We start from the raw sequence: 56,256 nt of genomic DNA on the forward strand, positions 1-56,256 counted from the left end.
ATGTACCTCCTTAAATGTTTGCTGAATTAAGGTAAGAGGCTATAATAGACTGCAGGTTTTCATAGAGCATGCAATAATTCCGTATTTAAAACAATGCAAAATGTGCGAAGATAACATATCGCCTGATAAATAAGAGTGCCTGTCGAAGAGAAATAACGGCGTTCCGTCTTTAGCAGGTGGAGCAAGTACCCTGTGTAAGTTACGCGCTCTGCGAGAAGCAGCAGACTACACATCCCAGAGTGTATCGGGGCGCAGGCGGGGCAGGACTCAGGTTTCAAGGCGTTCTCTTATTGCATGATGGGATCTGTAGTGAGACCTTCCTTGCAGTGGCTGAGTTTACATTCCTCTTGCTACCCTCCAAAACGCGTCTTTTCCTCAACCTCTAAACCCTCATCTTAAAAATGTTTAGTTCTGGCCCTCGCGGGGTGATTCAGTTGGACAGAGCACCCTTCCGCTATGCCAAGGCTGATCTGTCAGGGCACAGAGCAGAAACCAAATAATGCATAAATAAGTGAAACAGCAAATTGATGTTTCTCTCTCCCTCTCTCAAATCAATCAATAAAAATAATAATATAATACGCTTAATCGTTAATATAGCCCATGATGTAGTGGTTTCAGTTTCTTTGCATTCCTGGCATGCGACTCCAACTAGTCTCTATGGCCCGTGTGGTGACCATCGAGTGCCCAGTTTTGATACTCATTAGGGCTTCTTACCACATGGTCCAACGCTTAAATTGAGTTACATTTTTGAGATAATGGTCTTTCAAGTTTGCCTACGTGTTCACTGAGCCGACTAAACAAGTTGTTCTGCAAACGGGTGACCTCACGCCCAGTTTGGCCTCACGTACACAGTTGGTCCCCGCCCCCCGGTCGTCTCCTGCAGGGGAGCCCGTCGTCGCAGGCAGCGCCAGGGCACTGCGCATGTTCGGTGCTCGGGCGGAGGTTTCCGCAGGAGAGGGGTTATCTCTGCAGTGGCGTGTGGGTCTCTTAGCGCCTAGTTCTCGCAGCGTCTTCGGCCTCCGCTGGCAACGGGTGTTCCTCCTCCGCTCTGGGTCTCGCCAGCCGCAGCTCCGGCGCGCCCCGATCTGGCCCCCTATCCCGTGAAGATGGCTGCCGTACGCCGGGCCCGCAGTTACTGCCGCTGCCTGGTGCGCTTCTCCGACCGAGAACTCTGCTAAACCCCGCTGCAGCAGACGGGCAGGAGTAGACACCCGGACACCGAGCACACCTCCTCAGGGGACGGTGCAGAGGGGGTGCAGAGACCCCCTCAACCGGCGGACAGCCCGCCAGCATGGTAACCTGAGGAGGGGGGTAGGGGGATTCATGAGGAGGGGAGGGGCTGGCAGGCCTCGGGGAAGGAACCCCAAACAGGGAGGTGGTGAAGGGGCTGGGAAGAGTGGGGAGAGCTGCACCCGCTGCTACCCTGTATGGGACCTCTGGCCTAAGGGGGAGTTGCGGGGATGCCAGTCCTGACCACTCCCCGGCTTGTCGATGTGAAGAGTGGTTGGTTTGCAGGACGGCCGAGAAAAATGCCTCTTTTCGGCCCGCAGAAGACATTGAACCAATTGGCTCCTCCCAAGGGATTTTATCGAAGCAGTGAACCTAGATTGAGGTGAGCCATGGCGGCATCTGAAATCGGGAGGGAGCCTTGGCAAGTGGAGACACTTGTTGATTGCTCCCCCTGTTGAAGGCTGAGCACACGGAGAGGCCTGGGTTTAGGAAGCACCTGTCCCGTGACGCGCCAGTGCCCTGGAGAGCATGTTGGCAGGCAGCCCTGGCACCTTGGGGTCACAAGGATTGTCTCGCTTCCCAGCGGCGAGGGCCGAGAAGCATCAGTGCAGTCCACATGTAGAGACTGAGCTAAGGTCCAGAAATTGATAACGCAGATTCGTTAGTACTATTGCTTAGGACTTAGGCTGGAATATGTAGTCTCTGCCCTGTGCTGCCTTCTTTGGCTTTGAATAAATTGTCCATCTGAGAAGTTAATCTCTTGGGTTGCATGAATCAAGTGTGAAATGATACCAAACTAATGAGCTTACAGTACACATGCATGTATTGAATAAATGAAGGACTGAATGAATTTATTTTATTAATCTGGAGGATTAAACAGTAATTTATTCTGCCTCTACACATTCAGAAGTAGTTCTCTGACCGGGATTAAGCACTTAATTTTTTATATTTCATTAATCCCATGTGTAAAACAGGAGTAAAATGATGAAGACATGAGCTGTTCAAGGGAAAGGTGAGGTTTAGGTCAAACTTGATTAGGAAAATGAAGTGAAACTCTGGGTGAAGCTGAGGACCTGCTTATTTCAACAGGTATTTGAACTGAAAAATGTAGTAAACTGAAAAAGTTTCTTGTTTTTGTCATAGTATCAAAATCAAAGTAATAATGGATTAGAACTCTTTTATAACACAGGAGCTCAGGGAAGAATAAAGATGCTATCTGTATTATAGTTTCCAGCTTCCTCATTCTTGAGGTATGCACCATATATCCATGTGGAGTTTACTTATTAATTCAACCATTTTCTTGAGCACCTATTACCGGCCTGGCATAGTGCCAGTGCTAGATCCTGGTACAATATTAAATCTCCAGTATAGCCAAATCTGTAAGGTGATTGTGGTAAAGTTTTAGTCCTAGAATGTCACTTGTGAAAAGGGACCTCAGAGGTCACCACATCCAATACAGTTTCTTTACAGATGAGTTAGTTGAGGCTTGCACAGACCTGCTATGAATGAAACAATGTGTTTGGCCTGAGTATGCAAAGGTGAGTGAAATGTTATCTTTGTTCCCAATGCTCTAACTCTAGCAAAGAGACAAAAATAATTTCAATGCAAGTCTAAGTGCCATGATACAAGCACAAGTGTAATGGGAAAACAAAAGAGGGAATTAAGAGGATCAGAAAATGCTTCTTACTGGGATGATTCCTGAGCTGAATATTGAAAGAAGAGTAGCCAGGTGAGAAAGAAGGAGCCATCATTCCAGCAGTTATTCCAGCAGCCCACGCTAGAGAAGGGAACTGGAGAGGGCAGGGGAAGCTCTTGAAGTCAGTTTAGCATGACCATTAGGTAGGAGGTAGAGAAAGCTGTTACTAAGAGGATACCCTAAGGAACTCAGATTCCCTTTAATTGGCTATACTTAAGAGTTTACAATAATAAAGCAGATCCTTATTTGAGAAGAGAGAAATACACTTCTCAGTGGGATCTATATATTCAAAGTCCTTTACTGTGTATTTTCCTATTAGTGATGTTCTTAGTTCAGAAAGCTCCCAGCTTACAGACTCAAAAAGTGAAATGTATTTGACTATACATCAGTGCTTAAATTTTCCAGTATTCTAGGAAATCATCTGAGTTTTGGCCTTTCTCTCTGTTTCTCTCTCTCTCTCTCTCTTTTTTTTTTTTTTGCTGAATTAGCTCTTACAGTGTGCCAAACACTTCACTGTGTACTAACTGGTTCAAGTCTTAAAGGCATCTCTGCTTGAAGTCTGGTTGCCAGAGATAAGATAGGAAGCAAGGTTTATTTATGTTGCACTATATACTTTAAGTATATATCTGGTTGCTGTATTCAAAGATATATGTTAACACAAACATTTTCTCCTGGAAACAAATTACAACTAAAATTGGCAGTTGTGAAACTTGCCATCTTTAGAATGAATAAAGTAAATAGGTTTTATTATTTATATTTCTAACTAACCTTCAAGGTCATTTCCCTGATTGCCACATTTCCTTATCAGACTGAACACATTAAGTGTGGAGCAAGTCCCATTTGCCAATAAGTCTGTTACCTAACAGACTGAACCTACACAACATTTCATCTTCATTGGAAGATAGAGTTCAGTTTAATTTAGCAAACATTGAGAACAAAAGGATAAAATCAAAGGAAACTGATGTGAGACCTCTGTTAAGCTCCAAGCCATGTACATGTACAGTAACTCCGGGTACATGCTTTATTCCATTTCAAATTAACTTACTACACAAACATCTGGATTTATAAAACAAAATAGAAGGGCGTCTTTTTTAAAAATCTTTAAAAAATTTATTTATCTTTAGAGAGGAAGGGAAGGAGAGGAGAGAAATGTCAATGTATGATTGCCTGTCATGAGTACCCTGCTGGGAACTGGCCTGCAACCCAGGCATATGCCCTGGCTGGGAATCGAACCGCGATACTCTGGTTCGCAGGCCCACGCTCAGTCCACTGAGCTACACCAGCCAGGGCCAGAAGGGCATCTTAAACATTCACTGTTGTGTGCCTTTTTAAATATACGAGCATTCCTAGTATATTTAAAATATTAGCAAACAGACAAAAGTCATATTCACGTGTTAATAACATGCCAGTGTGTAAAAGAAAGGATATCCTTTTGTGGATAATACATGGTTTTTCTAGAAACAAAAACTACATGCTGAACTCTAAACCACACTAAATGTTATTTTCTAAAGCAAAGTTGTTCCTTTTAACCACCTACCAAAACATTTTAAACTGGAGCCCAGTGAAGTTATTTATTCTACAGTATTAAAAAATTAAAGTAGCAGGTTTTTCTGATTGGAATCATTAAGCTTACCATGAAGAAGGTGTCTGGAGAGAAGAAATTATGTATTTCATTGGACAAGTAGCTGAATAGAAGATGTAGATTTCAAAGAGAAGCCAGTGTTTGCATCATCCTGATTATTTTGTTTTTCCCCCCTTCAGGCAGAAGCTGAGGAAGATTGTCATTCTGATTCTGTCAGAGCGGATGATGATGAAAATGAGAGCCCTGCCGAAACAGACCTGCAGGCATGTTTCTTCATCGTGTGTGCAACTTTCATTCCATTGCTTCCCAGGGATAAGCACACATTGGCCATAATTGTGAAAAATTACAGGTTTCTTTGCATTTAACCGCATTTCATAGCAGTTGATGGCATACTTAAGTTATAAGTATGTTGTGGATTTCTTTTTCTGTAATTGCTGCTGTGTAGTTTCGTGTGTGGGTTTCAAGTGTTCAAACCTAGGCTTAAGCATGACTCAAAAACCATCACCTCAAAGAAAAGGATTGACAGATTTGGCCACCTAAAAGTTTAAAACCTTTATATAGCAGAAGATGTAATATATCTGTCAAAAGAGAAATAATCGGCTGTAAAAACTGTTTACCACCACGTATGGGCAAAGAATTGACAGCCTCGGTGTATATATATAGGATGTCTTTGTAAATTAGCAAGAAGAATACAAGGTAGATATGAATGGACAGCTAATGGAAAAAATGTAAATGACAACTACACATTTGAAAATATAATTAGCCTCATCAGTAATTTTAAAAATACAAATTAAATCTATAGTTAGTTTTTTCCTAAATGATCAGATTGGCGAATAATGCCCATTGCCATCCAGCTCTGAGAATTATCATGTAGCACACATGGAAGTGTGAATTGCTACAACATTTTGGAAGGCAAAGTAGCAGTATGGGTCAAAATAAGAAACATACATTCCCTTGAACCAGCAATTCTATGTCCAAGAAAATATTCCTGAAGAAATAATGAGGCCCTGGCCAGTATGGCTCAGTGGATTGAGTGCTGGCCTGCGGAGAGAAAGGTCGCTGGTTCGATTCCCAGTCGGCACGTGCCTGGGCTGTGGAGCCAGGTTCCAAGCTGGGGATATGCAAGAGGCAACCGATTGATGTTTCTTTCCCCGCTTCCTAAAAATAAGTCATAAAATCTTTTTTTTAAAAGAAAGAATAGGGAAACTGAGTAAACATGTGTACAAAAATGTTTATTGTAGTATTGTTTATATGGAAAAATGGAATACAACCTAAATATCTATGACTTGTGTTAAGTAATGATGCATTCTTACATGAAATGCACCGCAGCCATTTAAAAAGATGGCATAAATATTTGTGCACTGAAACAGAAAAATATTCTCTGTAATTGGGTAAGTGCATCTTACTGAATTTATGAGCTTTCTAGTGTTTATTTGGAATGTGTTATCAAGCAGACATAAAGAGTGCTGCTGAACATTCTTTAGGTCAGAAGTATATGTGTTAGATGTAGGAAGGTGGGAACCAAAACCAAAGCCGTGTGCAGAATGTAGAGAAAACATTTTTTTGAGATGTGTTTTATATACACCTTAACCGAAAAAACCAGGACTGATGTCTGTAATCCTATTGGCAGTGGCCTTCTTTAAGAGGAAAGCGGACTTGGAGGTGCAGAGTACCACGCAGGAGGTTTTCTAAGCAGTGCTGTTGGGATCGACACCACAGTCAATGTATAGACCTGCATTGTCACCTCAAAGGGAAGGGAGGGAGGGAGGGAAGCCAGAGCTGGGGGAGTGGAGCTGCTATACAGTCTTGATGAACCACCTTTGTTATTCCAGAGGAAGCTCTGGGGATGGAATAACCTTTGAGAGCATTGCTTTTTCAGTCACTGATCACCATTGCTGATTTGCCACTGGGTAGGAATAATCTGGGAAGAGGCTATGATCTGGCTGAGGTGATACCCCCTGAGGGCTGACAGCTGAAGGCTGTTCTTCCGTTGCTCTCCTAGTGGTTGACGTAATCAGGATTTTATTCCTGAAGGAGGAACTGGGGCAACGCTCTGGAGTCCACCACACAGGGGACTTCACTTTTTCTATACTTAAAAAAATTTAATAATTAGAAAAAAATTCTTATTCAAAAAGACAAGGGCTGTTAAAAAATGCTTTGGGCCTGCATATAGGATTTTTAGCAGCAATTTCAACATCTACTAGATGGTGTATTCCAAGTAAACAAGTGTGGAAAGCATCTAAGTTCAGTCCCTAAGTGATGGCTTATATTTTTTATTCTAATTAAAATTTGGTTTTCCCATACTATTAGATTTTTCTTGTATAGACAGTCTTATTTTAGGCAAAGTTTCATACTTTCTTTGAAGTTTCAAGCAGAAAATTATTTTAGAATAGGCATTTAATTGTATTAGTAATTTAAAAGACAGTGATTTCTGAATATGTCTTAGAATATGTGTACATGGATGGATATTGACATTGGACCTAATGACAGATTATTCCCAAATTGAGCCCTGAAATATTTTTCCCCCCTAGGCACAGCTCCAGAGGTTCCGAGCTCAGTGGATGTTTGAACTTGGCCCAGGTGTCGGCTCTGGCAATTTAGAAACTCGATCTTGCAGAGCAGGAGCCAGGGGCTCTGTTCTGAAAGTAGTGGATACCAAAGGAAAGCAAGAAATGGCAAAAGAAGAAAAGTTAAGTATTATGGACACTGTACTTGAAAAAACTGACAAGTAGGCCGGTTTATCCATCCTACTACTCTTTCTAGGTGCTTCGGGAGATACCACTGTTCCTTATGGGCATCCTTCTTGCAGGTACACTGTCTTCATGGACTATCTTTGGTAACTTACCCCTGAGCTTTGTTTGGTCTCTAAAAGATTAATGCCTCTACATTTATTATAGAAGAGAAAAAAATACTCAAATGTTAACATCTTTCCAAAGATTTTAATACAGTATTTTGTTTTATTTTGAACAAATTTATAATGATGCATTCATCTGGAAACTTCTAAGTCTTCACACTGAAAAAATTCTGAAAGCTGTCTGATTGTTTACTTCTGTCCTATTACTTATTTCCTGTTATTCGCATGAAGTGGGCACAACACACCCTCTTATTACTCCCATTCCGTAAAGGCTGTCATCCTTACACCATCAGATCCAAGTGTTTGTTTACACGCAGTTTGCCATTAAGTAAGTGACACTACCATGGTAACCCAAAACTTCCACGTTTATTTTAAAAGGTGAAAGATTTATATGATCTGAAGAGAAACCAGAGTATCCATGTTTATTTTAATTTTTAAATAATTGCAGATTCACAGGTAAAGGGAAGTCTCCGGCATCCTTCTCCCATTCCCCTCCATGGTGACGTTTTACATAGCTAGAGTACTAGGAAATAGACAGTGCTATAATCCACAGGGCTTATTCAGACTTCCCAGATTTATAAGCACGTTTCTGTGTGTATAGATAAAAATAGTTCTGCACAGTTTAATTAATGTGTAACTGCTGCTCAAGATACAAAATTGTTTTGTTAGCACATGGCTCCCAATCGCCTATATCTTTACAGTTATATTCTGTCCTCCTTCCCGGCCATTCCTAACCACTAATCTGTTCTCCATTTCTATAATGTTAAGATTAAGAAATGTTATATAAATGGAATCATACACTTTTGCGATTGGCATAATTTCTTTGAGATCCATTCAAGTTCTTGTGTGTATCAATAGTTTGTTCCTTTTTGTTGCTCAGTAGTATTGCACGTATGGACATACCCATTTTATTTAGCTAGTCACCAGTTGAAGGACATTTGGGTTGTTTCCGGTTTTTGGCTGTTAGGTGCAGAGCTGCTGTGACTGTCCATGTGTGGGATTTTGAGTGAACATAAGTTTTCATTTCTCTGTTCTAAAAGTGTAACTGCTAGCTAAGCGCATCTTTGGCTAAAAGAAACTGCCAAACTGTTGTGCAGACCACACGGTTTTATCTTCCCTTCAGCTGTGTACGAGTGACCCAGTGTCTCCTCATCCTCGTCAGCATTTGGTGTTGTCATGACTTTTTAACTTCAGCCATTCTGATAGGTTTGTAGTAGAACCTCATCGTAATTTGAATTTATAGTTCCTAATGTCTAATGATGCTGAATATCTTTCCATATGCTGTTTGTATCTTATATATCTATGAAATATTTGTTTATCTTCTCTAATTATATTGCTTATATTTTCACTGTTGAGTTTTGAGAGGTTTTTTTGCAGGAGGGGGTTTAAGATTTTATTTATTTATCTTTAGAGGGGAAGGGAAGGAAAGAGGAAGAGAAATATCAATGTATGGTTGCCTCTGGCGTGTTCCCTGCTGGGAACTGGCCTGCAACCCAGGCATGTGCCCTGACTGGGAACTGAACCGTAATCATCTGGTTCGCAGGCCCGCGCTCAATTCACTGAGCTACACCAGCCAGGGCCTTATTGTTTTTTTTAATATTCTGAATACAAGTCCTTTGTCGAACATGTGGCTTATAAATCATTTATCTCAGTTTATAGTTTGTCTTTGCATCTTCTTTACAGGGCATTTTGTAGAACAAGTTTTTGATATCGATGAGGTCCAATTTATCAACTTATTTTTTTTAACCTCAGCTGACAATATATTTATTCATTTGAGAGAGAGAAATGAAGAGGGGGGGAGAGAGAAACACATATTGATATGAGAGAAAAACATTGATTGGTTCCCTCTTGCACCCCAACCAGGGATTGAACTTGCAGCTAGGTATGTGCCCTGACAGCGGATCTGACCCAAAACTCTCTTTCGGTGTACGGGACGGTGCTCCAACCAGCTGAACCACTCGGCCAGGGCCCAGTTTATCAACTTTTATGGATTATACTTTTGGCATCAAGTGTAAGAGTTTGCATATTGCTAGGTCTCCCAAGGTTTTTTTTTAATCATTTTTTTACTGAAAGTTTAAAAAGTGTTACATGTAAGTCCATGTTCCACTTTGAAATTAATCTTTATGTGAGGTGTGAGGTTTAGGTCGAGGTTTGTTATTTTGCCTATGGATGTCCAATTGTATTAACACTACTTGTTGAAAAAGCTATCCTTCTGTTATTCATACTCCATTTTAGTGCTGATTTTCAAAAAATTTTTTCACTGTTTATTTTTACAGGCTCGAGAACTCTTCCTAAAAGCAGTAGAAGAAGAACAAAATGGAGCTCTTTACGAAGGTAAACACTCAGGGTCCTGGATCTTCCTGCCGTGACATTTCCAAGCAACAGCCCTTTGTAGCTGAGAGAGTTGTCTTTATTAGAATACGCTTGGTATGGAACGTCAGACTTGCTACATTTGAAAATGGTTTTTAAAATATCAAAAATAAAAATTGTATTTCTATATAACCTGTCTCTTTCCAAAAAATATACTGCTGGTAAACATCATATTAATAGGATGAGTAAAACGACTGTTTTTTTACATTTGGGTTTTAATATTTGTTCTTCATTATTAAAGTCTTAAAAAATGCTGTCACATATAAAAATAGGTTGTGCTTCTTTTATAGGTGAAATGACTTCTGGAGAGGAGAATGTTAAGGATGCATTGAGGAATATGTTTTCTAGGTTCTGAGTTACAGTTGTCTGTAAAGGAACACGCTTTAACTTTGTTTCTTTTAGTATGTGATAGAAATGTGTGAGTAATGTGACGGGGCTATTTACCATACTAGGTCATAATTGAGCTTCCATGTTGTGATAGTAAAGCTAATAATTGGGGCATAGAAAAGTTTCTTGGACTTGAATCAGTTGAATATGCCCTCAAAGTAACATTTTCCAGAATTATTCTATTATTTGCATAGTTCTTCTAGTGATATATTTACTTTGAGATGTTAAAGGGTCCAGTGAATACCTCTCCATAGTCTTCATTAGTTTGTAAGAGTCCCATCTCCACATAGTGTGCAGTGATTTGCGCAGAGTAAAAAAAAAAAAAAAAGACAGAATTGCCTTCATCAGGTCCGCCTCCGCAGCCCCATGTTCCGTTAGTACATCTCCATGGAAGACATTATTGAACAATATAACTCTGAACTCCCTGGCCAGGAGATTTAAGAGTCTCGTGCTCTACTGACTGAGCTAGCCATGCGGCGCCTAAAGCAGCTCTATTTTAAAACTAACAGGTTCTACAGGTTATTTAGCTAAATAAGAGGCAGTTGGACTAAAGTTGTATTTGAAGAATTTCAAAAAAGTCTTTTCTTTATTCCACTCACTAGGAAGCATTTGATTTTCCTTAACTTTGCATTTGAGAAGGAAAAATTTGCTTAAAAGTATTTTTTGGTTGGGGCTATGGCAGTTGCATTTTCAAAGTCAAAAGAAAGACATTCACATAAGATCACTTCTGACAATACATGACAGGCTGAGGTAAAAGATGGGAAAGGCTAAAAGCCAAGAGTAAAATGCAACATCTTAAGTTTCTGTAACATGTTAGCTTTAGGAAAAAGAAGGGTGATTTCTAAGTAGTAAGATTTGTAAATAAGTTTGTCACTGAACCACTGTTGCATGTAGAAAAGTCTGTGTGTAAAGAAAGTTACCCAATTAAATGACAGTTAAGGGTAATCAAAGGAAATAACAAAAAATGTGTGGTCATAGCTAATTTAGCTTTATTTCTTCTTTTAGCCATCAAGTTTTATCGTAGGGCTATGCAACTTGTACCTGATATAGAGTTCAAGATTACTTATACCCGGTCTCCAGATGGTGATGGCGTTGGAAACAGCTAGTGCGTATATAATTTGATAGACAGTAATACATAGAGTTTGTTAAAATTAAGCATCTTTGCCCTGTTTACTATTAACATGATAAGAAGATGGTGCTTTTATGTTAAGTCATATAGTCTTTAGTATACAGACTTGTTTATAAAGTTATAGAAATTATTTAATTAGGGACATTTTAAGATGACAGAAATGTACATTTTAAACAGACATAACAAATAAAGTGATCAAATAATTTTTTAAAGAAAATAACGATTATTAAAAGGAGTAAATTAAAGGGTGTATTTCAACTTTCTAAAACCTAAAGTCAAAATTATTAATATGTTATTAGGCCAAAATTGAAAAATGTTAATAAGGTTTGAAATTGGGTGACGGGTACATAGGCTTTGATTATACTAGTCTTTCTCCTTTTGTATATTTTTGAAACTATACACTTTTACTTTGGGGCTTTTCATTTATTAGGAAAAGGCTGAATTATAACAAGACTGTTTATTCTCTTAAGGTGTGAAGGTGGAATATCATTAAGATTGTACCAGTGGTTTAAAAGCATAGGAGCAGGATATAATCACTCCTAAATGAAAGCACATTTCACCCTGACCATTGTGGCTCAGTTAATTGGGCAATATCCCTCCAAGTAAAAGGTTGCTCGTTTGATTCTTTGGTCAGTTGTATGAGAGGCAGCCATTGATATTTCTCTCCCTCTCTTTCTCCCTCACTTCCCCTCTCTCTAAAAATGAATAAATAAAATCTTTTTAAAAAGGGAAGAAACCACATTTTATTGTATAAACCCAGCTCCTGAATCAGTCATGAAGGTAGCATTGATGGTTTTATATGACAGAGATCAAAAGAACATATTTTTAAGTCAGTACTTTTGCAGCTATTTGCAAAACAATTATAAACTTGTTTTGGCTCAATCCTTTTATCCCCAAAAGCCCAATTTGCTGATAATAGAAGGGAAGGGTGTTTGTACCTATGGGAGAATTCAGATTTAAAATGAACAACACCTAAAAAAGTTTGGTGATGAGATACTTTATGACCTGTTACTATATTCCTGCTGCCGTGAAATAAGAAGTTATCTTTACCAGTAACGATGCTTTTTGCCAGGATTTCTTAACTGCTTATACCATTAACATAAGTCTTCGATAAGCCGTATTAAAAACATCCCAGTGAAGTCATTATTAATTGACAGTTTAAACATTTGGGCCCATAATATTGTTCACTGAATTAGATTTAACAGTGTTAGTTCATACTAAAAAGGAATCATTCGGACTTTTTTCTAAGCCTTTTAAAATTTAGTTAGAGTCATTTAAACCCAGTAAATAGATTGCAACTGCTGTTAAGAAAGTTTGTATTAAAATATTAAAGATACATTTCTTTTCTGTGTAATCTCTTTATACAAACTCAGATTCTATAAAAGTTATTTAAAGATATACCTGGCTGGTGTAGCTCAGTGGATTGAGCACGGGCCTGCGAACCACACGATTGAGGTTCGATTCCCAGTCAGGGCACATGCCTGGGTTGCAGGACTCACAAGAAGCAACCATACATTGATATTTCTCTCCCTCTCTCCTTCCCTTCTTCTCTAAAGATAAGTAAATAAAATCTTTAGAAAAAAAAAGATATACATAATTTTTAATCAGATCTAATAGGCCCTAAAAGTCTTTTTGTTGGTGGTGTTTTTTTACCTTCTGTTCAGTGCTGGTAAAGTAGCCCCTGAATCCATCCAGACTCAACCACACTTGTCCTTGTCATGTCATATTAAGCTCTTCCTGGTTTTCCAACTTCATCCTCATCCAAACCTTTTTGTATATCTGATCATTTTTAAGATTACTTTCAGCAAAAATGGTAAGCTGGATATTTTTCTAGAACTCTAACTACACATTTGTTTATATTGGTAGATGATTTGTGAACCCTCCTAAGATTTTTTAAATTACACATTTCCCTCTCTAACTGTAGGGTGATAAGGAACATCTGTTAGAAAATCTTGGTAAGTACCTCAGATGACATCTGTATATTTGATTTTTATCCAATTAGATGGATTAGTCACTTAAAGGAATATGTTTACTTCAACCCTGGCTGGTGTGGCTCAGTGAATTGAGCGCCAGCCTGAGAACCAAAGGGTCACTAGTTCGATTCTCAGTCAGGGCACGTACCTAGGTTGCAGGCCAGGTCCCCAGTGCAGGGTGCTTGAGAGACAACCACATATTGGTGTTTCTCTCCCTCTCTTTCTCCCTTTGTCTCTCTAAAAATGAGTAAATAAAATCCTAAAAAAAGAATATGCTTACTTCAGATTTTAAAAGTCATTTGAAATTACCTTTTTTGTTAATGCATGAACTGTCCACAGTAAAACCATGAAATCACGCCATCTGTATCCCCAAATTGTAATTCTTTCTACGTGGAAGTTAAAATTTGCTGAAGCTTTTTTCTTCAGAAGACTCGTGGTGGTACTCCTGCAAGGCAGGATCAACTTTCATCACATCAGAGAAAAAAGTAGTGAGAAGTTGCTTTTAGATTACTTTTTCTACTGATGCTTTGAAAATGCTCTGAGAAATCAGTTCCTAAGCGTTTTGTCTGTAGACTGAGGCACTGAGCGTATTCCCCTCCCTCCTTTTTTGCAGCATTGAGGATAGTGACGATGATAGCAAGATGGCAGATCTGTTGTCCTGCTTCCAGCAGCAGCTCGCAGTTCAGGAGTCTCTGCTCAAACTGTGTCAGCCTGAACTTGAGAGCAGTCAGACTCACATATCAGGTGAGGATTTATGCTCATTATAAGTCCATGAGAAAGACCTTACCGTAGATTTTGGTTTCCCAAACTTAAAAAAAGTCAGATGACTGGCCAGATAGTTTATCTCATTTAAAATATGATCGGAGATCTAGTTGTAATTATTGTTTGTGTTTGCCTACAAGCTTTTTAAAGGCCAAAGTAGAGCAGAGTTTGCAATGCAGTTGTTCAAGAATGCCACACTTTTTTACTTACAATCTAGGAGGGTGACCGTCTGAGTTGTTGGGGGCGGTCCTAAAACCACTGGGGGAGTTTGGGGACTACTAGAATCATCGTGTGTTTCAGCCATGTTAGACAGCAGTCCAGAGATATAGGCTGAATGCTTCAGAATGAATGTCTTTTTCTTTTCATATGTTAAGTGTTTAATTAGCTATGGGACTTTTCAGAAGACGACAATTGGACATTTTCAAGAAGATAAAAATAACTTTTTACTGTTAAATGCAGCATGGATCACACACATACCAATGTAGACTGCTTTTCTAACACACTTACTTTAATACATCTTGGTAGTAAAATGATCGACTGAGAGATGGGGATACATTTTAACAGTAGCTTCAGATCTGTTCCCTACTTAAAAAACAAAGATTTGTGTCTTGATGTTAGGAAGCACTATTACTTCTGGGTAGGTACACTCCATGTACACTCATGACATCTGAGCGGTACTGCAGATGAGACTTAGAAATTTGTAGGAAGGCGTAAACGTGTCTGCACGGACAGCGTGGCAGTAGAACGGCAGGAGAGTCGCTGACGGGGGTTTTCTCTTGCAGTGCTGCCGATGGAGGTCCTGATGTACATCTTCCGGTGGGTGGTGTCTAGTGACTTGGACCTCAGATCGCTGGAGCAGCTGTCACAGGTGTGCAGAGGATTCTATATCTGTGCCAGGTACTTACTTTTTTAAACAACTCAGGGAGTGGTGAAAAAAGGTATTAGGATCACTTGCCAATTTTGATAAAAGAACTTTTACCGTTTTGGGTAAAAGCTATTCTAGAACAGTTTTGCTAAGCTATACATATGTGAATTTCTCAAACTATTTAGCATTTAAAGGCTGGAATGCAATGGGTTTTGTTTTTTATTTTTCTCATGGAGAACTATTTATTTTATTTTTTAGTTTTATATTTTTAATTAATGTTATATCTGCACATAGTTTAAAAAATTACATATTTCAACCGGGTTTGATATTAAAAACTAAACAAAACGTACCAGCAATCTCCCACTTTCCACCCCTCCTCACAAACCTGGTGGAAGTAACCACTCCCTAGGAGCAAATACTTGCAGTGATTTTAGCTGATTCTTTTGATATTTACCTGCATATCTCTTTATCTTATTTATTTATTATTATAGTTCAAGTACAGCTGTCTCCATATTCCTGCCACCAGTTACCCCTGCTCCACCCACCTTTACTCCCACCCTCAATCCTTCCCCCTTTTGGCTTTGTCCGTGGGTCCTTTATACATGTTCCTTGATGACCCGTCCCCCCTTTTCCCCAGTATCCTCTTCCCACCTCCCCTCTGGTCACTGTCAGTTGGTTCTTTATTTCAGTGTCTCTGGTCGTATTTTGCTTGCTTCTTTGTTTTGCTGATTAGGTTCCACTTATAGGTGAGATCATACGGTATTTGTTCCTCACTGCCTGGCTTATTTCATTTAGCATAATGCTCTCCAGTGTCATCCATACTGTCTCCAAGGGTAGAAGTTCTTTCTTTCTTTCTGCTGCATAGTATTCCATTGTGTAAAGGTACCATAGTTTTTTGATCCACTCCTTTGCTGATGGGCACTTAGGTTGCTTCCAGCCCTTGGCTATTGTAAATTGTGCTGCTGTGATGTAATAGGTTTCCAGGGTATAGAATAATACGTGGAACCAATACGGTTACACACATTACTTTGATAGGGTAGTTTGCGTGCTAATTTACCTGATTTGGAAAAGATATTACGCTAAAAAAATACTGAAGCTATTTTCACAGTAACTCTAAACCCATTAATTGTTAATGATTGAAGTTTGGATTGCACTAGAATTTTCTTTTAGCACATTAAAAGTAATCCTATGCTTTAAAATCATTCTGTGTGAAGAATAATTATAATTCTGTATGACATCATTTGAGACTGGTAGTCTTTCATGGGCATCTTATGTAAAAATATATATAGTTAGTCCTTAACATCTAGAACTTTTTTTATAACTTTAGTTCTTAAAATTTAGATGCATTATTTTTAAATAACCTAATTTCATTTGGAGTCTTTGTATTTTGGGTAAAACATGAGAATTTCTTGAAGACTGGCTTTTGGTAGTTGTGTGTACTATTCTGTTTAACAAGTACCTAGTAAACATCTAGTAGATTGCCACCAACCTTTTGAAATTTGGGTCTCTACAACTGTTACTCCATTGGTTTCTTTTAATTATATATAACAAAACATGAGGGAATTAAGAAAAATTTGGGGGATCTTTTTTTGCAATCTGGCTCCAATATAAATAGCTTTTACATCTTTAAAACCAACTATTTTATTTTATTTTATTTTATTTTTTAAAATATATTTTATTGATTATGCCATTACAGTTGTCCTATTCCCCTCCTTTAGTTTATGTCCATGTGTCACGAGTTCTTTAGATTCTGTGATTCTCATACTATTCCTGCCCTCCCCCCTGTCTATTTTCTATCCACCGCCCATGCTACTTACTCTCTGTACCTTCTTCCCCTTTTCCTCCTCCCACTCCCCTCTTGCTAACCCTCCATGTGATCTCCATTTCTATGGTTCCACTCTTGATCTAGCTGTCCTCTTAGTTTGCTTTTGTTTTAGGTGTAGTTGTTTTTTTAAATATATTTTATTGATTATGCCATTACAGTTGTTCTAATTCCCCCCTTCATTCCCCTCTACCCTGAACACCCCCTCCCCCACCATTACCCCCACTTTAGTTTTTTGTCCATGTGCCACAAGTTCTTTAGAGTCTATATTTGCCCATACTATTCTTGCCCCCCCCATTTTCTACCTACCATCTATGCTACTTATTCTTTGTACCTTCTCCCCCCTTTTCCTCCTCCCACTCCCCTCTTGCTAACCCTCCATGTGATCTCCATTTCTATGGTTCTGCTCCTGATCTAGCTCTCCTCTTAGATTGCTTTTGTTTTAGGTGTGGTTGTTAATAACTGAGTTTGCTGTCCTTTTACTGTTCATATTTTTTATCTTCTTTTTCTTAGATAAGTCCCTTTAATATTTCATATAATAAGGGCTTGGTGATGATGAACTACTTGAATTTGACCTTATCTGAAAAGCACTTGATCTGCCCTTCCATTCTAAATGAAAGCTTTGCTGGATAGAGCAATCTTGGATGTAGGTCTTTGAATTTCATGACTTGGAATACTTCTTTTCAGCCCCTTCTTGCCTGTAAGGTCTCTTTTGAGAAATCCACTGACAGTGTGATGGGAACTCCTTTATCTCTTGCTTCTTCTAGAATTCTCTCCACTTTAATCTTGGGTAATGTAATTATGATGTGCTTTGGTGTGTTCCTTCTTGGATCCAACTTCTTTGGGACTCTCTGAGCTTCCTGGATTTCCTGGAAGTCTATTTCCTTTGCCAGATTGGGGAAGTTCTTCTTTATTATTTGTTCAAATAAGTTTTCCACTTATTGCTTTCTTCTCTTCCCCTTCTTGTACCCCTATAATTCGGATATTGGAATGTTTAAAAATGTCCTGGAGGTTCGTAAGTCTCTCCTCATGCTTTTGAATTCTTGTTTTTTCCTTCTTTTGTTCGGTTGTTTCTTTCTTCCTTGTGGTCCACTCCCTTGAGTCCCAGTTTCCTTTCCATCACTATTGGTTTCCTGTGCATTTCCCTTCATTTCAATTAGTTTAGCCTTCATTTGTTCCTCTAATTTGTGACTAAAACCAACCAGTTCTGTGAGCATCCTGATCACCAGTGTTTTGAACTGTGCATCTGATAGGTTGGCTATCTCTTGGTCTCTTAGAAGTATTGGCTCTGGGGCTTTGAGCTGTTCTTGAGCCATAATGTTTGGTCTGTTTGCACCTGTTATGTGTGAGGGATGGAGCCTTAGCCGTTCACCAGGGCAGGGTGACCCAGTTGCTGGGTTGTGATGCTGTACATGGGGGCGGGGTCAGAGAGGGGAAAAAATGGCACTTTGCTCCACTCTCTCTCAGATTTCTGTCCCCTCTGCAGCTTCCCACAAGCAAATTGGATCCTTCTGGTGCTGGTTCCTGGGTGTATGGGCCCGTGTACTCTCCAGGACCATGTGGGTCTCTCCAATGAACTCTCTGTGAGCCCAGGAGCCTCTCCCGGCACCTTGATCTGGAGAAAGTCTTTCTAGTTGGTGCTTTCAGACTCTAACTCCCGTCGCTGGTGCCCTAGCCTATACGGTCTCTCTCACTGTTCATTCCTTCGCTTGGTTTATCTGCGCGTGATTGTGTGACCACAGTCAGCCAGCTGCCCTGCACCCTGACTGGGTCTGACGCCTGGGATCTGCCAACCCCCTGGGATCTGCCAACTGCCTCGCCTCCGCTCCTGGGTTGGTAGGACCAAACGATCTTTCCAGCCTGACCCCACTCTGCTGCTGACTCCGCCCCTCTTACCAGTCTGGCTGAATGGTCCATTGTTGTCGGACTTCCATACAGTTCAGTTTTCTGTGTTTTGGTTGCATTTTTGTTACTAAAACTTTGTTGTCTTTAAACTTGGTTGTGTGAGGAGGCACAGTGTTTCCACCTACGCCTCCATCTTGGCCGGAAGTCTGCTATATCTGCTCTGATTTTAACTATTTATTTCTTCTGTTTACTTTGGGGTTTTGTGTTGCTGCTTTTCTAGTTCCTTTGTGGGTAGATTTAGGTTGTGTATTTGGGATTTTTCTTACTTCCTGAGGTGGGCCCGCTTAGCTGTGAGCTGCCCTTTTAGAACTGCCTTTGCTGCACCCCATAAATTTGAAAAATTTTTATTTTCATTTTCATTTGTTTCAAGATCGTATTTTGTTTTCTCTTTGATCTGCTGGTTGTTTAGTAACATGTTGTTTGGACTCCATGTAGTTCTGGGGTTTTTTTGTTTTGTTTTGTTTTTCAGTTTTCTCTCTCAAGTTGGTGTCTAGTTTCTTGCCATTGTGGTCAGTAAAATAGCTTGATACAGTTTCAGTCTTCTTGAATTATTTGAGGCTTATTTTGTGGCCTGTGATCAGTCCTTGAGAATGTTTCATGGGCACCTGAAAAAAATGTGTATTCTTCCACTTTTGGATAAAATGTTCTATAAATATCTATTAAGTCAGTCTTTCTAATGTGATACTTAAGGCCATTATTTCCTTATGAATTTTCTGTCTGGATGATTTATCCATCCATGTGAATGGAGTATTAAATTTCTTACTATTACTGTATTACTATGGATTTTTCCCTTTAAGTCTGTGAGCCTTATATCTTTAGGTGCTCCTGTGTTTGGTGTGAAGATATTTACTACTATAGCTTCATTTTGGCTTGACTCCTTTATAATTATGTAATGTCCTTATTTATCTTCTTTTTTTTACATTTTTTGTTTTAAGATTTATTTGATATGAATATTGCTACCCCAACTTTCTTTGTTTTTATTTGCATGAAATACCTTTTTCCATCCCTTCACTGTCAGGCTGCATTTGTCTTTTGATTTGAGGTGAATGGCATATAGAAAGCTAATAAAGGGGCTATTTTTTTAAGGTTTTATTTATTTATTTAAAATTTTTTTTTAGATTTTATTTATTTATCTTTAGAGGGGAAGGGAAGGAGAGAGGGAGAGAAACATCAGTGTATGGTTGCCTCTTGTGTGTCCCCTCTCGGAAACTGGGAACTGGCCTGCAACCTAGGCATGTGCCCTGACTGGGAATCGAACCACGATCATGTCGTTCGCAGGCCCGCGCTCAATCCACTGAACTACACCAGCCAGGGCCTTATTTATTTATTTTTCAAGAGAAGGGAAGGGAGGGAAAAAGAGGGAGAGAAATTTTCATCAGTTGCTTCCCACACCCTGAACCCAGGAACTGGCCTGCATCCCAGACGTGCGCCCTGACCTGGACTTGAACTGGTGACCTTTTGGTATGCAGGACTCAGCCATTATTTCTTTAAATAAGGTTTCTGTCCCTTTCTTTTTCTCCTTCTGGGATCCTTATAATGGGACTATTTGAGCACTTGATGTTGTCCTAGAGATTCTTTATGTTATCCTTGCTTTTTAAAATTTTTTCTTTTTGCCACTCTGATTTATTAATTGTCACTAGTTTGTCTTCCTGGTCACTGATCTGTTCTTCTGTATTAGTTACTTTTATGTTGATTCTTTCTGATGTGTTTTTTTGTGTATCATTTATTGTAATCTTCAGCTCTGCCTATTTCTTTATTATACATTCTCTTTGTTGAAAGTATCCTGAAGTTCCTCTGTTCCACACTCAGGTTTGATGAGCATCCTTATGACCATTTCTTTGCATTCTTTATTTATTTATTTTCAAAGATTTTATTTATTTATTTTTAGAGAGAGGGGAAGGGAAGGAGAAAGAGAGGAAGAAAAACATCAGTGTGTGGTAGCCTCTCACATGGCCCCCACTGGGGACCTGGACTGCAACCCAGGCCTGTGCCCTGACTGGGAATTGAACCACTGACACTTTGGTTACCAGCCCATGGTCAATCCACTGAGCTTCACCAGCCAGAGCTCTTTGAATTCTTTATTAGGCAAATTACTTATCTCTGTTTCCTTAGAGGCTTTTTTTCTGGGGGATTTTCTCATTCCTTCATTTGAATAGGTTCCTTCATTTGAGATATTCTGGGGATTTTTTTTTTCATTTTGTTTGGCTTTTCATGTTTGTTTATATGAATTCTACACAATAGCCATTTTTTGCCAGTCTTGAAAAAGTGGCTGTATGTAGAAACAGCCTCTGTGTGGGTTCTGTGTGCCGGGTGGTTTTGGCAAGCTGGTCAGAGCCAAGCAGGTGCTAAGGTTACCAGGGCACTGGTCTACCAAGTTGTAGAGACTCTGGTTGGGGAGGCCAAGTGCATGTAGTAATGCCTTATTCTTTCTGCTTGTTCCCTCATTCAGGAGCAAAGTGGGCTTGGGTACTGTACCTAGGAACATGCTACAGTGATTTTATTGATAGGCCAGAGCACTTGGATGGAGCTCCCGCCCACCCTGTGGAGGTGGAAGGGGCATAAATAATGGTGCTCACCAGCCCCTCCGGCCCAGAGAGCTCCCATAGCTCCCCAGCCTGCTCTGTACAGTCTCTCCTGTTTGTTGTACAGAAAGTGGTCTTGTGTAGTTATCTGGGTGTAGGCTTTATTGCTGGCAGTTTTAGAAGGCTGGTGGGAGTGGTCAGGCACTTACAGCCCTAGGAGTACTGGTTTGCGGGTTGGGGTGGTTCCCTGCAAGGAGGCCAGCAAGCACATGGATGTCCCATTGTTTCTGCCTGCTTCCTCTGTCTGGAGGCAGAAGACTATGGGTAGTGCAACTGGGAATGCACTTCCTGGTGATCTTGCAGGTAGATAAAAACACCCAAATAAAGCCCCTACCCACCCTATCAAAGTGAAGGGGGATGTAACCAGTGGTGCTCACCTGCTCCTTCAGCCCTGACGGTTTTCACAGTTCCCAGATGGCCCTGGTGGCTTCCCAGTCTTCTCTATTTGTCTCTTTCTCTTGCTTGTTGTTCAAAAGCTAATTCATTCAGCCCTGGCTGGTGTAGCTCAGTGGATTGAGCACAGGCCTCTGAAGCAAAGGGCTGCGGGTTTGATGCCCAGTCAGGGCTCATGTCTGGGTTGCAGGCCAGGTCCCCAGTAGGGGACACATGAGAGGCAACCACACATTGATGTTTCTCTACCGTACCCTCTCTCTCTTAAAATAAAAAATTTAAAAAGCTGTTCATTCGGCCCTCAGTTTTCTTGAAGTAATTGCTCACGATATAGGTGTGTATTTGTGTTTGCCTATGGGAGAGGGTGAATTCAGCATCCTCCTGTACCACCGCTATCTTGGACCTCTGCCAGAGTCATCTTTTTAAAAGCCTAAGTTGTGCTGGAAACTCTGCAGTGGCCTCTGTCTCACTTAACAGCCACTCCCACCAGTAAACCAGGACCTCCCCAGCCCCTTACTACCTCTCAAATTACGTAGCCTATGCTTCACCTTGCTTCCTTAATTGCTGCAACTGTGTGGCCCTTCTTGCTCCCCATGGAGCACACTAGCCACACTCCCACCTGAGGGTCTTGAACTTGCTATGGTTTTTGCCCAGAATATGCTTCCTCACTACCTGTCCAAAGAGTCTTCCCTTAGCCACTGCATCTACAATAGTCTTCATTTCCCCACCACCACATCTTTGTCTGTTTACCCTGCTTTGTTTGTTTTTTGCACTGAGTACATTACCTGAAACTTTCTGTTTTCTAATGTTTCTTCGCTTTCTCACCAGTAAAAAGAGCGGGGCCTTCATCCATCCATCTGTCTCCATGGCCCAACGTGGTGCCTGCCAGGCACCAAACAGATACTTGCTGAATAGAAGGTGGCTTATAGCAGGATTGTTTCTTCAGTCTGTATATAGGGACTTGGCCTTTTGTATATATTGACGTTGTGATTTTCTTACTTAGAGACCCTGAAATATGGCGTTTGGCCTGCTTGAAAGTTTGGGGCAGAAGCTGTATTAAACTTGTTCCATACACATCCTGGAGAGAGATGTTTCTAGAAAGGCCCCGTGTTCGGTTTGATGGTAAGTTGAACCCTTTAGAACTCAGGAGAACTAGGGATCTGTCATGCTGATTTTGTTAAATACTCAGTCTTAGTTTTCTGTAACAGACCTAAGTACCATGAGCATATTTAAATGAAACTATGATAAAAGTAAGGCTAGAAACATACTATATGATTGCAATTAAGATTCTCTAAGTTTATTGTGTTCTTAATTGTTTAAAAATGTTTTGTTTTGCTTTTTTAAATAGGAGTGTATATCAGTAAAACCACATATATTCGTCAAGGGGAACAGTCTCTTGATGGTTTCTATAGAGCCTGGCACCAAGTGGAATATTACAGGTACAACTGAGTGAGTGAAAAATTCTCTCTCTCCAAGTAGTTGATCATTAGTCATTGGACATCTGTTCTCTGTGGCTTTTGCATTAATACACAAAGTGGCCCTCAGTGTCTTTATTCAGTATCTTTATTCAGTATTATAACAGAAATACTTAAAAAGCCAGTGGGTTACTACAAGCCTCTAAATCAAAGAACCATTTTACATTTAGAATTCTTCCTTGTCTTTTGCCCTGGGTGCACTCATTTGCCTTTCCACTACCTTGTGCTGTTACTCAGTCTCACTGTTCATCAGATAATGCTGCCAGTGAGAAAGGAATAGGCATGTTAACTTACTGTGTATTATGCGAGTCTGCTTTTGTTTGACATTAATTAGTGCTCTAGGAAAAAACATACAGAACTTTAATAGAGTAACTTCTTACTCAGTGAGTGAAACTAAAAGTCGAACAGCCCCCTCCAAGGAGGGTAGTAAAATGCCGTCAGTTCCTTGGTGCTGGCCTCCCAGGTTGTCAGTCTCATTGTAATGACGTGTAGGCCCACGGTATTTCCGATTTGCTTCCACAGCTGTGACTAGGTTTAGGTACCAGTAAAGAAGTACATGTTTTGTGTTTTATGTGTGTGGGGTGTGTTTGGTGTTCTTCTCTTTACACAGGTACATAAGGTTCTTTCCTGACGGCCATGTGATGATGTTGACGACCCCTGAGGAGCCCCAGTCCATCGTTCCTCGTTTAAGAACTCGGAATGCTAGGTAGAATTTTTCCAGTTTTCTATCCAGTGCACATTTTACATGGTTACTTGCAGGTTAATTTGTTCTTGTGTTTTCTTAACTTACTGTTGCATAACTTTAAAAGCATTCATTGGGTGGGCATTTGTGAAAAATAACAATTCCTATACCTCTCCCCTGGACAGTGTACTTCAGTCAGTCCCTGGGGCCTTGGACACTAGGCTTACTCACATTCTACTTGAGTCTTCTCGAGCAAGTTGCTTAAACATTATTATAATCCATTATCTCCTAGATTATTTAAATACACATAATAACGAAATAGATTTAAAGTGTATTTTTTTATTTTTAGAACTGATGCAGTTCTACTGGGTCATTATCGCTTGTCACAAGATACAGACAATCAGACCAAAGTATTTGCTGTGATAACTAAGAAAAAAGAAGAAGTGAGTATGCAAGGTTGAACGAGCAATTTTCTTTATTTTAATAGCCTGTTGATTCAGGCATTCTTGATTAGAAAGGAAAAAATAAAGTGTTTCATTATTTATACTATTACACAAAATGTATGATGACTATAGCATATCTCTAAAGAGAACTAGAGGGTTTTCCAAAAAACATGGTTATTTTTGGGGGGGGGGGTCGGCTTGCTTTTTTCCCTCCAAATGGTTTCTTTTTCTGGTCCTGGTTTTCACATGTAAAAATGTAAAGCCAAGCCTTGGCTGGTGTGGCTCAGTGGATTGAGCGCGGGCCTGCGAACCACACGATCGCGGTTCGATTCCCCAGGGCACATGCCTGGGTTGCAGGCCAGTTCCCAGCAGGGGACTCACGAGAGGCAACCATACATTGATATTTCTCTCCTTCTCTCCTTCCCTTCCCCTCTAAAAATAAATTAAAAAAATATTTTTTAAAAAAAGAAAAAAAAAATGTAAAGCCAGAATGTCCTGTGAAGGAACTAGTAAAATGATACCTGAATATGTGTTTTTGGCTCTTCACATTTTGAGTCATACGGGATTTTCTTTCTCAATTAGCTCAAATAGGTCATTCTTTCATAAGGATATTCTTACAGAGAATTTTAATTTCTACTGGAAATAAGGTAATGTAAGATAATTTCCTTCTTCCCATTCTTACAAAAGAAAAAATTGCCAAGCAAATAAATTGCTGGATTATCACACTCTAGAGGGTTTCAAACCTCAACAGATTGAGGGCATTTTTTTTTTTAAACAACCTTTCTCCAAGAGCATTTTTTTTAGCCCTGGCTGAAATCCATAATGTATACCCAAGAAGTCAGTTGTGAGNGAGAGGCAACCATACATTGATATTTCTCTCCTTCTCTCCTTCCCTTCCCCTCTAAAAATAAATAAAAAAAATATTTTTTAAAAAAAGAAAAAAAATGTAAAGCCAGAATGTCCTGTAAAGGAACTAGTAAAATGATACGTGAATATGTGTTTTTGGCTCTTCACATTTTGAGTCATACGGGATTTTCTTTCTCAATTAGCTCAAATAGGTCATTCTTTCATAAGGATATTCTTAGAAATTTTAATTTCTACTGGAAATAAGGTAATGTAAGATAATTTCCTTCTTCCCATTCTTACAAAAGAAAAAATTGCCAAGCAAATAAATTGCTGGATTATCACACTCTAGAGGGTTTCAAACCTCAACAGATTGAGGCATTTTTTTTTTAAACAACCTTTCTCCAAGAGCATTTTTTTTAGCCCTGGCTGAAATCCATAATGTATACCCAAGAAGTCAGTTGTGAGGAAGTTATCATTGCTATTATAAATTAGTATAGGATTTGAAAGAAGTTCTCCTGTGTTGAATCCCTCTCTCTTCTCTAGCATTATGTGTCGAGATAGGGTTTCTCTGTGAGACCTAGTCCTGTCACCTGGGCCATCTGTTGTTGGCTTCTGTGCTTGGCTCTCATAGACTCCCAACATCTGGGGCAACCGTCTGAGGGGCAGAGATAGTCGCAGTGCCTATGGCCTTGGCCATGAGTTTCCTGAGGTCAGAATTGGGGAGTTTGTGTTGATCGAGTCTAGGTTTTATCTAATTAGAATTTGGGAACTCCCACATAGAGAAGCCATTTTCTCTATAGATTATGACACAATAAAACTATATGTAGTCTTGATATTTTTGTGTTTTTAGCAGCAGTATTTGCAGAAGTATGATTCTAATGAAGCTTGTCACTTCTATTTCTCCATTGACTAATTTGCTGTTAACTGCAAAAAATAAGTTATACTCTGCTTCTTATGTAGCTGCCATTCCTCTCTACCCTGCACACCCCTCTCCCTCCATTCCCCCCCTTTTGTTCATGTCCATGTGTCACAAGTTCTTTAGATTCTGTATTTCCCATACTATTCTTGGCCTCCCCCTGTCTATTTTCTCCCTACCATCTATGCTACTTATTCTCTGTACCTTCTCCCCCTCCCTCCTCCTCCCACTCCCCTGTTGCTAACCCTCCATGTGTTCTTCATTTCTGTGGTTCCGCTCTTGATCTAGCTGTCCTCTTAGTTTGCTTTTGTTTTAGGTGTGGTTGTTAATAACTGAGTTTGCCGTCCTTTCACTGTTCATATTTTTTATCTTCTTTTTCTTAGATAAGTCCCTTTAACATTTCATGTAATAAGGGCTTGGTGGTGATGAACTCCTTGAATTTGACCTTACCTGAGAAGCACTTTATCTGCCCTTCCATTCTAAATGAAAGCTTTGCTGGATAGAGCAATCTTGAATGTAGGTCTTTGGATTTCATGACTTGGAATACTTCTTTCCAGCCCCTTCTTGCCTATAAGGTCTCTTTTGATAAATTAGCTGACAGTCTGATGGGAACTCCTTTTCTTACTTATAACAGAAATCATACTTAAAAAGCCAGTGGGTTACTACAAATTTAATTCCTTCTAGCCTCTAAATCAAAGAACCATTTTACATTTAGAATTCATCCTTGTCTTTTGCCCTTGGTGCACTCATTTGCCTTTCCACTAACTTGTGCTGTTATTCAGCCTCATTGTTCATCAGATAATGCTGCCAGTGAGAAAGGAATAGGTGTGTTAACTTACTGTGTATTATGCGAGTCCCCTTAGGTGACTGTCCCCTTATCTCTTGCTGCTTCTAGAATTCTCTCCTTCATTTTCATCTTGGCTAATGTAATTATGATATATGTGCCTTGGTGTGTGCCTTCTTGGGTCCAACTTCTTTGGGACTCTCTGAGCTTCCTGGATTTCCTGCAAGTCTATTTCCTTTGCCAGACTGGGGAAGTTCTCCTTTATTATTTGTTCAAATAAGTTTTCCACTTGCTCTTCCGCTTCCCCTTCTGGTACCTCTATAATTCAGATGTTGGAACGTTTAAAGATGTCCTGGAGGTTCCTAAGCCTCTCCTCATTTTTTTGAATTCTTGTTTCTTCATTCTTTCCTGTTTGGTTATTTTTTTCTTCCTTCTGGTCCACTCCCTTGATTTGAGTCCCAGTTTCTTTTCCATCACTATTGGTTTCCTGTTCATTTCCCTTCATTTCAATTAGTTTAGCCTTCATTTGTTCCTCTAATTTGTGACTAAAATCATCCAGTTCTTTGAGCATCCTGATCACCAGTGTTTTGAGCTATGCATCTGATAGGTTGGCTATCTCTTGGTTGCTTAGAATTATAGGCTCTGGAGCTTTGAGCTGTTCTTGAGCTATAATGTTTTGGTCAGGCCACACGTTACAAATGAGGGGAGGAGCCTTAGGTGTTCGCCAGGCCGGGGCAACCCAGGTCGGTGGGTTATGATGCTCTATGTGGGGGCGGGGTCAGAGAGGGGCAATGGCGCTTGTTCAGTGCTCTCTCTTGGATTTCAGTCCCCTCTGCTGCTTCCCACAAGCAACCTGGCCCCCCGTGGTGCCGGCTCCCGGGTGTGTGGGCCTCTGCACCCTCCGGGACCCTGTGGGTCTCTCCAACAAACTCTCTATGAGCCTGGGAGCCTCTCCCGGCACCTTGACCCTGAAAGCTTTTCCAATTGGTGCTTTCGGACTCTAATTCCCGTCACTGGGGCCCTAGCCGTTTTGGTCTGTCTCAGTGCTCGCTCCTTCGCTTGGTTTATCTGCACATGCGAATGTGTGACTGAGGTCAGCCAGCCGCCTTGCGCCCTCACTGGGTCGGCCCATCACCACCCCACGCCTGGGATCTGCCAACCGCCGCCTGTGCACCTGGGTTGGTCTGGCCAATTTTTCCTGCCCGACCCGCTCCACTGCTGACTCTGTCCCCCTTACCAGTCTGGCTGAATGGTTCGTTGTTGTCGGACTTCCATACAGTTCAATTTTCTGTGTTTTGGTTGCATTTTTGTTACTAAAACTTTGTTGTCTTTAAACTTGGTTGTGTGAGGAGGCACAGTGTTTCCACCTACGCCTCCATCTTGGCTGGAAGTTCATGAGGCAGAAGTCTTAATTCTCATCNATCTGCCAACCGCCGCCTGTGCACCTGGGTTGGTCTGGCCAATTTTTCCTGCCCGACCTACTCTACTGCTGACTCTGTCCCCCTTACCAGTCTGGCTGAATGGTTCATTGTTGTCGGACTTCCATACAGTTCAATTTTCTGTGTTTTGGCTGCATTTTTGTTACTAAAACTTTGTTGTCTTTAAACTTGGTTGTGTGAGGAGGCACAGTGTTTCCACCTACGCCTCCATCTTGGCTGGAAGTTCATGAGGCAGAAGTCTTAATTCTCATCTGAAACTGCTGTGTAACTTTGGTTAACTCCTTTGGCCTGTCTGGGTCTTCATTCTTCAGCCATTAATTAGCAATAATGCCATTATATTTAGTACATGAGGGTATTATGATGATTTACTGAGATGAAGATGATAATGAGGGAAAAAACCTTATGTTTTTAGAGTGCTTAACATTTTTCTTCTTCTTTTTTTTTTTTTAGTTTAAAGATTTTATTTATTTATTTTTAGAGAGTAGGGAAGGGAGGGAGAAAGAGAGGAAGAGAAACATCGATGTGGGGTTGCCTCTTGCTACTGGGGACCTTGCCCACAGACTAGGCATTGCCCTGACAGAATCAAACCGCGAACTTCTGGTTCACAGGTCGGAACTCAATCCACTGAACCACACCAGCCTGGGCTGAATGCTTAACATTTTTCAAGACACTTACACACAATCTTATTTGATATCCAAGACAACTCTACTATATGCAGATGATATGTTATTCTTGTTGTTTTCTATAGAAAATATTGATAGGAATATAGAAAAGCTCACGCACCTTTTTTTTTTTTTTACAGAAGCCACTTGACTATAAATACAGGTATTTTCGTCGTGTCCCTGTGCAAGAAGCAGATCAGAGTTTTCATGTGGGGTTGCAGCTGTGTTCCAGTGGCCACCAGAGGTTCAACAAACTCATCTGGATACATCATTCTTGTCACATTACGTACAAGTAGGTGAATGCATTAAAAATACCAAGGTTACAGAATAAATGTGTGCTTACCAGATCTTTTTGCTTCTCCCATGTTTGTCTTAACCATTTTTTTACTTTATTTCCATTTGGTTCATTCTCAGGGATTATACACTGATTTTAATAAAATAGTGGTTAGAAAAGTAAGTCTGCTAAGAAGACTTCTTGTATTCTAAAGCCAAATCTGTTAGGTGGTTCCTGTATAAAGCTCTTGTTCTATAAGGATTATTTTTTCTTATACTTTATTTTATATAATCATGCTTAATATCTTTGAATGTTCTACAAAACCATTATTTCCAGACATACAGAAAAGTCTGAAGAATTTTATAGTGGTGACTATGTACCTGCTTGGTACGCCATATGGTATTAGTTTCAGGTGTGCAATCCAGTCATCTGACATTTATGTGCAGTGCGATCGCTCCACTAAGTCTAGTGCAAACAGTGACAGTGATCTGTCACTGCAGACTCACCACAGTGTTACTGATCAGATTCCCCTTCCCCTTTTCCACCTGTCCCCCTGGTCTCCCTCCCCTCTAGCAATCATCAGTCTCTTTTCTGTGTCTGTGAGTCTTTCTGTTTTGCATGTTTATATCCTTTAGATTCCACATATAAGTGAAACCATAGGTATTTGTCCTTCTCTGTCTGATTTATTTTACTCAGCATTATACCTTCCAGGTCCATTCACACTGTTGCAAATGGTAAGATTTTCTTTTTCTTTTTTTTGCTATTTTACTTTTTTTATTTTTTAAATAATTTGTAAATTACAGTTGACTTACAATATTATATTGTTTCAGGGAACGTAAGGATTATAGATTTATATAACTTACAAAGTGATTACTCCAGTAAGTCTAGTACCCATCTGACATCAAACACAGTTGTTACCATGCTATGGACTGTATTCCCTGTGCTGTACTTTACATCCCCGTGACTTTTTATAATGGGCAGTTTGTACATTTTAATCCCTCCCCTTTTTCTGCCCATCCTCCCAACCCTTCTCCCCTCTGGCAACCATTAAAATGTTCTATCTATGAGTTTTTTTCTGTCTTGTTTTTTTTTGTTTATTTTGTTTTTTAGATTCCACATATAAGGGAAATCAAGTGGTGTTTATCTTTCTCTGTCTGACTTCACTTAGCATAATACCTTCTAGGTCCATCCATGGTGTCACAAATGGCAAGATACCATTCTTTTTATGGCTGAGGAATATTCCACTGTATTGGGTTGGCCAAAAGTTCCTTTAGTGTTTTTCTGTACAGTGGCTCTAGTAGTGCTTAGTTGTCTTTAACTTTACTCAAAACAATTTTGTTAAATTGTATTCTGACAGCTGTCATATCAGCATGCATTTTTTAAAAAACTTACCAAAATTGGTAAGTTTTGCAGCCATTTTAATATTGAAGATGGAAGAAAATACCCAATATTTTAATATATTATGCTGTATTATTTAAAGAAAGGTAAAAATGCAACTGAAATGCAAGAGAAGATTTGTGCAGTGTGTGGAGAAGGTGCTGTGACTGATTGAACATGTCAAAAATGTTTTGTGAAGATTCTTGGTACTATTGACATTTTACCCAAATAATTCTTTTCCATGGAGCTCTCTTATGCATTGGAAGATGTTTAGAAGCACCCTGGCCTCTACCCACTAGAAGCCAATAGTGGGAGGTAGCTGACATACTCAAAATATCCAAGTCAGTAAACTTATTGGTGAAAATGAAAAATAGGTCTTTTATTTTACAGAAAAAACTAAATGGACTTTTTGGCAGACCCAATATATGTATGTACCCATCATCTTCCTCCACGCATCTATCACTGGACACTTAGGCTGCCTCCAAACCTTGGCTGTTTTAATGCTGTGGTGAGCATAGGGGTACACAGGTCTTTTTGAATTAGTGTGTTGGGGTTTTTTTTGGATAAATATCCAGAAATGGAATTGCTGAATCCTCCTTGATCTCTTGTTACAGCTTTTGCTTTAAAGTCTGTTTTGTCTGATATAAATATGGTTACTACAGCTTTTTGTATTTCCATTTGCATAAATTATCTTTTTATCCTTTCACTTTGTGTATCTTTTGATTTGAAGTGGCTCTGTTATAGACAGCATATATATGGGTCTTTTATTTTTGTTGTTATCAATAGTTCATTTTTTATTTTACTTTTTTCTGTTGCCGTTTATCCCTCCTATATCCTTTTCCAGTCCCTCTTCCTTCCAGTCACCACATGGTCGTCTGTGTCTGTGAGTTCTTTCTCTTTTTGCTTGTCTTATCCATTCAGCCTCCCTGTGTCTTTTGATCGCAGCATTTAATCCATTTACTTTTAAAGTAATTATTGATAGCTATGTAGTTATTGCCATTTTATTCTTTTTTTTCTTTCTTTTTCTTTTTCTTTTTCTTGAGGAAGTCTCCACTTAACATTTCTTGTTATACTGGTTTGGTGGTGATGAATTCCTTTAGCTCTTTCTTGTCTGGGCAGCTATTTATCTGTCCTTTGATTATAAGTTAAAGCCTTGCTGAGTCGGGTAAGCTTGGCCAGAGGTCCTTTTCATACTTTGAATGTGTTGTGCAAACCCCCTCTGGCCTGCAAAGGGGCACCTGTACACCTGCTGTGACACTTACCCATCTCCCCAGGTCCAGATGGTTCCCTCAGCCCCCCGAGTGCTCTTGTGGGTCCCCAACCTTCTCTGTGCAGTCTCTCTCTCTTGTTTGTTGTGCAGAGGTTGTTCAGTTAGCCCTCAGTTGTCTCTCAGGAGGAACTCATATGAGTGTAGGTGTGCGTTTGGTATGTTCTCAGAGGAGGCAAGCTCTGTGTCCTCCTGTGCTGCCATCTCGACCTGCCTTTGAGTTAGGATTTACCTGTATGAAACCAGTAATGAACAGAAGAGTGTATGTGAGAACAGAGCAGCACAGAAATAAGTGAATTTAAAAAGGAATTAAGAAGTTGAAATACCAATTCGTATGGATATTAAAGTTAGCTGTTGTTGGATAAAGAATATTGGTGTGTTACTGAAGGCTTCCCATTCCAGTTCAATCCAAAGTTCCGAGAGGCAGATTTGAGATCACATTCAATTAACCTACTTCACAACCCCGACCACATTGTTGAATGCTTTCGGAGCCACAGCTCCAGCTTACAGATAACTTTGTGCACTCGTTTGGAAGGTCCTGACAACTGAGAATGAGCAGGCTTTTTTTCTTTCTCCCTTATCTCCTTTTTGCTTCTCTCAGGAATCTGGGATTTTTTTTTTTCAGGCGAAACCAAACCCAGAAGTAGAACCAAAGAAATAAAAAGCATCGAGTTTTAGGAGAAAAAAGGACACTATAAAAGGCACTGTTTGCAACTGCTCATGATTGCCTTGACTTTCTTAAAATATGCGTAAAAAAACACTTGAGTTTTCTGCTTCTATTTATTTCTCCTCTTTGGGGGGAAAATGTGAAAGACTGTAATAGTGTAACTTGTCATCTGCTTCCCCTCCATCCCATCTGTAGTTATGTTGGTCATGCTAATATTAAATCATTAAATTCTGTTTGAGGATTATTATTCTTTCTAAGACTACATTTTAACAAGAGCCTTAAAATGTGTATAGCCTTTGACTTAGAAATTCTACTCTTTGGAATCTGTCCAAAGGACATAATCAAAAACATCACAACATTTTTAGTTGCCAAGAACGGAAAACAATGTACAGTTCCCAACAAAAGGGAAATTATTAAGTAAATTGTGGTACAAGCAGACAATGAAATACCAAGCAGCCACTTAAAGTGACTTCTGATGATATTAGGAAATGTATGTGTCGTAATGTTAAACGAAACAAAGAGGGTGACTAATAGACTGTGATCTCAGTAGGAAAGCTTGTTAGGTCGAGGTGCTTCGAGGAAACATTAGAAAAAAGTGCTTTGTGTTGCTGTATCTGAATGATAGAATAGATAGAATTACGAGTGACTGGTTTGTGCTTTTCTAAATTTAAAATATTTTCTACAATGTGCCCGCCTTATTTAGAATTTACTGAGTTGTACAAAAACCTGTAAAAGGCTATAAAATAACCCCTCACCCTCAGAAATATGCAAGGATTTTAAATGAGTTGAAACTTCCTGGTAACTAGTAATTTGTGCATTCTTTCCAGGTCAACCGGTGAGACTGCAGTCTCGGCCTTTGAGATCGACAAGATGTACACCCCCTTGTTCTTCTCCAGAGCAAGGAGCTACACTGCTTTCTCAGAGAGGCCTCTGTAGGACCTCGCATCCAGTCCTCTGTCAGTGTTGCATGAATAAAAGCAAATAGTGCAAAGGAGCACCTAAGTTATAAATGTACATACATATATATATATATATCTGGAATTAGGATTTATTTTACACTGTTGGAGTTCTTTTAAGAAGAGTATAAATTGATTTTTTTTATTTAAGAGGATAGTTGATTCTTGGGGTGTTTTGGTTTTGAAATTAAGAAGTTGAGATAACAAGTTATTTAAACACATTTATGTTATGAAAAACATTCATATGAGCTTTAAATCATGTCCTTTTTCAAGCAGATTTCAGAGCAGATTTCTGTCACATTAAGTCTTCTGCCTGATCATTTCGATATTGAAATGCATCAGGGGAGAACTTTACTGGATAGGCATTTTTTTCACGCATGACACAATGGCTTTGCACTAGAGGCTCAAATGTGAAAACCTGTTCTAGATTTGTTTGAAACTGCTTGACCAATAAAGATTCTAAATAAATGTTTCCTTCAAGAAAATGTGTTTGGATGGTCTTTTTTAAACATCAGAATAATAAGCGATCCTAAGGTAGCCAGCAAAGGCTTAAGATTTGTTGCCTCATTCATCACTGCTCTTCACAGGTAGCCACAGGCTGTAGCTGTTTGACCCTGATCTTCTGAGAGAGATGGATACTCTGACCTCACACAAGCAACTTACAAATATGTGACATTAAGTAAGAAAGAATGAATCCCTCAGGACTGGAAAGTTAACAAGAAAACAACTCACCTTTGTTCTTAAAAGAACAGTAGAGGATTGTGTAAACCCAGGCCTAACTTTTTTTACAGAATTAAAGTTGAGAGACAAAGCTATTCAGCAAGCAAAATGTATGTTACCTTCCTAGAAACAATACCAGTAGTAATTTCAGAGTTTGTGTCTGGCAGGCTTCCAGATTCAGATTTGTTTTTGGTGATTCAAATACAGGTAGAGTCAGTACTAATGTATTTTCAGAAATCAGCATCTACAGCTATAGTTGCATTCAAGTTCATGTTGATAAAAGACTCTTCATATGTTCCTGCAAAGCAGTGTGGGAGGCCTTTTAAAAGGCTGATACTTGTTAGGTTAAAGATGAAAACCAAATGTGTGTGTACAGCAAGAAGACAGTTCTACTTAGGTTGATGTGTTCCTTAATTTAGAAAAGAAGGAGAAAGAAGCAACATGCCTAAGCTAAGGCAGCTCTGCATGATACAACTGTTAGTTTTGATGAAAGGTTAAGAGAACATCTGATGAGAACATACTGAAATACAGCAAAAAATACATATTCCTAAGGAAAATGGAATTTGAAGATTCTGTTCTTTTATTTGCTGCCTGTCCTTGGGTTAAATGACCTGTGGCTGATAGCCAGTGAATACCATGTTCAAGGATTCTTTGTGACCACTACTACAGGAACTTTTTAGCTTGAAGAGCTGACAGTATTTTTTTTTCAATTTACAGTTTTTGTATATTTACATTTTAATACACAAGCAATATATATTGAGAATATTAGATTATGCAATGAACCAAAAAATAACACCCAAAAGAGCAAATTAATTCAACTGACTTTCAGCTGGCAGGAAAGCACCACACTGACATGGCAAGACCCAGCAGGGAGAGTTCTCCCATCAGCCCTCAGAACTGAGATTGCCGGGCTCATACCCACGAAACAGGGAAGCGGAGGGAACGCAGCCATGAGCTCGAAGAACTGCAGATACTGCGATTGAGGTGCCTCAACAGAATAAGTTCCATCTTTCACCTCTTCAGTCAACAAGCCACCCCCTCCCCCCACACACAGGTTCCAGTCAGCATTTACTGCCTCATTCATGAATATCAGTGGACATGCAAGGCATATAAAGTGAAAGTCCCAAACACAAGAGAATCAAATGTTAGAAGGAACACAAGGAAACGGTAAAGTACAGGTAGTGGAAAAAATTTTAAAACATGAAAATTACATATCTTCAGAGAGATGAGAGAAGAAATATATCCATGAAATAAAAACGAGACTAAAGAGAAACACCATTGGAAGACATCTTTTGGATATTACAAATGTAATAGCTAAATTTTTAAAAATTTCTGGCAAAACAATGTCAAAATTGGAAGTTACCATAAAAATCATTTCATGAGCAACCATCCCAAGTGTGCAGGTGAGGAAATGGGGAATAGAAAGGAGAGGTGGCTTTCTGAAGGTGGTCAAACTGGGACCCTGACAAATTTAAGAAGACTCATGCAAAGCGTCTGGCACTAGGAAGCATGCAGTAAAGTGGGTTGCCCTGCCCTAATGAACACCTAAGGCTGCACCCCTTACAGTGTAACAGGTGCACCAAGACAAAGAAACATGGCCCAAATGAAAGAACAGATTAAAACTCCAGAAAAATCTAAGCGATGAGGAGATAGCCTCGTAACCTCATAGCCTCATAGCCTCATAGCCTCATAACCTATTAGATGCAAAGTTCAAAACACGTAATCGGGATGCTCACAGAAATTATTGAGTATATGGCTGCAAAATGAAGGAAGAAGTGAAGGCTATACAAAGTGAAATAAAAATATACAGGCAACCAACCGTGAAGAGACAAACACTGGGACTCAAATCAGTGATTTGGAGCAGAAGGAAGAAATAAACATCTGACCAGAACAGAAGAAACAATTCAAAAAAGTGAGGAGAGGCTTAGAAACCTCTGGGATAACTTTGAACATTCTAACATCTAAGTCACAGGAGTACCAGAAGAACAAGAGCAAGCAATTGAAAACTTATTTGAAAAAAATGAAGGAGAACCTCCCCAATCTGGCAAAGGAAATAGACATGCAAGTCCAGGAAGCTCATAGCATCCCAAAGAAGTTGAATCCAAGGAGGAACACACTAAGACACATTATAATTAAATTACCCAGGATTAAACATAAGGAGAGAATCTTAAAAGCAGCAAGAGAAAAGCAGAGAGTTACCTACAAAGGAGTTCCCATAAGACCATCAGCTGATTTCTCCAAAGAAACCTTGCAGGCAAGAAGGGGCTGCAAAGAAGTATTCAAAGACATGAAAGGTGAGGACTTACATCCAAGATTACTTTATCTAGCAAAGCTTCCATTTAGAAAGGAAGGGCAGATAAAGTGCTCCCCAGATAAAAGAATTCATAACCACCAAGCTCTTATTATATGAAATGTTAAAGGGACTTACCTAGGAAAAAGAAGATCAAAGTTATGAACAGTAAAATGACAACAAACTCACAACTATCAACAGCTGAGCCTAAAAAACAAAAACTAGGCAAACAACTAGAACAGGAACAGAATCACAGAAATAGAGATCACATGGAGAGTTAGCAGCAGGGATTATCAATGGGAGGAAAGGCGCAGGGAATAAGAAGCATAAATGATAGGTGCAACATAGAGGAAGGTTAAGAATAGTATGGGAAATGAAGCCACAGAACATGCACAACCCATGGATATGAACTAAGGTGGGGTGAGGGGGATGCTGGAGGAAGGGAGATGCAAGATGGACGGAAATAAAGGGGAGAAAAAATGGACAACTGTAATAGCATAACCGATAGAATATACTTTTAAAAGTTTATAAATAACACCTCAATAAAGCTGTTTAAATTCAGAGGCACTTGTATGTGTTAAGTGTGGAGCAAAAGGCTTTAAGTTTATAGTGGTTATTGTATTTATACTCATACACATAGGTACTATTGTCCCATTTATAAATAAGAACAATGACATTGAGAGTTCAAATAAACTTGCTCAAACTCACCCCAGTTACTGAGTGGTAGACCAAGGCTGACTCTCAAGAATCCTTGCTCACAGCCAGAGCAAGGAGTCCAGTTCTAATGGAATCTCATCAAAACTCAAATATGTTATGATTTCCACTGGAGCCGACCAATATGGTTTCAGCCAGCACTGCCCAGTTCAAACATAATTTGAACTACCTATGTAATTTTAAGATTTCCAGAACCACGTTACCAAAAACTAAACAGGTGAAATTAATTTTAATTTTATTCTTTCTGAGATTTTGTTTATTTTTAAAGAGAGGGGAAGGGAGGGAGAAAGAGGGAAAGGATTATTGGCTGGTTGCCTCTCACATGTCCCCACCTGGGGACCTAGCCCACAACCCAGGCATGTGCCCTGACCTGGAGTTGAATTGGCAGCCTTTCGGGTCACAGGACAATGCTCATCAACCCACAAAGCCATGCCAGTGCAGGAGAAATTAATTTTAATAATATACTTTGATCCAGTGTATGCAAAATAGTACCATTTCAACATGTAGTCAATATAAAAATTGTTAAATTTTTAATACTCTTTAGATTCTAAATCTTTGAAATCCGGAGTGCAATTTACATTTGTAGCACATCTCAGTGTGGATTAGCTGTATTTCAAGAACTTGACAGCCACCTGTGGTGCAAGGCCACCATAAGGGAAGGCACATCAGAGGACACTGAGGGCAAGTGGATGATTTATGCCCAACTCAGCCCTTCCAGTTTCCAACTTGTGAAATTGGCCACAGGGTAAGCCAAGCATGGAGTCAATGAATTCCCATTTAATCTTCGTCTCAGCACCTCCGTAACACATTCTCTGACTCCACCAGAAAGTGTCCTTTGTTTCCAAAATACCCCACTTCACCCTCTATCTAGCCTAGCAGTTACTCCCTTCCATCCTAAAATTTTACATGTCAGTGTCCCTCCACCAAACTCTGGGTGCTTTGCGAACAGAGGGCATTCCTTTTAAATTCTTGGTTCCAAAGCACCTGTGTGCTGTGAACATTAAATGAAACAGTATCTCGGGAGCGCTGGACCCATTCCACAGGTGGGCCTTTATTAAAAAAATAAATGAAAGCATGATTTTGCCTCTAGGTGACGCTCTTGCTCACTGTCGTCGCCTTTATCCTTCCTAGGAAGGGCTGGGACGGAGCTGGACTTCACATTCGTATGAAAACAGGAGCACCCAGAACCTTATGACCGGCCTTCAAAGACACAAATGACAGGGGCTAAGAACTGAAGTGTGTATCCCAAATGAAGTGCCATGTCAGTGACAGAACTCTGGCTCCTGCCATGCTGAGCTCCTCAAGGATGAGCCAAGGAAGCCCAGTTTTCTTGGCCAGTTTTTATCTGGCCAGTTAGCCGTCCCTGTTGGAGGAAATTCAATATCCTGTTTTGGAATGAATAGGAAATGGACCCTGGAATGAGTCATCGGGGTGGTGGGGGGGTGGGGGGTTGTCAGGAGAGGACTAGGGAAGATGAGGAGGGGCCGAAGAGAGGCCAACCTGTTTCTTTTTGACAAGCAAATGGCTCCATTTGAGACTTCTTTATACTTTAGGGCCCCAGGCCCCATTTCCCATAGTCCTCTGCCCAGGGCAGAGATTTGGTACATCATTATTAAACCCACTCAAAGTTTCCATATTTGTATTTTCTTCTTGTGACTCCGATAGACGTTTGGCTGTGGAATTCAGGTTCACGACAGCATGCAAGACTGTTCTAAGGACTCCAGCTGACCCCAGACACCATGTGTGTGTTTGTGTGTGCATGTGTGCAGAGGACTGAGGGGAGACAGTGTGAAACTTTCAGCAGCATAGGCTTCTTCCTGACAAGATGGATTTCTGTGCAAACTAACCTTCCCTCAAACACTGGAATATGTACTGTGTGCAGTAAATCGAAGCAAACCATATAAGCACGGTGACCATACAGTCAATTCATTGTCAAAACTGGGAAACCTCCGAGTAGAAAGGAGGAGCATGCTTCGTAAGGACACTGTGACAACAGGCATGCGCCTTTGCTGTCTTGGGCAAAGTGGGGTGATTGTCCCTCTGTATACAAGGCATTGCCAAGGCCCTACCACCAGCTTGTCATCAGATTTAAGTTGGAATGAAAATTATTTCTTCTATTCTGGCTACTTTTCTTCCTCTTGACAGAAAAGAAGAAAGTGCCTTTGGTGTTTCCTAGGGTATGAAGATGACCCCCATTGGACACTGCTCATTTCCCTCAGAACCTCAGCTTCTGCATTAGGCTAACAGGGGCTTTGGTGCCAGGAATCAACAGCGTGAAAAAGTATGGTATCTGTATTTGGTTGCTACATTCCTCATATCCATTCTCGACTTCAGTCTGATTTCTCTCACACCTGGCTGACTGCATCTGGGCCTGGACCTATAGCACCAGGTTACTTCGGACAGATGCTGAATGGTGTCTTCTCCTCGCCTTAGAACTCCCATTCCCTTGAAGCAGATACCTAGAAGCAAAGTTTCCTCTCCTGCCTCATTCCTCCGTCACCTCCACCTGTGAGGTGCCTCCCCCCCGTGATCACCTAGAGGAGCGGGTGTATTGGGAGCAGTCACACTAGCTGCATGGTGTGGTGCAAAGACCACAAATTGGATCAAAGGGCATGAGTTCAGGGCACCTAGCACAGAGCCTGACATGCAGGAGATGCCCAGTAAATGTGAGCCAACTTCCAATCAGACCATCCCAGTGAGCACTGGCTGTGCAGGGAAGGCCTTTCTGCCACCCTTGGGTCAGTGTTGCTCCGTGCCCAGGTGCCCCTGACTCACGCCTGCAGCAGCAGAGGCTCTTACTGTTGGGAACAAGTGATAGCTCTTCTACATGGAGAGGCTTTCAACGACACATCCTTCAAAACTTAAACGCAATTCTTCTGAGTCCCTGGAGCCCAAATAGGAAAGGAAGGGTTGCACTCCCCCTGACACAAAGGACTAAGGTGCTCCCCTAGCCCTGGACTTGGGAGTTGAAGAGTCCTGGGTTTGAACTCCCACCCTCACCAGCACTCGTTACCTGAAAGTCACTCAACACCTGGAGCTTATTTGTAAACTAGGGATAATGGATCTACCTACTACCTGAGGAGGTGCTGCAACAGCAAAATAATACGGATGTTAAGGCCCAGGCACATTACTGGTCTTCTCTATGTGGAAATTCTTATTAAGTAGGATTATCTTTAAAAAATATAAACAGTAACAGGTGAGTGGGGAAGATAGTTCTATGACTGGGAGCCCCCCAGAAGGAAGATTCTAAAATCATAAATTTCGAAAAATAATGACAAGAAAAAGGAAACCACTGAGACTATACTTGTGACCTATCTCAACTGTAGTTTATACAAGAAATTCCCTTACAGAAGGGCAAGAAAGTATATGTCAAATCAATGACCGGTCTTTATTAATCGGTGGTAGTTGCTTAAAGTGCCGGTTGAGAAACATCCTGATGCTGAGTCTGAACTCGGGAGGAAAGTGTGCTGTGACTGGTTGTTTCTGACGCCTGTTCTGGGCACAGACGTGGGGAGCTCAGAGTCCCCGCTCTCTGTGTCTCACCAACCAGTGGATCAGACTGCCCTAAATGCAAACAAGAATCTGGAAGTCTACAGTGGCCACCAGGCTGTGGGTAGCTTAGGGGAATGAACGGAAGGCACTGGTACTCCAAAGGCTGGTACCAAAAGGAAAGCGTGGGAGTTCGTGGGAAACCCTTGATAGTGTGTTAGGCAAATTTCAATGATTTCCCGGTTCTTCTCAGAAGGCCCTGAAAGAGTCAAGAGAAAATTGGGGTATCAAGAAGCTCACAGAACCAAGTTAGAGAACAGGAGGAGAGGGAAAACATGAAAGAATACAAGGTAACATCAAAGCAAATGTCCAACCTTGTCCTTGGGGACATTAGTTTAAGAAGCACAAGTTTATTTCATTTAGAATGGAGGGACAGATAAAGTGCTTCTCAGATAAGGTCAAGTTCAAGGAGTTCATCATCACCAAGCCCTTATTATATGAAATGCTAAAAGGACTTATCTAAGAAAAAGAAGAAAAAGATGAACAGTGAAAGGACCGAAAACACACAGTTATTAACAACCACACCTAAAACGAAAGCAAACCGAGAGGACAGCAAGATCAGGAGTGGAACCATAGAAATGAAGAACACATGGAGGGTTAGAAACAGGGGAGTGAGAGGGGGAGAAGGGGGGAGAAGGCACAGAAAATAGCATAGACAGTAGGTAGAAAATAGATAGGGGGGAGGGCGAGAATAGTGGGGGAAATATAGAATCTAAAGAAATTGAGACAAGTGGTTATAAACTAAGGCGGTGAGAATGGTGGGGGAGGGAGTGTGCGGGTGGATGGGGAATGAAGGGGGGGGAATAGAACAACTGTAATGGTATAATCAATAAAATATATTAAAAAAAAAAGAAGCACAAGTTTATACCCCTTGAGCCAAAATGACCAAGAACAAGAAAGCTTGCATGTCCTTACATTGAATGTCCCTTCCATACCCAGTGGCCTTTCTCTAGTTGCTGAATGACATTTCAATACGTCTATTCTGAGAACTCTAATCTTGAGAAGAATTGAGTAAGACAAAGAGCAGGCTGGCCCTTAACGATAGAGTATAAAAGATGACCTTTATAAGGGTCAAGGCGACTATAAATAGAAAATCCCTGTTCCTAGAACTCTTCCCCCTTCCTCCAACTCAACAAGAAAGAGAAGCTTCTGAAGCAGAAAAAGTAGTCTCAAAGCAGACCTGGGTTAGTAAAAATAATCTTGAAGAACTCAAAGAGCTAGGGACATTTTTTTTAAAGATTTTATTTATTTATCTATCTTTAGAGGGGAAGGGAAGGAGAGAGGGAGAGAAACGTCAATGTATGGTTGCCTCTGGTGTGTTCCCTGCGGGGAACTGGCCTGCAACCCAGGCATGTGCCCTGACTGGGAATGGAACCGCGATCGTGTGGTTCGCAGGCCCGCACTCAGTCCACTGAGCTACACCAGCCAGGGCAGAGCTAGGGAAATTTTAAAGATCAACAAATTTTTATCTTAAGACAAAGTGTTGAAACAGGCTTTTCTTCTTCTCCTGCTGAGACTGTCATGAAGCAGATTTCTCTGAGTGTGAGGACAGTCACCTGGGGGCTACCATGTTGCTTGCACCCTCCAGGTCAGTTATCAGGCAGGAGTATGGGGCAGCTCTGTCCCTAGTCTGCCCGGGACAGGCTATTCCTTTTTCTTATCTCCCTACATTTTCTGTTGACAGAGCAGAAGCGAAAGCATCTGTGAGTTTTTCCAAACTCCCGGGGAAACACATCTGGCCCAACTTGAAAACATATAGGTTCAATACTCAATTCTTTCCTGTATTATTTTTGGGGGAAATGTGTGTTTCAAAACTCTTTTTTTCTGATTATAAAATTAATATACCCATTTTGGAAAGTTCAGAGGGGCATTCTTAGTGTTTCCTTGCCAGTTCACCAGGAGCAGAGCTGGCAGGGCTTGGGATGGGGAAGGAAAGGGTGAGTAGGCACAAGGGTGGGTGGGCACAGGGGCGATGGAAAGGGAATGTTTGTGAGCGAGGTGTAGCTCTAATGTGTTGTGACTGTAGATGTGGTAACACTAATTGTTGGACTGGGGATCATCTGATGAAGATTAGGCTTCTCTGGTGTGCAGGTAGCTAGGTCTTTCACCAACTGTTTCTCCCAGTTTGAGAAACGTTGTTCAAAGCCTAGTTTCCTCCTTGGTACAGCGGGGAGACCTCTGTTTGTACAGATACATTGTGTAAAGTTCTCGGGAAACTGGAGATGAAACTATTATGCCAAAGCCTGCATACTCTACAGACTGTGCCATTGACCCTCAGACATGACTACCCTTCTGCCTCACTGCTGCCCCAAGGGAGACAGTGACCATCTGATTCAGTGTGAGGGGCACCCAGAGGGAGAAGTCCAGGTCGAATCAGCGAAGGTTACCTCTCTTTCCTGATCACTGAGCTGTTCCCTAGGATTCTCTGTGCAGCCCTGGGAAGATGTGGTCAAGGGCACGAATTTTCAGAGTGTTGCAGGCACCTCAGAAAAACAGTAGGTACACTGACCAGGAGACAAGGCGGTGTTTTACTGAAAGATGCCCTTGGCAGTTAGTGGCTACTGGGATTGAAACTTCTCTTCAGTGACCCCAGTTACTGCCTTTCATGAATGTCCGAGCTGAGGTTGATTCTATGTATGAGCAAAGGAATCAACCAGAAGATGTTCAGGACTCAGGGGACTGACAGAAGGATGGGTGACCTTCGATGAGGAGACAGGAAAGCATGGTTGCTCTTCCTCACTCACAGCCATGTGGGTTTGAACTCATTGCTTCCTGTTTTTCTTCCTCTGGGTTTCTCTACCTTAGCACTATTGACATTTCAGGCTGGATGACTCTCTGTTGGGGTGGGAGGGTGAGATCTTCTGTCTCCTACAGGATGTTTAGTAAGATCCTTGGCCTTTACCCACTAGGTGCCAGTAGCAACCCCCCTCCCAGTTGTGACAACTCAAAATTTCTTCACACATTGCTAAATATCTCCTGAGGGGCAAAATCGCCCTCCTCTGTGCCTTGTTGAGAATGACTGAGTCACTCTGAAGGAGGAAGAACTAACCAGAAGGCTTGAACAAGGTTTCCGGTAGATGGAGAGATGGTTTCAGGCACAGCCTTCCTTTGGGGATCAAACTCACTCACCATCAAGGCCCAAGTAACACCTGACTCACCTTTCCTTAAATGAGTTGTCTTAGGCTCCAGTCAAGTTCCTTCACCCTTGATCTGACCCCAAATCTCTGTGCGATGCTTTGTCTTCCTTGGTTCTAGGAAAGCTTTCTGCATCTGGTCAGTTCTCCCGGTCAGTTCCATTCCCAGCCATTGTGTTAGTTTTTTTTCTTTCCTTAAAAGGTTTTATTTATTTATTTTTAAAGAGAGGGGAAGGGAGGGAGAAGGAGAAGGGGAGAGACGTCAATGTGAGAGAGAAAGGTCAATCAGTTGCCTCTCCTACGTGGCCCAACCTGGGACTGAACCCACAACCCAGGCATGTGCCTTAATCGGGAATTGAAATTGGGAGCCTTTTGCTTTGTGAAACAATGCCCAACCAACTGAGCCACATTAGTCAGGGCTGTGTTGGTTTCCTTTTTCTGCTGCAACTGATGACTGACAACTTAGTGCTTTAAAAGAACACAAATGTATTAACATACAATTCTGGAAGTCAGCATCTTGACATGGGTCTCGCCAGCCTAAAGTCAAGGTGTCTGCAAAGTGGCGTTCTTTCTGGAGGGTCCAGGGCTGAATCCCTTCCCTCGTCCTTTCTGGATTCTAGAGGCTGCCCGAGTTCCTTGACATACGGCTCCCTTCCTCGTTTTTCACAGCTGGCAGCAATGCATCTCTCTGGCTGCTGTTTCTCATCTCATCTCTGTCCCTCTCCCTGACCACAGCTGGGAAAGGTTCTCCACTCTTGAGAACCAATGTGATTAGATTGGGCTCACCTGGGATAATCCATTGTGTCTTAAAATCCTTTGCTTAATCATATCTGCAAAGTCCCTTTTGCCACATCGGTTTTGTCACAGTCCTAGTGGCCAGGCCATGGACATTTTGGGGGGTGGGGCTCACTGTTTTGCCTACCCCACTGTGAACACTGCCTGCACCCTGTCAGCACCACCAGACTCTGAGCCTCTATTTCCGGCGGGGGAGGGCAGGTTGCGAGCTTGGTGTTTTTGGAAGACAACATCCTTAGGTTGCTATCAGCCTCAGCACCACACTAGCAGTGCAGCACCCGTGATCATGCCACCCAGCATTACGCATATAGTCTACCTTCCTTCAGTTGCCTATAGATGAGCTTTGCTGCTTCCACCAGCCCCGATCCCTTTCCTCTGGTGCCCAGAAACACCAAACAGCAGGCCTGACTCCCCAGGAAGAGGGTCTGAAGCTAGGTCGACCCAGCTTATGCCTCCTCTCTCCACCACCTGGAACAGCCTGATGGCTTGGACCAACTGGTGTCTCCTCCTGCAGGCCAGCAGCACGTGTGCCAGCCCACCTGCTACCTGCACACCTGTGTCCCCCCACACTTGTGTCTCTCCCACACCCCATTCCTTGTCTCCTTACTGCAGGACAACCGGGGCCATAGACTGGCTCACAAAAAATGTGAAAAAAGATGAGCAAACACACACATTACCTCTTGGGATCCTCACAATGACCCTATGAAGTAGTTGCCACCGCCCTTTCTTACAGGCGAGAAAACTGAGGCCCAGAGATGTTCAGGAACGTGCCCAGGGAGTGGATGGTGATGGGATTTACACACAGACAAGCTGGCTCTGAGCCTGCACCTGGTCCCCTAGGCTCTTGTGCCTCTCCCAGTAGGAGACTAGTACATTCTCTGGGGAAACACAGTGCGTTCTCCTGCCTAGATGCGTTAGCACTTTTCGGGAGCACAAAGAAGTGCTTTGTCCAAAGCAAGGGAATGCACCTGAGCAAGGGGGACGTTCAGACTGGGAGCCCAAGGCAAAACGTTTGTTCTGGTTCTGGTCTTTACTGGCCGGACGGTTTCAGGCAACTAATGAACCATCTCTGGGCCTCAATTTCCTCATCTACAGACGGGGGGAGGCAGTAACAACGCCCTAGGCACAGGTTGTGGTGAGGATCAGAGGACAGAGGGATGTGAAATGATCTGATAGAAGGCACTATGACTGTTCGAGTGTGGGCTTTCATGCTTGTTGACAATGAACTTGGGAGAGAGACCCTGCTGACCCTCACAGGGCACCATTAGGTGGCACCTATTTTTTCAGTAGAAGTCTTTTCATTCATTGCCACTGACTAGATCAGGACCATGTGGCCTCCCGCTCAAACCTATACAGCAGACTCCACCAGGAGCCCTGCCTCTATTCCTGCCCCTGACCTATCTAGATGCCCCCAGATTAGACCTACTGAGTCACAATCTTCCTGTTATTTCCAAGTTGCAACCTTCGACGGCCCCACTTTCCATGGTTGGGTCTGCAGGGGACCACACATGAGCCAAGCATGCAGACATGTCTAGCTGGGCCCTCTGCGGTTTGTCTGAAAGGGAATTGGACACTTAGCTCCAGCTAATTGTCTGCATGAGACTAGCTCTTCCCATGTGTAAAGAGAAGCTGGGAATCTGGGTTGTATGTGAAATGTCCATCTTTTTAAAAGTTGACTCAAATTAAAAAGAAACCCACCGTACAGGTGTACACACTAGCCATCTGCAGGATGAATGGAATCAGCCCATGTTTGGCCTTTGGTGTGCAAACTAAATCAACATCAGGGCTCGGCACGCTAGGCTCAGAGTGACTCGACAACGACCTCCCTTTCCAGTCTTCTCTCCTGCTGGGCCAGCCAGGGCAGCTCTGGCCCCTGGCACACCCGAGTCGCCGCCCTGTCTCCGCGCCTTCGCTCTGAGGGCTCTGGAATGCCGCCCTTTCTCCCAGCTCCTGCAGCTCCACTTGGAAAGTGACCTTTTTCTCCTGGAAGCCTTCCCTGATTTACCCCCAGCCAATGAATAATTAAATAATGATACACAATCTACTTCCTCTGGGCCTCTAGTGCACTCTGAAAGGTTTTTACAGCAAATAAAAAAAACCCACCTGTAATTTCACCTCTGCTGTGTGTTCTGCCATATGCCGGCATACACACACATCAGAAGGCTCAGAGAAAAGTTGTGATAGCAAGTTATGAGCAACTTGTGTGCAGAGACCCCGACACAGAGCCTCCCCCATTCCTCCCACCCCCCACTAAAGCCCCAGGATCTGCTTTGTAGGTGCTGGATGAATGGATGTTAAGGCTTCTTGAAAGCTTCGACTTTATGCAACTAAGAGGAGTTATGAGTTTTCCCTGGCCAGGCTGAACTCAAACCCGGGAGACCGCGGCTCACTGGCTCACCTGGCTTGCACGGAATCTTTACGTTTGCTGCAAACAGAGCAAAACCTGTGTTCTCACGACAGCCCCTCTACCAGGCTCCACTCCTACCATCACACGGCCAGCACCCTGGATCACTGAGTGAACAAAGCACCCCCACCCCCTGCCCCTGGGGTGGAGTGGATCCAGGTGCTGGCACTGCTGACCGGTGGGGAGGTGCCAGCATCCTCTGGGTGACAGGAAAACTGCCCTGAGGGGGCAGCTTCTGGGTTTGGTGAATTCAAGTGAGTATTTATCTTACTACCATCTTAAAATGTGAGATCCCAGAGGAGCCCCAGAGACATTAAAATCGAAGGAGGACACTGAGGCCCAAGGCTAGGCAGGGTGTGCCCTAGGCAGGATCCGGGACATGCAACTGCACTTGGAAGACTTTTTCCCACCGAGCTATAGACTGTCCACTTCCGTTTGAAGCGCTCCAGTAAAAAGACAGGGGAGCTAGCAGGGGGACACATTTGTCATAAACTCCATTCGTCTTTTTTTTAAAGACATTTATTTATTTATTTATTTATAGACAGAGGGGAAGGGAGGAAGAAAGAGAGGGAGAGAATCATCAATGTGTGGCTGCCTCTCGTGTGTCCCGCACTGGGGACCCAGCCCACAATCCAGGCATGTGCCCCCACTGGGAGGGAATTAAACGGGCAACCTTCTGATTCGCAGACTGGTGCTCGATCCACTGACCCACACCAGCCAGGGCTCATAAACCCCATCCTTATAGCCATGCAAAAACGGGCTTCCGGTTTATCTTGAATGTGGCGTTGGGAGTGTAACGTTTGCTGCCCCCCCAGCCACCCTCCCCCAACTCCGTACAGCTTCCTTAGTGGAAGGCAGGAGAGTGGCACGCGTCCACATATTTCAAACCGCTAGCAAAACATTTGTCACGGGAGCCTTGACTGGTGTGGCTCAGTTGGGTGGGCCTTGTCCCACAAAGAGAAGATCTGTAGGTTCGATTCCTGGTCAGGGCACATGCCTGAGTTGCAGGTTCAGTCCCCAGTCAGGGCTCGTACGAGACACAACCAATTGATGTTTCTCTCTCCCATCGATGTTCCTCACCCTCTCTTTCTCCCTCCCTTTTTCCCTCTCTAAAAATAAATAAATAAAATCATTTGAAAATGCTTGCCACAGGACAGGACAAAATGAGAAAACTTTCACAGGTAATTTGCTGTCACAATTTACAATCTGGCACGGCTTGCCATCAGTCCCTGGGAACATTCAAGTGAGGAAGAGACACCACTTCAGTCTCAAAGTTCTTTTTTTACAGCTGCTATTTTTCAAAACAATAGACTACACTGTTTCCTTCTCATGCCCACCCTAGGGACCTCTGCTGCCAAGTAAGTGGGTATAGGGACAGATCTGCTGCTGCTAAGAAACTGAGGCTCAAAGCGACTCAAAATCACTCATCCATCAATTTGTGATCAAATCAGGGCGCTGGGCCCTGTTCCAGGCTCTGGAGACACAGCAGTGAGCAGGACAGACTTGGTCTTTGCCCTTGAATTCCTTCCAGCCTGGCAAGAAAGAGACCATTGGTAGTTATAGGGAGCTGGAGGGAAACAGAAGATGGCCCCCCAAAATATGACACTTTGGCATAAGGATGGTTTTCAGCTGAATGCAACAGAGAAGCAGTAGACTTCAGGAAAAGCTCTCTTCCTTCCCCCAGTTCGCCTAGAAGTTGGGCACAAATTTCCCTTTGTGAGGTGTCCCCTGACCTCTCTCCTACCAGGAAGGGGAGGACTCCAGACTCGCCGGTCCAGAGCTGGCACTGAGAGGGGTCTGTACTAACAAACGTTCCTACAACAACCCTATCACCCGTGAGTCCCCCGTATGTCCACCTTCTCACAGTTACCACCCCCAAAAGCTCAGAACCCTTTTCCTGCACCTTGGCACTTCTGTGTAAGTTGATTCTCTTTTGTATAAGCCTGTGAGTCTGACCATCTCTTTGGCAGGGGGGGGGGGCGGGGGGGGCGGTTCATTTCCTTTCTGTGAGGTCCTTCATAGGCATATGGAATAAACCTTTTTAGCCTGCTGATCTGTCTTTGGCAGCTGAATTTCCAGGGTGCCAGTCATAGAACCTGAGGGCACAGAGAAGTTTCCCTCTCCTACAAGATCTCCTGACACGTAGTCCTGAGCCCTACCTGTCCATGGGGCCGATGCTACACTCTCAAGTGGGTGGTGAACGAGATCCCCCATCAGTTACTCAGTCCTCAACCCTTGCCTGCTCCCTTTACCCAAACCTGACCTCATCACCACTCTGGCTGCTTCCTTAAAACCGGCTTTATTTTGAGAGGGGAGGCTGGAGACCTCCTTGATTTTGACGGCCAGCGTGTTGGAGTTTTCTCGGCAGCAGCTTTCAGGGTCAGTAGCTCAAAGCAAGCTGCGTGGCTCATGTGATGATGTTTCCAACCCAAGGAAACCAGACCCCAAAGAGAGACACAGCTTCAAAGAGGCTTCTCCTTACAGTACAATTACTTAGTCATGCAAACAATTCCCGGCTTGATGGCTTCTGGTAAATGCCAAGCATTTCTTATGGACGTTATCGTTTGAAGTCAGCCTTGTGACTGCTGCATGCTTGACATCCAGGCCCAGAATTCTTCACCTCCACCCAGAATGTCATGTCTCTGTCCTATGGTTAAGCTCTGGCAGCTTTTGTTATCACAGAACCAATGAAACCCAGCAGGAGAAACCACAGTCCTCTGATAGAACAGAGAGATGGAGACAGAAAGAACTGAAACACAAAGACACACGTGTGTCCGTGCTGAACTTTGGAGTCCCCATGGGAGACAGAGCTCTGCTGGGCCCTGACGGTGGAAACTCCATCAATGTCACAGGATGTCATGAGGACCTAACCACAGCCCCTCAGTCCCTAAGTACTGTGCGACAGGTATAATGACCCAGGTGTTCCATGTGGTTGCTCACTTAGCAATTTGTTCTGAAGTCTGCCCTGCCTGCTTTGGGGCAGCCTCTCTCCCTCTGCTTCTGGAGCTGGGGAGCCCTGAAGGTGGGTCGGGAGCTTCATGAGAGTGGACTTGAACACCTCCACAGCTGGGATACAGGCGTGCTCAGATACAGCCGGGAGACTTGAGGAGGGTAGGGAGGCTGGGAGCAAGTGAGGCTATGGGGAGGGACAGTGAGGATCCTGGTGGACAAATCACCATGACTGCTAAGGAGCCTGGTGGAAAACCCAGGCTCAGCCCCAAGACCTGGGTCCTGGAAGAAGCTGTTGGCAGAGGGGGGCACACCCTGCCCATCCCGCTCACCACCCCTGAGGCCAGCCCAGAGTGCATCCCTGCCAGGTGACGCCCTGGGAGTAGCCATGTGTGAGAGGTGGGTGGGGAGCGGGCAGGCTGCCCGGTTGCAATACCCTGGTAAAGTTTGCTCTCTCTGAGCTGAGCACTGGAGCAGACGGTGAGGGTGGCCCGCAGTCACCCGGTGACCCCTCTGCACTCTAAACGTGTCAGAGGTGGAGGCAGGTTATATCACTGTGCTGCATGGGCATTCACAGGCCAGGGGAGGGTGGCAGAGATGTGGACAGAGGCCCTGGTGGTGCCACAACAGACGGGGAGAAGCAGGCCAATGTGCGCGAGCAGAACAGCAGCCAGGGAGAGGTGCGAATAGTGGTCCTCTGCGAGCTGCCCCCTCCCACTCACCCCAGAGTGCCACGGAAATCAGGACATGGCCACCAAGCAGGGGGAGCAACTTCAGGACAAACTACCAGAGTGACTGACTGTCCCTGACCCCCAGACAGGTGTGCTTAAGACAACCGTGGGCTACGCCTGTCACAGAGTGCTTGGGGACTCTTGGAAATATGTGGGGAAGGGAATGCCACCCAGGACCACACTTCTGGTGGGGACCATGTGAGCTGCTGAGAGCTGAAAGCAGTCAGATCCTCGTACCTAGGTGGCAGTTTTCAGGGGTGAGAAAAAGAGAAACATTACTACATCAAGTAGATGTATAAGTACAGAGGGGCATCCTAATTTCAGAAATATTAGAAAATGGTAAAAACACCTACATACTTTTTCATAGATTTGAGGTGATTGTCACGTAAACGTGGTGACATTTATATTCCTCAGCCAGAGTTTAGGTTACGGGAGGGTATCAGATAAATGGAGACACTGTCATGCCTGTTTTAGGACAGTGGTTACAAGTTGGGAAGGCCTCGTTTTGTTCTGAGTCTCATGATGGACTCTTTCAGGGGCCTTCGGCAAAGCCCCTTGGCTCCCAAGACTGAACTTGCCAACTCAGAAATATGAGGAAGCTATAGAAATATTATCCATGGCCTCTCTTTTGTCAGAAAATTACATTTAAATTGTGTTTATTATAGCGAATTTCAGTTTGTTATTTAAAAGAATCATATGGCGTACTATTTTCAGAATTTAAAAAGCTCTTTTAAAAAATAGTTATTTATTTTTTCAGAGACGGGAAGGGAAGGAGAAAGAGAGGGGGAGAAACATCAATTGGCTGCCTCTTGAATGTGCCTGGACCAGGGACCAAACCTGCAACCCACGTATGTGCCCTGACCCGAATCAAACCGGTGACCTTTCGGTTCATGGGCTGACACTGAACTAGGCTGGCCAGAGCTAAAAAAATCTTCAAGGAATAAATGGTCATCCCCTAATTTATATTGAAATATTTAAAGCATTTTTGGTGAGAATTAGGTTGGCTTACTGTTTGTATTTCAAATGGGTTATGTAGAGACTGTAGTGTGTTTTGACCTTTCTTTTTGTGGTGTTTCCTGAGAGATGGGGAGGGATTGTTTTCCTTCATGAGCCTTTCCCTCCAAGACTTGTCATGGCAACTGTTGGGAGTGACCCCCCCTCCTTTCCCCATGAGCAATTCCTCCTGCTTCCCAAGGTTTTGCGCACCATTGAGCTGTGAGACAGACAGAAAATGGTATTGTGTTTGACAGCGCAGGCTCAGGAGCAGAACTACCTGAGTTCAAATCCTGGCTCTGCCCAGTAATAAGCTTCATGTCCCAGGAAAGTTACTTTTCTCTGAGCCACAGTTTTGTCACTTGTAAAATGAAAGTGATGATAATAGCGTTGACTTCACGGTGTTGTGAGTCTTCAATGGGTAAACAAACAAATGGCTCCCAACATAGAATCCAGCGCATAGTAGGTGCTCAATAAACGTGAACTACTCGCTACAAAACCAGCAGGACCAACCTGATGTAGTACAATTAGAGGAGTACCCAGACAGGACATACCAGTCCTGGAATATGTCCCCATCATCCCGGCAAAGTAGATTTCCAACCATTCAAGTCACTCCCGGACCAGATTACTGTCTCACGGGGGTCCCTGCTAGAGGGCATGCTTTAAATCTTGTGAGGGTAACTTTTTCAGACCCTGGAGCTGAAAACCAGACAGAGAGGGTATTTCCTGCACAGCCGACACCTTGTGGGAAGGTTCCTGAGTAAGAGAGAGAAGACACACCCAGTTTGGATCCAGGGGACTGGACACACGCACACGGCAGTACAGAGTAATGGTTTTGTTGCTGCTGCAGTTGCCTTCATTTTGAGGTGTAACTGACACGCAACATTGTGTAAATCAATCTTAAAGGTTGTACCCCTTACGATGTGTTGATTTCATACCCATAAATACCACAATGCGATTACCACCATAACATTAGCTAACATGTCTATCATGTCACATAACTACCATTTTCTTTGGTGCGGTGAGGACATTTAACATCTAGTCTCTTAGCAACTCTCAGGCATAGGAGTGCGGTATTGGGGAGTATAATACAATGCTGTGTGTGCATTACAGACCCAGAGCTCAGTCACCCCTCCCACTGCAAATTACACAGGCTGTGACCAACATCTCCCCAGTTCCTCCCCCGCCCCACGAGGGCTCCTGCTCATAGACCACAGTAAGGTTCCCACTCTTAACCAGCCCTAACTCAGTACCTCCTCCTGGGTACCCTTGTAAGTTAACAACATCTCAGAACTCAATTTTCTTTTTTTGTGAAATGAAGACAATACCACTTTCTGCATCATTGTTTTGAGCGTGAAATAAAGTGACGTACAGAAAGCATTTGGGACAATGGCTGGTATGTTCTGTGTTCTCAGTAAAAAATACCAGGGAATTTACCATATTTTGCCATGTACAATGCCCATCCAGGTTTTTGTGCACATTAGACCCAGTATTAGTATACCCATGCATAACGTGCACCCTTATTTTTCCCTCAAAAATTGGGGCAAAAAAGTACACGTTATACATGGCAACATAGGGCAACCCTCTCTCCCAACCTTCGTGAACAACTTCCAGCATCTCAGAATGGAGTTCCAGCAGCTCGTAAACTGTGGACTTCGCTTCCTCAAAGGGATGCTCTCCATCTCCCTTAGAACCAGAGCAAAACCAAAGGGGGGCCAAGGGGTGGACACAGGACAGCCTGTGAAAGGTCTGCCATGGGCATAGAAAGAGCCTCAGATGACAGGGAACTGACTCCAAGTTACGTCTTCTTTCAGAAAAGGACAGCGTCCTGCCCCCATGTGTGCACAGGAAAACCGTGTGCTGGCGTGAAGTCACACAGAAGATGCGAGAAGGAACAAGAACTCCTAGTCCTTCACATCTCACCTTGCGTCAGCCAGAAGAACATTGTCTCCAGGTTATTGTCTCATTATTGTATTTTACTTTATACCAAGGGAAACACAAGTTCTCATGACAGATGAAAAAAAAATCCCTAAGGTTTAGCAGAGAATGCTTAGAGTTCCAAAATAATATTTTTTCCCAGCAGGGCAAAGGTAGCTAGAAAAAGAAACATGTGGGCTATGTTTCTTCTCTTCTGGTCCGGGAAGAAAGGTTCTGGAGGTGGCCTTTATGTAAATATTTGCATGAAAGAACAAATCACGAAATCACCCAGGATCAGAGACCTTCTGGTCAGAAGCTGGACAAGTATTCATTCTGTTTTGAATGTAAGAACGAAAGTTCGAGAATTGGCTCTGGTTTTAAAGTTCATGCCCTCCTTTTCCCTTGGTCACCACGGGCAATTATTTTCCCTCCACTCCATCTCCCAACACTCCCCTCACCCCACTTGTGAATGGTCGGCCTCTCTCACTCGTCCTCCAAGCCCAGAGGGACCCCTGGGCTGCCAGGACTCATAACCACCTGCCAACCTTGGCCCGATGTCCAGGTCCAGCTTCACTTTAACTTTTAACTGCCCTTTCACAACTGTTACGTTCCGTGCTTGAGCTTTATAGATCTTTTGGAATTTGTGTGGTTAGTTTTCTTTTAAAAAAAAGATTTTATTTCTTTTTAGACAGAGGATAAGGGAAGGAGAAAGGGAAGGAGAGAAACGCATGTGAAAGAAACATCGATTGGCTGCCTTCCACATACCCCCAACTGGGGACCTGGCCCACAACCTGGGCATGGGCCCTGACCAAGAATCAAACCTGTGACCTTCCAGTTTGCAGGCTGGCGCGCAATCCACTGAGCCACATCAACTAGGGATGTGGTTTCCACAGCTGGAAACCAATGAACACTGAACACATTATTGAGTCCATGGAACTAGGTCACTGCAGGGCCACATAGAGGGCAAGGGTTATTTCTCTTTATCTGCAGGCTCACGTTTCCAGCATCAAGACCAGATAGATGCCAGGCAGGCAGTCTTTGCTTTGGGGTGCCTTCAGAGCTTGGTCCCCGAAAAGCAAGCATGAGAAGGGGTTTATTCTTGGGAGCAAGTACCCTAGCAGAAGCTTTAGTTCTCCTAGAATAGATGATCCCATGTCTTCTGAGACAATTCTTGAGTTTTATGTTTTTTTATTCCCTAGGTTCTGTGTTTGAATGAAGGCCTGCTGAGAGAGGGCCTGACTGGTAGCAGCGGATCTGTAGGAGCTCCAAGTGTTGGTACTGTCCACAGCGCCCCCTCCCCTCATTCCTACCTTTCAGCTCCCTGACGTGACACTCCCCACCCCTCTGCCCCCACCCCCAGTCTTGCCTCTGCCATCTCACCTCTGAGCCTCCTCGGTGGAGGTCACTATGCATCCCACCCGCTTCCCGCTGCCCAGAAATTTGCTGCCATCTCTGACATATGATCTCCCTTATGTTCTCTTGGCTCACGAGCTAATTATATTTTTGTACTTTATTACTGACATTTAATAAGATCTCAGGAAGAGGTGACAAAAGCACCAACATGTTCTGCCACCTTGAACTAAAAGATTTATGATGTGCCTACTTTGGACATTTTATTCTTACTACCTGTTCACTGAAGTCAGAATAATTGTCTCCACTGCTGGTTTTGATCAGCTTTTGATATTTCTTTACATTTGGGGCACTCTATTAGTTACACACACTGAGCATTGCTAGGAGCCTTGCACTGAGTCATGTGCTAAACCGGATATGTCTGGGTTACACACACGGACCGTGATGTCATAAAACATACACTCCAGTGCTGTAGTAACTAGGAATATCTGTCTTCCCACTTTTTGTCGTCTTTTGTGCTTTTCTATTTGTATCTTGTCTTGACCTTCATAGACCTGGATCCCTTCAGTCAGGTGTGATGTCTGGTAACATTCTCTGCACCCAGGTGAACTGGTACAAGCCGGTTCGCTTGTACCAGTAGGTGCCCATGAAAACTGGTCGCATACAACACCCCACGAAGAGAAATTCCAAAAAGAGAACCAGAAAAGAGGGAAGAGGCAATTATTATGTTTAATGAAGTAGTTGAATACTTTATTAGACTATTACTTATTTTCCTACAAAACCAATGCTTCACTGTAAAAAAATAGCATCAGCAAACACAGCGTATTACAAAATTAAGGTAGTATTGTTTGTCACCTGACATTGTTCAACAAATAAAGACGTCTCCACCACCAGTTATTTCCAATGGAAAGATTATTAAGTATTTTGACCCAAATCCAGAGATGGATGTAAGCAAGTTATATAAGGCTTATGACAATATTATCCTTGAATTTTATAATCTTATAACTAGCTGATACCACAGATAATTTCAAGAATTCTGAATGTTGTAACTGTAGCCTAGCCTAAAAATTATAGGGTATTGGGACAAAGATGTACATTGTGTCCATCTGTCATCACTAGAAAGTTAAATATTTTCTCCCAGTACCATTGTGCTAAGTAGTTTCTTTTTCCATTGGTACTGCTAAAAGTTGCTATTTTAAATCTTCTCTCCACCACTAATTTAAAAGAACTATGCTAGATTAAGTTGTTGCATACTACTTTATTTAGGGGGGGTTCCATTTCTGCTCCTTGGTCGATTTTATGTATTTCTCATGCACTTCTTCACTCCTTAGAGTGTCCAGTTCTGCAGGGTCACTCAGTGTCATCTTGCCAACCA

The 56,256-nt window shown here is 42.4% G+C and overlaps 1 protein-coding gene across 3 annotated transcripts; it reads left to right on the top strand.

Annotated features, from left to right (window-relative positions):
• The first annotated feature begins 895 nt into the window (after positions 1 to 895).
• FBXO9 (F-box protein 9) lies at positions 896 to 33,822 on the top strand. 3 transcript variants are annotated; one of them, XM_037054957.1, is made up of 14 exons: positions 896 to 1,294; positions 1,516 to 1,612; positions 4,688 to 4,788; positions 7,040 to 7,198; positions 9,639 to 9,696; positions 11,125 to 11,224; positions 13,835 to 13,965; positions 14,766 to 14,880; positions 22,551 to 22,669; positions 22,896 to 22,986; positions 23,633 to 23,728; positions 24,054 to 24,147; positions 28,935 to 29,086; positions 33,207 to 33,822. In XM_037054957.1, the coding sequence occupies exons 3-14, from the start codon at positions 4,774 to 4,776 to the stop codon at positions 33,313 to 33,315; spliced, it is 1,239 nt and encodes a 412-aa protein (XP_036910852.1). In that variant the 5' UTR covers positions 896 to 1,294; positions 1,516 to 1,612; positions 4,688 to 4,773; the 3' UTR covers positions 33,316 to 33,822. The 3 variants fall into 3 exon arrangements, with proteins under 3 accessions (XP_036910852.1, XP_036910847.1, XP_036910859.1); XM_037054952.1 differs by lacking the exon at positions 1,516 to 1,612 and having other exon boundaries at positions 4,688 to 4,771; XM_037054964.1 differs by lacking the exons at positions 896 to 1,294; positions 1,516 to 1,612; positions 4,688 to 4,788 and adding an exon at positions 4,795 to 4,857.
• The last annotated feature ends 22,434 nt before the right edge of the window (positions 33,823 to 56,256 follow it).

This window comes from Sturnira hondurensis, unplaced genomic scaffold, assembly GCF_014824575.4.
Source record: "Sturnira hondurensis isolate 20B ecotype Veracruz unplaced genomic scaffold, ASM1482457v3 Scaffold0000880, whole genome shotgun sequence".
In the NCBI taxonomy this organism is placed as follows: Eukaryota; Metazoa; Chordata; class Mammalia; order Chiroptera; family Phyllostomidae; genus Sturnira; species Sturnira hondurensis.

Bases quoted from the DNA above. Each gene is read 5' to 3' on its own strand.
- FBXO9 (XM_037054952.1), top strand. The intron at 22,987-23,632 runs GTACAACTGAGT...CTCTTTACACAG, and splicing joins CACCAAGTGGAATATTACAG to GTACATAAGGTTCTTTCCTG. The intron at 23,729-24,053 runs GTAGAATTTTTC...TTTTATTTTTAG, and splicing joins TTAAGAACTCGGAATGCTAG to AACTGATGCAGTTCTACTGG.